General features: G+C 34.8%; 10 protein-coding genes across 16 annotated transcripts; 7 read left to right on the top strand and 3 right to left on the bottom strand.

The window, feature by feature from the left end:
- Nucleotides 1–4,421: 4,421 nt before the first annotated feature.
- Nucleotides 4,422–5,857, top strand: LOC111318405 (AP2/ERF and B3 domain-containing transcription factor RAV1-like). The gene has a single exon (XM_022921258.2). The coding sequence runs from the start codon at nt 4,568–4,570 to the stop codon at nt 5,645–5,647; it is 1,080 nt and encodes a 359-aa protein (XP_022776993.2). The 5' UTR covers nt 4,422–4,567; the 3' UTR covers nt 5,648–5,857.
- Nucleotides 5,858–10,949: 5,092 nt separating this feature from the next.
- On the top strand, nt 10,950–12,064 carry LOC111318404 (allene oxide cyclase, chloroplastic-like). The gene is made up of 2 exons (XM_022921257.2): nt 10,950–11,334; nt 11,413–12,064. Exons 1-2 carry the CDS (start codon nt 11,097–11,099, stop codon nt 11,934–11,936), a joined length of 762 nt encoding a protein of 253 aa, XP_022776992.2. The 5' UTR covers nt 10,950–11,096; the 3' UTR covers nt 11,937–12,064.
- Nucleotides 12,065–15,911: 3,847 nt separating this feature from the next.
- Nucleotides 15,912–18,389, top strand: LOC111318403 (transcription factor HHO3-like). Its single transcript, XM_022921255.2, has 5 exons — nt 15,912–16,422; nt 16,518–16,825; nt 16,920–17,211; nt 17,307–17,383; nt 17,837–18,389. The coding sequence occupies exons 1-5, from the start codon at nt 16,293–16,295 to the stop codon at nt 18,185–18,187; spliced, it is 1,158 nt and encodes a 385-aa protein (XP_022776990.2). The 5' UTR covers nt 15,912–16,292; the 3' UTR covers nt 18,188–18,389.
- Nucleotides 18,390–21,386: 2,997 nt separating this feature from the next.
- On the bottom strand, nt 21,387–25,930 carry LOC111318401 (Metallo-hydrolase/oxidoreductase superfamily protein). 2 transcript variants are annotated; one of them, XM_022921253.2, is made up of 8 exons: nt 25,577–25,919; nt 25,382–25,475; nt 25,166–25,291; nt 24,877–25,035; nt 22,760–22,878; nt 22,393–22,584; nt 22,210–22,300; nt 21,387–21,580 (listed from the first exon to the last, which is right to left on the bottom strand). In XM_022921253.2, exons 1-8 carry the CDS (start codon nt 25,846–25,848, stop codon nt 21,500–21,502), a joined length of 1,134 nt encoding a protein of 377 aa, XP_022776988.2. In that variant the 5' UTR covers nt 25,849–25,919; the 3' UTR covers nt 21,387–21,499. The 2 variants fall into 2 exon arrangements, with proteins under 2 accessions (XP_022776988.2, XP_089613115.1); XM_089756989.1 differs by lacking the exon at nt 24,877–25,035 and having other exon boundaries at nt 25,577–25,930.
- Nucleotides 25,931–26,569: 639 nt separating this feature from the next.
- Nucleotides 26,570–28,974, bottom strand: LOC111317642 (uncharacterized). 4 transcript variants are annotated; one of them, XM_089757003.1, is made up of 6 exons: nt 28,671–28,951; nt 27,949–28,103; nt 27,460–27,737; nt 27,221–27,375; nt 26,887–27,036; nt 26,570–26,710 (listed from the first exon to the last, which is right to left on the bottom strand). In XM_089757003.1, exons 1-5 carry the CDS (start codon nt 28,713–28,715, stop codon nt 26,896–26,898), a joined length of 774 nt encoding a protein of 257 aa, XP_089613129.1. In that variant the 5' UTR covers nt 28,716–28,951; the 3' UTR covers nt 26,570–26,710; nt 26,887–26,895. The 4 variants fall into 4 exon arrangements, 3 of the variants coding, with proteins under 3 accessions (XP_089613129.1, XP_089613126.1, XP_089613121.1); XM_089757000.1 differs by lacking the exon at nt 27,221–27,375 and having other exon boundaries at nt 26,574–26,710; nt 26,970–27,036; nt 27,460–27,712; nt 27,936–28,103; nt 28,671–28,974; XR_016335007.1 differs by lacking the exon at nt 27,221–27,375 and having other exon boundaries at nt 26,654–26,710; nt 27,460–27,712; nt 27,936–28,103; nt 28,671–28,971.
- A 252-nt stretch (nt 28,975–29,226) lies between these two features.
- PFT1 (phytochrome and flowering time regulatory protein (PFT1)) lies at nt 29,227–37,789 on the top strand. Of its 2 annotated transcripts, none has more exons than XM_022921250.2 (15): nt 29,227–29,428; nt 30,321–30,351; nt 30,731–30,794; nt 30,888–31,018; nt 31,813–32,022; nt 32,107–32,172; nt 32,569–32,779; nt 33,421–33,488; nt 33,566–34,408; nt 35,285–35,338; nt 35,544–35,572; nt 35,804–35,872; nt 35,947–36,031; nt 36,301–36,387; nt 36,884–37,789. In XM_022921250.2, the coding sequence occupies exons 1-15, from the start codon at nt 29,331–29,333 to the stop codon at nt 37,511–37,513; spliced, it is 2,676 nt and encodes an 891-aa protein (XP_022776985.2). In that variant the 5' UTR covers nt 29,227–29,330; the 3' UTR covers nt 37,514–37,789. The 2 variants fall into 2 exon arrangements, with proteins under 2 accessions (XP_022776985.2, XP_089613104.1); XM_089756978.1 differs by having other exon boundaries at nt 32,540–32,779.
- A 1,107-nt stretch (nt 37,790–38,896) lies between these two features.
- LOC111317641 (lysine histidine transporter-like 6) lies at nt 38,897–42,415 on the top strand. The gene is made up of 8 exons (XM_022920078.2): nt 38,897–39,548; nt 39,638–39,780; nt 39,883–40,266; nt 41,021–41,414; nt 41,620–41,725; nt 41,828–41,919; nt 42,013–42,081; nt 42,177–42,415. Exons 1-8 carry the CDS (start codon nt 39,525–39,527, stop codon nt 42,273–42,275), a joined length of 1,311 nt encoding a protein of 436 aa, XP_022775813.2. The 5' UTR covers nt 38,897–39,524; the 3' UTR covers nt 42,276–42,415.
- Nucleotides 42,416–42,887: 472 nt separating this feature from the next.
- On the top strand, nt 42,888–45,540 carry LOC111318399 (ATP-dependent Clp protease adapter protein CLPS1, chloroplastic-like). The gene is made up of 3 exons (XM_022921249.2): nt 42,888–43,048; nt 44,462–44,612; nt 45,083–45,540. Exons 1-3 carry the CDS (start codon nt 42,985–42,987, stop codon nt 45,342–45,344), a joined length of 477 nt encoding a protein of 158 aa, XP_022776984.1. The 5' UTR covers nt 42,888–42,984; the 3' UTR covers nt 45,345–45,540.
- Nucleotides 45,541–46,112: 572 nt separating this feature from the next.
- Nucleotides 46,113–52,437, bottom strand: LOC111318398 (GDT1-like protein 4). 2 transcript variants are annotated; one of them, XM_022921248.2, is made up of 13 exons: nt 52,246–52,437; nt 52,062–52,130; nt 50,361–50,420; nt 50,202–50,249; nt 48,894–48,982; nt 48,711–48,747; nt 48,558–48,605; nt 47,557–47,625; nt 47,431–47,475; nt 47,274–47,335; nt 47,060–47,132; nt 46,872–46,953; nt 46,113–46,429 (listed from the first exon to the last, which is right to left on the bottom strand). In XM_022921248.2, the coding sequence occupies exons 1-12, from the start codon at nt 52,261–52,263 to the stop codon at nt 46,885–46,887; spliced, it is 687 nt and encodes a 228-aa protein (XP_022776983.1). In that variant the 5' UTR covers nt 52,264–52,437; the 3' UTR covers nt 46,113–46,429; nt 46,872–46,884. The 2 variants fall into 2 exon arrangements, with proteins under 2 accessions (XP_022776983.1, XP_089613132.1); XM_089757006.1 differs by lacking the exon at nt 47,060–47,132 and having other exon boundaries at nt 46,202–46,429.
- Nucleotides 52,438–54,118: 1,681 nt separating this feature from the next.
- LOC111317640 (protein ASPARTIC PROTEASE IN GUARD CELL 1) lies at nt 54,119–56,648 on the top strand. The gene has a single exon (XM_022920076.2). It carries the CDS (start codon nt 54,782–54,784, stop codon nt 56,252–56,254), a length of 1,473 nt encoding a protein of 490 aa, XP_022775811.2. The 5' UTR covers nt 54,119–54,781; the 3' UTR covers nt 56,255–56,648.
- The last annotated feature ends 1,766 nt before the right edge of the window (nt 56,649–58,414 follow it).

The raw sequence follows: 58,414 nt of genomic DNA, 5'->3' as shown, positions 1-58,414 counted from the left end.
AGCATGTTTAAACCGAAATTTTCCTAAAGCGTGCATCCAAATTCAAGATTCCTCTGTTTGTATGATTTCGTCACGAGTGGAAAATTGCTTTCTTTTTAGGTTGCCATGGCATGGGCGTTGGTGGATCTGACGTGGGGCACCTGTCTTGAGTCATGTGTTATGTCATCCACAACCGAAAATGCCCTAGACAGTGGGAAAGTAGGTTTTTATGTTACATAAATAGAAAAATTATAATCCTTTTTGAGATAGCCACAAAGGTTTTATTTTAATGCCAAGTTAAAGAATTAGATAAAAACACACATGGTTTTGCTTTAGAAGCATAGGATAGGCACTAAGAATTTGGGATTTTGCTGACATGTGAAATATGGTTAAGACAAATTCTTCCTTATCCCTCTCTCAACATAGAAAAACCTCATCAAATTTTGTTTGGTTGTTTCGTGATAAGGTAATAAGTGTATGTGACAACATTTTTGAAATTAAAAAAACAATCGAGATCGTTATGTAAATTAATTAAGATTTCTTTGTGGAAAAAAGTGAAAAACTTTTCCACTCTAATAAGGGGTTTACCTAAACTTGAAAAGGACTTCATAATTCATATATTATATATATATATATATATTATATATATATATGCAATCAATTGATAGGCATGGGCAGGGTGAGGGTGAGAGGCAGGCAAGCAAAGAGATAAAGCACGAGAGATGATGGATGGACCATCCATTCAAAACCCATTATGAAATGAAAGGATTTGTGGAGATGAAGATGATGATTAAAGCAAGGAAAGGAAAGGAAAGTGCAGCCGACAGTTGTTGATCATCAACTTTATTTATCCCACATATGTGATAAATTACATCACATCCACGTTCAGATTAGGAGTTAATGAGATTGTTTTAAACCAGTTGACACATTGTTTAGTGAAATCAAACATGTGATAGCCCGCAAGATAATAATGTAGATTAATCCTTAAACAAAAATAATAAGTTGTCGTGGGAGAGACTTTAGTAATTAAATTAATTAATTTAGTAGCATATTAAAAACAAAAGAATAAATAAATTGAGTTCATATTTAATACATTGATGATATATAAATATTATAAATTATAATAAATTATATGATGATATCTCATTAATATAAACTCAAATTAAAAAATAATCAGATCTATTTCATTATCATATTCGATGAAACAAGTCATTGGCGTAGAGTTAGAGATAGTATTAGTAAGATTGTTAGATAGGGGGGGGGGGGGGGAGACGTGACCCCTACCGTTTGGTTGGATACCGGCAGCCGACCTAAATCTGGAAAGTTGACAACGTAAGAGAATCACAAACCATCTCAACATACAAAATCAATTTGGATTTCTTTCTTTCCCGGGAATGGAAAAGAAGGAAAAGAGAATCCTTTTTTATACGAATTCAGAGACAGACAGAATCCTCACCTAATATTAAAAAAAAAAAAAAGCTATGCTTTTTAATTGTCTTTTTCACTCTCATTTGTTTTTAAATGAAATTAATTTAATTACAGGTTAAAATCGAACTTAATTTTCCTGTTATATTCTTCAGAAGATTGATGTTCATGTTAAAATGAATGCATCATGCATGGGCATCTCGTGAAATTGAAATCATCAATTTGGTGTGTTTTGCATGGGAATTTAATGCCTTTTTTTTTTTTGCCTTTTATGTGTACAAAAGCATATCTGCTTCTGTACTAAAACAAATCTTATCCTTTTTTTTTTTTAATGGAGATGGAGCAAGTCTGTTCCCCTCATTACTGACTTATGTGTGAATATGCTGTTAGTAATTTCAATCTTTATCCACTTCAATTGCGCTATAACCAAAAAGCAAAAAAAAAAAAAAAAAAAAAAAAAAAAAAAAGGAAAACTAAGTTTTATCTTGTAGTGAACTTTTTTGTACCATGGATCAACAGAATTCTCCTTTGGCATCATAATGCCCTGGATCTATTCTAAAATGAAATTATTCCCTATCATTTGGATTATGAATTATTCAACTTTGCCTCACTTCATTCACCTAAACCTTCTGATTTTATTTTCTGTTTAAATTTCTCGATTTTTCCTTATTCTCACACAATAATTTTGCTATGTACATTAGATTCAATTGCTTTTAAATTTTTTTAAAAAAATTATTGATGCCAAATTTCAACTTGAGAGTCAAAAACTTAAAATCATAAAAAAAAAAAGAAAAAGGTTAAAGATAAAAATAAAAAATATTTTTTGTATTGCACTTTAACACTCGTGTTATAAATTAACTATGAGACAGAAGAGAATGGATAAAATAGAAGAAAAATCAGATAAATAAATAATACTCAGATTATCATATTTATAAGCATAAAACAAAAGCTTTATAAAATAAAATAATAATAAAAATAACATATCAAATTAACGTAACATATAACAATGACTTAAAAATAAAATATATCTCTCACTATTTGTTGATAACATCTAATTAAAAAAAATTAATTTATGTTTTGAACTCAAAAATACCATTAACAAGAATGTTTTAACACTTAAAAATATGTGACTCATCTTCTCAAAGCAGAGAAATGGAAGATGATGAAGATGATGATTGAGGGAACACAGAAGCTGTGCTTCCCACTTGTCAGCATGATTGATAGATAATGTTCATTAGTTATCCATTGCTTCTTTTTTTACATTTTACACGTTCCCACTTGTAAGGGTAACGAGTGGCCTTAATAGAAACACAGCTTTTCCGTATCATTATACGAACAACACCGTACATCTACCTTTTTTTTTTTTTTTGAAAAATCTCTCTCTGCCTCTCTTCTTTTTTTTTTCTTTCCTTTAAAAAGATAAAATAATTTTAAAATCTTACAAAATTCAACAAACCAGATTTTCCATGTAAAAGACAAATCCATTTCCAAGTTAATCTCCAAATTGGAATCTCAAAATAGGACCCTACCCTACCCAAACCAAACCAAACCAAATCAAAAACCACAGACCCACCGTTTCTAGCGGTCGGTTTTTAATCAACTTGCAGTGGGTCCCCCTCCTCCTCCTTAGGTTAGAGGACTACTCCGTACAACAACTAGTGGTGGCAGTATCTTTCATCTTCAATCTTCATTGCCAGGATAAATTTAATGTCATGAATCAAATAACGTCAACTCAATTTAAAAAATTATTTAAAATCTAAATTAAAGTTACAATGATAAAATGAAATTAAAGATATTTATGTTTTTCTAAATTTTAAAATAAAATTTTATTTATTCAAATGCATTTAAGAAACTTACTTAATCATCATATCCTTAACTTTCTTTATTTTTTTCAAACACATTTATTATTTTATTTTCACCTACATAATAGATGTGCCAAATCTAATAATATTTACTCAATATGATAAGAAATACTATATAGAAATTAATGAGATACAAAAGCTACTTAGATTTAAAGAGTTAGGATATGATATGGATGGCATGGTGGTTTTGGTTTTGCATTATTGTAGTGCATGAACAAGGAAAGGGTAAAAGAGAGAAGGGGAAACCCACTTGGGTGCAGAAAATGTCAATGTTGGTTGGAAATAATAATAATAATAATAATAAGGGAAATGGAAAGGAGGAAGGGAGGGGGGGGTCGAGGAGATACTAAGGTGAAGAACCTAGCCAATAAAGACAAACCAAAGCCTTGGAGAAGAGAAGGAATCAAATGAAGGCAGCCAGGTCATACTCTTATGGGAATTTTCTTTCTTGTTGGATGAGCCTTTGTCTTCAATGTCTAATGTCTATCCATTCCATCCATCCCCTTAAGCTTTCAGATCCAGACCCCACTGCCCATCCTAGTGGAACTCAAAAACTCAATGTTTATCTGGATTCTAATTGGTTGTAATAAAAGCCAACAGATTTTGATGAAGCATGCAGCAGCAGCAGCGGCGCTATCAGATAAGATTATTATCATTAACATATAATAAAAAAATTCATTTATATTCGTGTAAAAATTACATATTTTTATTTTTAAATTATAATAATTAAATATAAATTTATAAATTTAATTTTAATCTAAAAATTAAAATAATTAAATGTACTATAAATGCTTTAACAGAGAAAGAGAAAAAAAAAATCAGGGCGTGCCATGCTGGTGGTTAGCAGCAAGCAGCAAAGCTCAGGGGGGATGAACTTAAGTAATACACGGTCCACAGTCATGTGAACCCATCACTTGCTCATTTGGGTCCCACCTTACATACACAGCCCACAACATTCGCATACTGTTGACTTTTCCTCTCTCTTTTTTTTTTTTTTTTCTGTTTTTGTTTTTTTCTCAAAATTCGTTTTTCTGCCTTCTGTCCCAAGTCTCTCTCTCCATGAATCTTCCTGGTTTCTTTGCAAATGCATTTAATTAATTAATAATTGATTTAGAACAATTACCAATCCCCTATATATACAATACATCACCACATAATCCTTCAAACAAAACCCAGCACACGCCTCTCTTTTCTTGCACCTTTATTAGGTAAAAAAAAAAAAAAAAAGCAGCACAAACAACAAACAAAATCCTCTCTGCTCTCTCTTTTTACGGTTTGTACAACCCAAAAGAAAAGAAAAAATGGATGGAAGCTGCATAGATGAAAGCACAACTAGTGATTCCATAGCCATATCCGTTTCTACATCAAATATTTCACCTTTGCCTCCGGTTACCAAATCTCCCGACTCTCTCTGCCGAGTTGGAAGTGGAACCAGCGTGATTGTGGATTCTGAAGCTGGGGTCGAAGCTGAATCAAGAAAACTACCTTCTTCCAAGTACAAAGGCGTTGTTCCTCAACCCAACGGCCGATGGGGTGCTCAGATATACGAGAAACACCAACGTGTCTGGCTTGGAACTTTCAATGAAGAAGATGAGGCTGCCAAAGCGTATGACATAGCTGCACAAAGGTTTCGGGGTCGAGATGCCGTGACTAACTTCAAACACCTCCAAGAAACTGAGGAAGACGACATCGAAACGGCCTTCCTGAATTCACATTCCAAGGCTGAAATCGTCGACATGTTGCGTAAGCATACTTACAACGATGAACTTGAGCAGAGTCGGAGAAGCTATGGCTTCGATGGGAATGGGAAACGTGTGGTCAGAACCGACGCTGGTTTTGGTTCCTTAGGTCTTGAGCTGAAAGCGCGTGAACAGCTTTTCGAAAAAGCTGTGACTCCAAGCGATGTGGGTAAGTTGAACCGACTTGTAATACCAAAGCAGCATGCGGAGAAGTACTTCCCATTGCAAAGTGGAATTGCATCTTCGAAGGGTGTTCTTTTGAACTTGGAAGATGTGACTGGCAAAGTATGGAGGTTTAGGTATTCCTATTGGAATAGTAGCCAAAGTTATGTCTTAACAAAGGGATGGAGCCGCTTTGTTAAGGAGAAGAACCTTAAAGCCGGTGACATTGTTAGCTTTCATAGATCAACGGGACCGGAGAAGCAGCTTTACATTGACTGGAAAGCAAGAACAGGATTGGCTTCAGGTTTGGAAAAGCCGGTTGGGCCGGTTCAAATGGTCAGGCTATTTGGGGTCAACATATTTAAAACTCCTGGCAGTGAAAATGCTGGTCTAGGTGGATGCCATGGGAAAAGGACCAGAGAAATGGAGCTGCTGGAATTTGAGTGTAGCAAGAAACAAAGGGTAATTGATGCTTTGTAACGTTACCTAATTACCCTTTTGTTGTGGTTTTGTGAATCTTAAGAGGTACGTGGGAGGGAGGGGTTGTAGTTGCAAGTTGTAAAAGTTGAATTGTATATTACAAGACAAAAAGCTGAAGAAAGCTGAAATTATGTGTAACGTAATACATTTCTTCCAAGAAAAACAAGTGGAAAAAAATTGAAATGGATAACTGTCAATTTGCTCTGTTCATGCCTTTGTGTACTGTTCTATATTAATTTTATGACCTGGCTCTTTTGTGGTGTTGTTGCTTTCCCCAAAATATCTCAATGTTCATTTGTTGACAAACTATGCTTCATTTCGGTCCAGAATAGGGGAGTATGGAGATAGAAAGAAAGTAATTAGGTATATATGCAAAGAAAGAACCTTAATTTGTCCCCAAAAATTAGTTGTTGGCTTGGCCAGCTAACTGGTTACTGTGTCATATGATTTGTCCAATAATAAAGATGTAGTTTGCTTTTTCATTCCATGATCTTAACTCATTTGGTTTTGGAGGAATGAAGATCCGGATAAATATCTTTTCTCTTATATTAATAAATAAGGTATAAGGTGGAAATTTATCATTATGTTTATATGATTGGTTCAGATCTACTATTAATCTTTTAATTGGTATAATTTTATTATTATGCTTATAATTTTGAAAAAAAATTTACTATCATACTTCAAATTTTGGAACAATTAAAAAGTATTCATTGAAAAATTCTGTTTAAAATATTTTACGGTTCAAAAAATAATTTTGAAGATATGGCAGCAAAACAATAATAAGCTAAAATCTAAAATTTTCTTTTTTATTTTATTTATTTTTTATCATTATGGTATTTTCTATCAACTATAATGTCACATAATCCAAAATTTTCTTTTTTTATTTTATTTTTCTTATTTCATGATGACAGTTTCTACTATTTATAATACAACATCCTATTTTTTCAGCTGATATTGGTATTTTCTCCTTGTCATATTTTTTCAGATTTGTTTGAATTATAAAACAAATTTAGAAAGAAATTTACACTAAATATTTTTTAATTGCTCTAAAATTTAAAATATAATAATAAATTTGCTCCTAAATTAAAAGCATAGTCATAAATTACACCAATTGAAGTATTAGTAATAAATTTAGACCACTCACATAATTAGTGATAAATTTTGTACCTTATCCCTATAGTAACAATAAAATTAACAGTCTTAATATGTTATAGTCCAAGTAGATGATGATAAAGGTTGGTAGCATACTGCATACTGCAAATGAACAAATTAATTAGGTCTTGGAGCATGAAGTTTGTAGAAGGATGCAGAGATTTGAAATCTCTTTTTGTTTTCCCAATTAATTATGTATGTGGTAATGGAGAGGAGAGATTTTAACTATTAATTTAGATTTCATTACATAGTTTAAGAAAGTGGTTTCTTGCCATCAAGCAAACAACTTGAAAAGGAAAGCTCCATATTCGTAATCAGGAGGCTTAAAAGCATCCAATCTGGTGGAGGTCATGTAATCTTTTTCATAGCAAAAAGAGTATGAAAATCCAGGAAATGTGGTAATTTAATGGCACATGGTTCTGATCTGATGACAGAATCCAGGTCATAAATCATGACTAATCACTTTCAAAATGCAAGGGAACCTAGATCAATTACAATCAAGATTGTGGTGATTATTAAAGAGGTTTTGCACAAATAGTAGTCCAAGTTCATCCAACCATTCAGATTTAACAAAATTTGAGAAGATCCGAATATCAGGTTTCATTGTATGATGATGATGGAATCTTTTGCCTGAAAATGCTCTCCTAAAAAACACTTATTTGTTTTCATTACCTTGTCTAGTTTCTAATACAAGCAAACTCTTAATTGAACATGCAATGGGGATTTATGCCTGTTGTATAATTAAAATGCTTTTGACATTGTTTTTCTACTGCAAAATGTCAAAACTGATCAAAACCCATGGGGTTCATGTCAACATAATTGCTTGCAGTCAAATTAAGGTGGCATTTTCTAATGAAGTTCGTACTTCATAATACAATACTTAATCGCTAATCACTCACAAATCCACATGAGATCATTGACATTTTTTCCCCGCAATTACTTGACGAGTTCAAGTTGGAAACATATACGAATTTTAAGAGCAAATTAACCAAGATTTGATTCCAAGTGGTTTTTATAAAAGACTTTAAGCAGATGGAAAAGATCTATTCATGATTTCGTCCACATGAGTAAGAATTTTCCGTGAATGTTCCTCCTAAGTTCCAAAGAAATTGCCTCACATGATTCTTGGCCTCTCTCTTTCTTTGAAATTCATCAACCTCAATTTTAGATATAGTATTTGACTCTATTTATATATATATATATATATATGGAGAATTTTCCATTATCTTGGTATCCTCCTTTTCTTGATATTAGTCGAAAACACATGGAAAACATAGTTGAGTTTTGATGCCTGCTACATTTTGGATCCATCCTTAAAAGACATGCTTTCGAAACCTATGTATACGAATTGCGCGGTATTTGACTGCAGGCAAAGATTACATGTGAAGGTACAATATTGTGTGCTTCAAGTGGTAGAATTTTTTGGTGTGGTGGGCAATGCCCACTCCGAATAGAAGTGTTGACAATTATTGATAGGCCCAAAGTTCCAAATTTGTGGGGGCCTTAGGAATGGGCATCCTTAACCAATATTATTGTTGTCATATTCCAAAAAAAAAAAAAAAAAAAAAGGAGATAATATAATGATGATTTAACATCTCACCAAAAGCTTTTAAAATTTCTAGCTTTTTCTCTTGAAGCTATGAGAAGAACAAATTTTATGGTTTGAAACATATAATGTAAGTATATATTATGGTATAGTATGAATGTTATGGATAAGCCCATAGGCCCAATTGAGAGGATACGTTACATGTCCTGATCTTTGGATCTCATATATGTAGATTACTCCATAAATATGGGGATCAAAGAGGTTTAAAGGTAAGCCACAATCTCCCCTAATCTCTTTCTTCTTTATTGTTCTTCATTCTTTAATAAATTTGAACTTAGTCAATAATGGGTTTTAGCCAGAGTAGCCTCTGGCCGTGGCCTCCTCCCTATTTGCTTAATTTTCCAATCCCGGGGACGGTTTGGAGGCTGGCTGTTGGGCTTATATAGTAAGCCCATCACAGCTGCAAATTGTAAAGAAATATAATGAGATGGCTAGTATTTCTTTTCCTTATGATTTTGTCATGTTGCATGTTTATTCACTGGAATATCAATCTAATTACTAGCTGGAACTATAAAACGAAACAATAGAGTACTCTTAAGTCTCAACAAATTACCATTAATTTGCAAAAAGAAAATGGCACTACTTTGACAAAAAGGATGATGGTATATATAATATAAGGGAGCTAATGCTATGGTACGGAATAATATTCCATGTTTATGCATTATATATATAGCTAGGCACCATAGTTATACTAACATGAAACAGGTCACTCTAGCCATATCAATGACAATTTATTTGCAGACTTAATTAGAATCCAGTGCTTTGGCTCCACTTTTCTTTCAGTTCCTCAGCTCTACTCCGAATAACCTTCCCTTCTTCACCCTCCATCACCATCCTCACCACTCTCTTTATCTCTTCTCTTCCAAAAATTGTCTGCCCTGTATGCCTCCACTCTTAGCCTAACAGCAACTCCAATATCTCCACTAGCAATGCCGCGTTCATTCTTTGCTCAGCATAAAAAGGCCATTTGATCATTGGCACGCGGTGAGCTATGCTTTCCAGCAATGAGTTCCGTCCGCAGTGAGACACGAATCCGCCTGTAGAAGGATGGCCCAGGATGGCAACTTGTGAGCCCATGATGGCACACCACTAATCCCACACCTTGAGTCATGTTCAAGAACTCTTCAGGCAAATAGGCTTTGGGGTCATTCACTTCAATCGCTGCGTTAAACAATGTACCTGCACCGGTAGCATCCGTTGGCTTCCTTACCACATATATGAATCTTTGTTGGCTCAGCTCTAGACCCCAAGCCAACTCAGTCTGCTGCTCCAATGACAGTCCCAAAACTTTCAAATGTCACAAAGATAACCGATCGACAGTCCAAGACAAAATTATAGTTTTCCGCTTTCAGTGTGATTATGCATGTTTTGTTCCCTTGACCATATGAAATTGTTTGCTTCAAATAAATATTATTTAATTATAATGGCATACATATATGGTCCTGTATTTCTTTCCTTTAGTTGAGTTACAATATCTGACAATTTCAAAGCTGAATGGCATATCATTCGGATACATTTCTTGAGCTCTTCACTTCCACATCTTTGCATTAAACCAACCACATCTAGTACGTATTAGAAGATCTGGCAGTCGGTCTAGGTCAAAAACGACTAGCTGTTTTGTCTTTTCCTAATATATTTGGCCCATACAGCTGTTTATGGGAGAAAAAAAAATGCAATGGCCTGCATTTTTCCTTACTAGTTGGTTGTCTATACTTGAATATAAAACCCCACGTCTTCATCAACAAATATCTATAAACAACTACGCATGATTTTATCTATATAAATTATTTATCCATGAAACTAATGAGGAATATGGTAAGGTAAATGATTGATTGATAAAGATTGAAAAGTAAGGACCTTATTTATGTTTATTTTCTCTACAGATGTCAATTGATGAAAGTAGGTTAAAGGGTAAAAAAAAAATCTTTGAATTATAATAATTAAAAATATTATTTAAGCTTTTAATATTTTATTAAATCAATTAATCTTTGAATTATAATCAATTAAACTTTTAAAGGTATTTTAGAGTGAGAGAAGAAAAAGACAAAGAAAAAAATGCTTATTTTATTTAATTTTTATATATATTAATTGAGTTACATGACAAATTTTAATATATTTTATTGATATCCAATAAAATTTTATCTTAATTGATAAAAAAAATTAATAGTGTTAATTTTTTTCATTTAAATAAGAGTTTAGTTAAATGAAAATAAATATTACAAAAATTGATCAATTATAATAAAAAAATAAAGATATAGATTTTTTTAATTATAATTTAACAGTTTTTTATACGTCATGAAAATATTATTGAAATTAATGAAAAATAAGGTTTTTTTTCATTAAATTAAAAAAAATCAAGTAAAACATTATTAATGGTAGATAAATATGAATCTAGATAGAATATTAACTCCAATTTTAAAAGATTTAATGGAAGCTTTTTTTAGATTTGTTTGGATTAAGTAAAGATATTCCAAGACAATCAAATTTACTTGATATGCAAGTTAATTGATCTATAAAAAAGGAAGGACTCGAGACACTACAATTGGATTGTTATTACTCTAAGTAGAACCCCTCACTTTTTATTTTAATAACAGTTGCTGTTATGTGGCCAAAAATTAGAATAATTCCGCATAGAAACTAGCACCAACCTCATAGGATTTCATCAGCTTCTCTGTCTTCAACTCTGTTACAATGGCATCTTCCAGCTCTCTGCAAGCAATCTCTTCTGTCAAGTTGGCTGAATATTGCAGCTCAGCTTCCCAATCTCACAGAAATTTAGGTTCCAATCTCTCATGTTCAAAGCCTTTTCCCTTCCATCATGACCTCAACATCTCATCAACCCGTAAATCAAGAACCTCCAAGCCCTTCATCCCCACAGCCTTCTTCTTCAACAAGTCAAAGCAGTGCACAACAGATACTCCAAAGCCCAGTAAGTACTTCAAATTCTCCTTTTATTTTCGTTGTTGTCCTCAAAATTTTATAATTAATTTCAACGTTTGGGTTTCAGTAAAAGTTCAAGAACTCTACGTTTATGAAATCAACGAGAGAGACAGAAACAGCCCTGCAGTTTTAAAACTAAGCCAAAAACCGGTCAACTCTCTGGGTGATCTGGTTCCTTTCACCAACAAGCTCTACTCTGGAGACCTACAAAAAAGGTTAGGCATTACAGCTGGACTGTGCGTGCTAATCCAAAACGTTCCGGAGAAAAAAGGTGATCGCTATGAAGCCGTTTACAGCTTCTACTTTGGTGACTATGGCCATTTGTCCGTCCAGGGACCATATTTAACGTATGAGGATACCTACTTGGCCGTGACGGGAGGTTCTGGGATCTTTGAGGGAGCGTACGGACAGGTCAAGTTACAGCAGATAATTTTTCCGATCAAGTTGTTTTATACTTTCTACTTGAAAGGGATACCTGATTTGCCAGCTGAGCTTCTAGGGAAGCCGGTGGCTCCATCGCCTGCCGTCCAGCCTTCTGCGGCTGCTCAAGCTACCGAGCCTCATGGGAGTATTCCAAACTTTACCAACTGAGAGATCGCAACTCCTAGCAGCTTGAATTATTAACTATTTGTTTATATATATACATATATATATATATATATTAAAACATAGTTTTTCCTTATTTTTCAATGCAAGATATTATTAATTTCCTATCTTCAGATCATTGTTCAAGTAATTGGTCAGACGCATATGATATGCATCTATGGAATTCCAAAAGCAGCTCGATCGTCTAACCATGAATATGGATGTCCAATTTGTATTATAATATTCAAATAACTAAGCAGGCACATTTGTCTTGTTGAAAGTTAGAGCAGCCCGCATAGGTATTTCCAATCTTAAAAAGACTTGCTAGAGTCCATGCTGAATCTGAACATTTACAGGAGTAATAAATTTTATACCTTCAGTTCGATGCACCGATGCCCATAAGCAAAGATTTATGTACTTAAGCTAAATTGAAAATTGCTTTATTGAATGTTTTATTATTTGTGCAAAAGGAAACTCAGAAGAGTATATATGTTTTGGTTAACCAGGAAAAATTAGTCGTAAAGCTGCAGATCGAGTCTCTGAATGATACTCTAATACATATTCTTCACTAATCGAGCTTCAAACCCCTCGTTGCTAACCCTCTTCTTAATTGGTCAAGGTGTACAAATTTATTTGCTTCCCCTGCATGCGTGTGAATGAAAATTTGAAACTCAGCTATTGATTATTAATATTACTACATTTTTTGGATGAATTTTTTTATAAACCAACTCCTAAATAATAAAGCAACTTAAACAAATTCCATGATGAAGGGAGTCGACATGATCAAGGGTTTTTTTTTTTTTTCCTAGCAAATGAAAGTACCTACTAGTGGCAGTATTTGTTTAACATCCAATATGAGTGACGTGACTGCATTCTTACCAAGTGCTCAAGTTACTCCATCTTGTCTTCTCTTATCTACTCACTTTGCTTGTTGGATTCCGAATATTGTTTGAATGACGTACAGGAAAGCCAAGAAATAAAGTAGAAAACAAAAGAGTACTTGTAGTAACGGATGGGTTTGCATTGTAATATTAGCACATGGTGACATGAATGATGAGAAAGATAAAGCAAAGACCGCTAACTTTTTTTTTAATAAAAATTTTTTAAAATAAATAAATAATTCAGTTTATCAAATCAAAATAAAATATTTTTTATTTAACAACATAAAAATAACGATTATAAATTATATATTTAAAATAATTTAAATAAAAAGTCAGACTTTAACTTCGACTCAAAAATATTTATATCAAAGAAAACAATCCATATTGAGTGAACTAATTTTTTATCAGTGGTTGCTGAGTCTTCATCGTATGATAAAGGAAACTCGGAAAACCTAAGACGGAGAGTAATTGTAATGCATGTATAGGGGTTTCCATGGCCGCCCTTCTCATGTTTCCCCACCTGACTCTGCCAATGTCACTGCCATTGCCACTCAAAAGTCGGTAACTCATCTACTTTTAATTCACTTTTGTCTTTTTCCCTTCCTTCAACTTCCTACCTATCCTATTCAAGATTAATCTATGACCTTAGGGTAATTAATATAATCGGTAATTATTGGTGCAGCCCCTCACGGAATACATAAATATGTATGACTTGTTTTAATTTGATTGTTTCAACGAATTGTCATTCATGAGAAATCAAAGGGATGGGCTATGCTTCCAAGCAATAATAAACTGACCTAAAAGTTTAGTCTTGGCCCAGTAGAATATTATACTTTTAAAATCAAAATGTACAATAAAACTGGATGAATTTTAAAATAATTTTTATATCCAAAAAAAGAAAAATTGCATCAGAAAAGTTGAAATTAGAATGAAGGAACATGGATTAAAATATGGCTTTGAGATTTTGACAATATTAATCATAATTCCCTCCCTTACAGACGGTAGGATTGGGAAGTTGGGACTCAAAATCAATCAAATCAAATAAATTAATTTTGACAGCTTATAAAAGAAAAAAGTTTTTTAATTTGTCATTTTATTTGGATTGAAACAGGACGAGGAGCATTCGTACCTACAGGTTTGATAATTTAAAATAAAATAAAATAAAATGATATAATATAGTTATAACATTAAAAATATAAAAATAATATAATTTAAATTTTAATAATTATTATAAAATATCACATATAATTTTTATATAAAATATAATAAAACTATATAAATTTTAATATTTTGCATAATATAAAATTTACCTGAATCAAGGAATTTTGATTCTCGTTCCATGATCCAGATCAACAGCTTATTTTATGTTTTGTGCTTGCTCTTTCAGCTTTTCGTTGTTTTATTTTTGAAGACTTCGGCTCCATTGAGCTTAGCCCAGCCACGGTATACAATTTTAAAAGCTACTATGAAACAAGGGATTTTCCTTAATTAATTTATTTTTTGCAGTGTTGGCAGAATTGGATTAATCAATTAAATAAAAAAATTAGTGATCAATTCATTCTTAAACTTAACAAAACCTAAGTCACAGCAAATCAAATCAAGAATCAATCTAAATTTAATTAAATATTTTGTAAATGATAAAATTTTAATTTTTATAACTTTGAAATTTTATTACTATACTAACCATTAAATTAAAATTTTATTTAATAAATATTTATCATATTTAATATAATTTAATAATAAATAATATATTTAAAATATAATTAATGTTTTAATTAAACAGACCAATTAAAGCTAAAACCAAACTTCCAAGCAATTCAACTTGCAGTCTGGTCATTAAATCATTGCTTTTTTTTGGTTTTAAATCTCAATCTTCTCCATATGATTTTACTTGAAAATAATTATCTTACCCCACAAGTCAACAATGGTGGGAAAACTTATCCGAATATTCAGCAGTTGAAAATGATGACAGCTCTATCTACAATTTCCAATCATAATCCGCTAGTTGGCATGACATTGACAGTGGGGTCTACTACAGGTCCCATCTGACTGGCTGTCATTGGGCTGTCTTGCCACGCGCATTAAGCCGCGAGTGCGTTAAGCAACAGAAGCCGGGAATCGTAAAATGAGGAGAAAGTGGGTTACGAGAGAAAAGATGACCCTTGAGAGAGTGAAGGGCCAGATTACAAATGACAAGGTTTTAATGGATACGCGGCGGGGGAAAGTGTGATTGCACGCTCACAAGATTCCCCGTCCGTTGGACAACACTTCTCGTGATTCCTCGCCAGCACCTGGTTTATTCGCTTCACAAGTTTAATATTTTAATCTTAAAAAAAAATAAAATCCTAGGCTTAATAAAGACAAAAAAAAAGGAAAAAGATAAAGTAGATCATATCCTGCGACCATCCCTACGGTGATAATATTCCCAAGCATGCTTTGATTGGATAGATGGTCATCCGATGCACTATCATAAAAATTTTTAATATAATATTTAAATTATTAATTTATTATTTAATATTATTTAATTTAATATAATTAGTTTAAATAATAATATGTAAATAAATAAAATTTTAAATATTATATTAATTAATAAGTTTATAATTTATACATAGTATTAAAGTTTTTTTTAATTAAATATTTTATTATATATTTAAAAATAATTAATAAATAATGATGCAGATTTTAAGTTCTTTTAAAAGGATATTCGCGTCAAATAATATTGTATGTTGTATTGTCAATTCTTTCTTGTTCGGAAAATAAAATTTCCAATTTCCAAGTAGACAACACATCACAAATATGACGTTCCCTTGAGTATACTACGTGGCAGGCATGCAATTAGTAGAAACCTCAAAACAAACGTAGGAACGGTCTTACCCTATCTCTCAAAAAACAAAAAAAAAAAAGAAAATCCAGAGTAAAAAAAGTCATTGATCCTATCTGAAAACAAAAATGGGGAAAGGAACAAAAATGGGGGAAGGTAGAGAAGCGACGTCATTGCCAGCCCAACCAGACACGACCAAAAGCGAATCACTCTTTGGAATATTCAACTCTCTCTCTGTCTCTCTCTCTCTCTTGCCTTTATATATCACTAACTCTCTCTCTAACAAAACACGTCTAAGATTCGTTTTGTTACGCGACGCCCCGACTTTGATTTTTTTTTCTCTCTTAATTTTCTTTGAATCCTTTCTCTTCGAAATCCATAAATATAAACTGTTTTTTCTTAAAAAATAATTCCTTTTATTTTGTTTTTGTCTTGGTACCCGAGTTTATTCTCCTCGTGATTCTTTTTGGATCCTTTTATTCTTTTTTCTTTTTCGCACCTTCCCTTCGCCAGTCTGCTTCTCTCATCTTGTTCGGATCTATCTATGCTGTTTGGTCTGAAAACCAACCTTTTCCCTTTATAATTGTCCTCCGCTGTGTCTTTAATCTCGGTCTGGAAAAAAGAGGAAGAAGAAAAAGGTTTAAGTGAGGAAAAAAGGTAATGATAAAGATGGATTACGCTCAAAGAAGGCGCCGATGCCATGAATATGTGGAAGCTTTAGAAGAAGAACGACGTAAAATTCAAGTCTTTCAACGGGAGCTTCCTTTGTGTTTGGAGCTTGTAACCCAAGGTTTGCCTCTGCCTTGTCATCCTTTCATTTTGTTTCATTTCCTGCTTTTGTTATTTGGGTTGCTAAAATTTTCATCTTTTCGTTTATGTTAACAGCGATTGAGGCATGCAAGAAAGAGATATCGGCGGGTTCAACGACGACGGATTACCTGCAAGGGCAATCTGAGTGTTCGGAGCAGACATCGAATGATGATGGACCTGTTTTGGAAGAATTTATTCCAATCAAAAGAAGCTTTAATTGCTCTGAGGAAGATGATGAACAAGAATCGCATAAATCCAAAGGCCATGATAACAACAACAAAGAAAAGAATATTTCTGCTGCTGCTGATAAAAAGAAATCTGATTGGCTTAGATCTGTTCAGTTGTGGAATAATAATCAATCCCCGGATCCACCCTTGAAAGAGGTACCTTTTTTTTTTTTTTTCTTTCATTTATAATCTCCAAACAAGAAAAGAAAAAACTTAACAATTTCTGCGATTTTTTTTTTTTAAATTGCAGGATGCGGGTAAAATTGGAAGTGTGGTGGAAGTGAAGAGAAATGGGGGAGCATTTCAGCCATTCCGCAGAGAAAAAACTGTAGAGAAGAGTGTTCAATCTGCAGTAGGAAAAGCGAATGCCTCAGCTACAAGTACTTCTACAACGGAAAGTGAGAGCAGAGGAGGCAATAATGGAAACACTAACAAAAAGGAAGAAAAGGAAGGGCAGCCTCAGAGAAAGCAAAGGCGGTGCTGGTCACCAGAGTTGCATAGGCGTTTCTTGCATGCTCTCCAGCAACTCGGTGGGTCACATGGTGAGTTGCCCGTCAAACTGTTTTTCATTGTAATGGAATTTGTTTCAAGTATGTAGTTTACTGAGGCAAGGATTGTAATTGGAATTTGTTTCCAGTCGCTACGCCAAAGCAAATTAGGGAGCTGATGAAGGTTGATGGACTTACAAATGATGAAGTTAAAAGCCATTTACAGGTTTGTAGCTATGATTACTTTATCTTTTTAAATATTAATTACTGTTTGCAGTAAATTAAAAAGGATGTAATTGTTGGTTTACCATCTTATGTTTGGTGACCTTTCTTATCTTGCTGTTAGATTTTGATAGTTTGGTATATATTAGAGAGAGATAGCTTTCTGTTTTGGCAAATTAATCTGCTTTTGAGAAAATACTGCGATTAGATGAGCGTGTTCTAATATATTTGGCAATGTTGGAGTTTTTTTATAGATTTAGATTAGATTTGGCCTGAGTCTGTGAATGTGTGGGATCAAGTTTTAAGATGGTAATCTTGTTATCACAATATCTTAGCACATAAAACTTTAAAGAATTGTGGTCCAAAAATGAAACCATAGAATCTCTGATCTATCTGCATAATTATACATGAAGTTCTAGCATAACCTAAATCTTTCATGTGTTTTAATCTCTCTCAGAAATATAGATTGCACACAAGGAGACCAAGCCCAACTGTCCAAAACAATGCCAACCCACAAGCACCTCAATTTGTGGTGGTTGGAGGCATATGGGTACCTCCACCAGAATATGCCTCGCTGACTGCAACAACGACATCAGGGGAAACAGCCAGTGTGACGCCAACCAGTGGAATCTACACCCCGGTGGCTGCCCCATTGCCTGCACTTCCTCAACCATCAGGAACAATGGTGCAAAGACCACAACTATCACAATCTGAAGAAAGGGGCAGCCATAGTGAAGGCAGAGTTCATTCAAATTCACCATCAACATCTTCCTCTACTCATACCACTACAGATTCTCCTGAGTTTTAGTTAGTTCTCATGGCATGAGAACGGTGTACAATTTTTGTAAGAAAACCTCAGTAGAAAGTTCTATATGATATAAAAACATCACTCTGTTTTGTTTTTTTTTTTCCTCTTTTTGTCCCATTAACATCCTGCTCTTGTTGTTGAGTGTAAACATGGATAGTGACAGACAGTCAGTCTTTAATAAAAGCATCCTTGTAGTTCTCCATTCTGTTTCCAGGAACTGAAATAATTAAACGAATAAACTGGAATCTTGGTTTTGGAATCATCAGCTAAGAGGACTGTTCCATTATTTTCGAATCTAACAAAAGCCATGTTTGTGCCACAAGGTCTAATACCCCACTAGTCATTTCCGTTCTGATACAATGAATTCATAAATGGTTTCTGTCCTGGATGTTCAATCCCAACTTTTTCCAATAGTAATCCAAGATCCAGATCGTTCCGGTGCAGAATTATTTACCCCCAAGTGATACTTATCCAATGTTCCAGACAACCCCGGACAGTAAGGGCAGTTTGGTAACTATAAATAGGAAGGTCAATTTGTGGTCGAAATAAATTATGTTGTGGGCACCACCTTAACATTATAAAGAAGATATATGAGAATCTTATTTTAATTCTTAATAGATAGAAACAGTACAAGTTTTTTTTTTTTTTCTCTAGCAATGATAAAAGTCAACAATGATGAAATGAAAATACAATACAAGAATCTTGACCAAGTGAGAAATCTTCTTATTGAAGAAAATAGGCGATCAGAATGGGAGAGCTATTCAAATCTTTCCTGTTAGGTAACAGATGCCCATATCTTAGAAACTGTGGTTGCGTAGAATATGTGAGACCATATATGATTTTTCCTTGTTCCTTCCCACCAGAAAGTAGAATATGATGAAAGTTACAATGAGGCTGAAGTTAAAGTTTCAACAAATCCGAGTTATTAATATATATAGTAATGTAGACAAGAGATGAGATTAAAATGGTTGACAAAAGCAATGATGACTGAACTTATATATCTCTAATAATTAATATCAATGAGCTTCATTTGGAAGTCAGAGTTATTAGTAGGTCAAGTCATTTAAGGTACAGCGGAAGCTTTCAACAAAAGTGTTTTGCGTTGCCTCCATCCTCTTCTTATGTAACTATGAATGTGAAATGGTAAGTCAACGATGGTGGGGGCACTTTTGGAGTTTGGCTATTTATTCTATGGACTATATATCCTTAGTGGATCACTTGGTGTTCAAAAGTTAGAACTCTCTTGAAATCTTTGCGAGAAATAAAAACATAATAATCGTTAATAAGAGGGTGGCTCAATTGTTATTGATTGTCTCAATTGATAATATTTGTTCTTTTTACCATAAATGATTTAAATTGAAATTCAATCGATAATTTTTCACTAAGATCATTTCAAATGTATATAATCATATTCACATCCCTTTGAAAAAGAAAAAAAAAAATTTATGGATAAATCCTTTTTACTTTGAATTTTGATTGGATAAAAAAATTGCTTATATACATATGTAATGTGAAAGTGGTGCTATATATTTATATAAATATCTAACTTGACAATTCATTTTAACTCATAGTTTATTGTAATTTTATATTGCAAAAAAACTTTGTCAAATTAATTTGAAATATATAATCATATAAATTTTCATTTCAAATCTGATGTATGATTCTATGATCGTTACATATATATTTATCATAATATTACAAAAGAATACATAATCCCATATTCACCAAAGCACTTAGAAAGCTTCAACCAAAAGAAATTAAGATTGAAACCCAATTTAGTTATGGAAGTAGCTATTACCACATCCACCGGCGAAGTGTGGCATTCATGCATTTTTGAAACTGTAGTTCAACTAGAAACATCATGGTATAATGGTAAGATTACTATCATAATTATGACGAGGCCCACACACAGGCCACAACAACAAAGCTTCGATGTTAGCATGGCGTTGCCCTAGCAACCTTATTATAAACGTGTCGCTTTGATAAGAATCCAACTCCAACGAGGCTCATTACATCAATCCACTTTCGGACAAGGGCCATTTGGCATGTTGCTGTGGCCATCTCCTTATTTTCTATATGACTTTTCTCACAGCCAATCCAATTCCTTTAAAAAATCGAAGTGAAATTGAATTGCAATCTGTTTATGGAGCCATTCTAGGGGTCCACTTCCGAATATTCTGGTTCTTGAAGGATATTTTGGTGTTGTTCATCATGATCTCATCGTCCAAAGTATATTCTCTGTTTGTTTAACTTATCTTCTAGGTGAGGAGAACATAAAAAGAAGCTATTAAGAATCTTACCTTGTCCAAGAGTCCATCTCTAATTCACATTTTAATTATCAATTAATTAACCTTAATTAATCAATATCAGTAGGTATTCGATGCATGTGGGTCTTTCAAACCAAACAACAGGTACCAACAAATGATTACCGGAGAAAGACTATTTTGTTTTGCTTTGCTTTTTTTTTTTTTTAAAGAAATCAAACATTACCAACATATTTATCATCATTTATATCAATGAAATTTATGTAATTGGAGCATATCTCATGAATATATATGGCAAAGACAACGAAGATACAATTTTTATTGTTGAAACATAAAAAAAATTTATGCTCTTACTAAAAATTCATACATGGGTGCTTTTTATTTCGAGTATGGTGTTAAAAACAAAATAAAAATAAACAAAAAAATCGAGGGACATGATAATTTATTGATATACATGCCAGAATGGATGAATTGGCTGTATGGTACTGCATGAGGGTGGAAACCAATTTAATTAAAGGAATATAGAATGACGGGCAAATGAAGATAGACAGGTATCCATGGAATGTGGAGTTTATGGGATATGGGATTCTTTTATTTTTGTTTTTTCGTCGCGGATTTAGGAAAGGCGTACCTTCAGTGAATCTAAGGACAAATGACTCTTCATATCTTGTAAAACTACTTCTAATAACAAAATATAAAAATAATAAGCAAGAAGACTAACACAAGTCTTTTTTTTTTTTTTTTCATTTTTATTATCATTAATATTCAAATCTCAAATTTAAGACATGCTTTCATGCTATATTACGTGAAATTGTCATGCACGAATACAATTTTTTTTTTCTCCTTTTTATGCAATTACAGCGGAGATCATGTTTTAAGTGAGAAAAAAAAAACAGTTACGACCATATTTCCCCTAAAAAAAAAAGGAAGAAAAATGATTAATAACAATGTAATATAATAACAGAAAAAAAACAACCTCATATATGAACTTTGAACTATCTGATATGCACTATCATACTGTACAAAATGTGAAGCTTTATGAGAGATTTCAATGGGGAGGAATTTGTAATGGTACACCAGGGGTGGGCTCTAATGTCCGTGCATCTGGTATTTCCTTCGACAAAAGCTCCTGTATTTGAAAAGGAAAACACAATCTCTCAGGCTGTTCAATATGCAATAAATAAGCAACCGCTAATATTTATTGACTGACAAAAAGTGACAGATCAGTTAGACAAAATCACATAGATGAAACAACAAACACCACAAATCAGACTTATCCCAAAGTTTAGACCACTTTGCACACTATTCCGCAGTACTCCAGCATTTCTAGAGATTCAAATATGTTTATGGTGTTTATGAGTGCAGCAAGGTTTAAGGCATGCAGCAGTGAAGATGCACATAAGATCAGTTAACACTCACGGAGATAAGGCATCAGTGTTCTTTTTTTTTTTTTTTGGGTTGGTAACATAGGATGAATTAAACAAAACTCGTTGTTTTTATCGTCAACCATGAAGACTTTTCCACCTGACAGAAAATTGATAGTTTCATTCAAAACTAATCAATAGTTAAATTCTATAAAAAAGAATTAAACAATCAATGGTTAACCAAGCCTTGGAAACAAAATAACTTCCTCCTGACAAAACACTTGCGGAGTATATCAGCTAAAAGAACACTTCTGACTCGTACAACGCTGATATATCTGGAGTTAAGAGTGGCCTTGGCTCGTTTGTTTTTCAAAAAAGGGTACAGGAATCTAACCTTGAATGATTCAACCGTTCCTTCAGCCTGAATTATGCTAGCAAGAAGCCCTTGGCTATCTAGATCTCCATTTTTCATTGGCACAATGAACCTACAAAAGAAGAAAGGAAAAGGCATATGCATAGGCATAATGAAAGGTTGCTGATTAGACTTAGCTTCCACTGAATAGTTTAGGTAATGTACTTGGCATGCAGCAGTTTAGCTAGTTGCACTGCATCTTCTTGTCCAGAAACCAAAGTAAAATTTGGAAGAAGCTGCTTGATGACTGGGGTAATAACTATATCAGCACGCTCCTTCTCTAGAAAATTTTTGTTGTATGCACAGTGAGGTTCATAATAAAGAGTCAATTGGCCCTGTTGAGAAATGACGAGATACCTGAAACAAATAATGCCAAGACATTGTGGCAAAATCCTTATATGAAAATTCAATCATCAGAAAATAACATGGTACACCAGAAGGGACATAAATAAGGTACCAATGATTAGAAATGGAGGATGCAAACATTATTACTTAAAGTCACATTGGCAAGTTGATGCTTGGAATGCTTTACCCATTCTCAGGTCGTTGCCATGGAGGACCTAGAACTGGTCCAGCTGTAGCTTTAATTCTGACTTTGGAACCATTTCCTGCTTCAACTTCAGAGTCCTGACCAGGTTCTAGATATGTGACCTGAAAGATTTTAATGCTAAGGATTATACATGGTAGATTAGGTGAATGGATGTAAAATCATATGCATGGATACTACAAATGATAGCAGATGAGGTTCAAAATTAGATAAGTACCAGATAAAGTTTAAGGAGAAATAGTGCTCTTCTACAGAATAGCTTAATAAAGTGACATGTTTTCTCCTGATTTGTCTACATTTAACTCTAGCATCCGTAAGATGATCTATGCCATGAAGAAAATCACCAAAATAGTGGAGAGGAAAACTGTGAACATATACCTACAAGGACCACTGAAAACTAAATTACAGGGAATTGGCCTAAAAGTTTTCCCCAGTTCACTTTACAACTGCAGACGTGTCTTCACACACACACACACACACACACACACACACACACACACACATGGAGACACATAAGAAAAGTTTATATTCAGCTCCAGATAGAAAAGCTTACAGTAGTCTGCAAATTATCAGCCACTACCAGGACCTATGAGGACAAGCTATCTTCGGTTGCCGCTATTTCTTGAGATTTAGTTGTAGTCCAAGTGTAAATTATCAGGTCAAAATTTTGTTCTCCACCTTGTAGAGTTCAGGAATGTTGGAGGATATACATTTTCCCTCGAATGGGAAGGAAATGCTTACACCACTAGGGCTTTGAGACAAATTTACATGCATCTCTCATGGTTTATACTTATTTAGACTAAAACAACTCTTTACAACTTGTCAATGCCTTTAACTGATGCTAGTATAACAGAGGGTTCTGAGTCTCCAGAATAGATTGATTCTAATTTATTATTATTTGTCTCAGAAAAGCAGTTACATGTTGGTACATGCTACAACAGAATTAGAGTATTTGTTTGGAGTTCAATAGGAAAAATTTGTTCCTTAAAAGTTTAGGGAGCCAAGAAATAGCAGAAAAGCCTTGAGCTGATGAAATGCAATGTTACTGAACCTTTTTTCAGGTTAACTTAAATGCCCTTTGCTTAACTCAACACAACCTTAGCCCTCATGCCTCCACAATCCATTCAATCCCCTTAAACTGTATCCTCTTTTTGGCTACAAAATATTCAAACATCCAACCCCTTACCATTTGTAGCCACTTGAACCAAGGCCAAGGGCACCATTTCAGATTTTTAAAACGTAACTTGTAGTTAAAATTCTGCTATGAAAGATGCCGCACTTCCAGCCCACACAAATACACATGAATGCCAACATGCAACCACCACACAAAAGCTAGACTACAGCAGTCCTATATCTACCTTTCAATTCAAACTTTAGAATCTTGTACCTTAGACTTCTGAAAACTAGTGTCTATTCAAACTGAAATATACGTATTCCTTCTACTAGTTTTTTTTTTTAAATAAGTATTAGAAAAAGATAATTCTACTTCTAACAATTCTCTAGATGGGAATGACGATCCAACAGTAAGTATATGGAAGCTTACTGTATATCTTTCAAATTCTTCTGCATTTTTTGGTTTAGTTCATATATATATATATTTTAATCTCATTTCTTCTATATATAATAAAATAAGTAATCTGCACATATGCAACAAACTTCAGTAAATGACAAATTGACAATGAAGAACTATGAAACAACAGTGACTCAAAGTTGCTTGAATAGCCTGGGAGGGCCTCAATTAGAATTTAGCAGTTTGATAAATTTGCTGGAGGGGAATATAAGGTGAAGTTCTATCAAGTAATTAGATCACTGTTTCTCTGTAAGATTGTAACTGAGTCACATGGCTACATTAAAATGGGTATCCAACAACAGATTAATGTGGAACACCAGTTGCAGCTCACAACCACCCTCTTCCCCTCCAAAGAGTTTCAGTCAAGACTCAAGTTTATTAGTTGTCAGTTTTACTTCTTGTAAAATTCAATTTTCATTTGCCAATATTCCTATGCAAATGGCAATTAAATGAATACAATCAAAAGATCCACACACAGTATCTGATAAACAAAAAGTGAGGTAAGTACCATAAAATTAAAATTTTAACTCACATTTCTGCAAAGAGGATCTAACAAAGACTTGGCATTGGGAGTTGCAATGACTCTAAGATTTGGGGACATTTCTGAGAGCGGTTTTAAGGTTTTCAAATGGCAGTGATCATCAAGGCTTTGAGTAATTAGTAAGCAATCAACTTGAGGAAGATCAGTAAGCTGCAATAAATTTGCACTCCCAATTGAAATAAACACATTAATTAATCACCAAAGCTGATTGAACAATAAATAAATGAAGAAGGAAAAAACCACGCTCTGAAGATCAGTAACATGGAAACGAAAACATTACCTTGAAATCCCTCAAAAATTTCTTGGCAGCATCATAGAGCCATGGAATACCAAAATCCAAGTTACCCACCAGAATTGGATCAACCAAAATTCTCACCCCACTTACATCCCACAGCCAACTATTCCCCTAAAAACCAAAAATTTAAAATAATCTGAACAAACAAAAAAAGCCCAAATTGACTGAATTTAAAAAAATAATAATAAAAAAAAAACCCACCTCTAAGTAAGTGAGCTTGAATACATCAGTACCATAAGAGCTGGACTCAACAGCACTTTCTTCAGAAACTACAGCAGCAACCACCCTATCCCCCCTGTAAAACCAACCCCAGAACAAAAATACACCAAAAAAAAAAACATTTAGACAAACAGAAAGAATCGTATGTTTCCAGTTACGTTTATTTATAAATTATACCCGCATGTTGAGAGCTTTAATGCATCTGACCGGAAGCTAAATGGGGTTTGAGGAAGTGAGAAGAGACGGGTGGGTAAGAGAGTGGATAAGGGTTTGGGGGCTCTGTCTCTCCATGTTTTGCAAGAGATAGGAACAGAGTTGCAATGAACTGCCATGATGGTTTGCTTCTTCAGTTTAATGCTTTGGAATGTTCGCGCGTACTGGACGTGGGGGTTGTGTCCTGGAACTCCTTTAACCAACCCAAAACAAAACTGCCTATCAAAGGCAACCATTTGCTCTATTGGTTTAACAACTCGTGGAACTCCTTTAACCAACCCAAAACGAGACTGCCTATCAAAGGCGACCATTTGCTCTACTGGTTTTGACTCGGCCACTTGGCACATGCTCAACCTTACTGTTTAAAAAAAAAAAAAATCTCTTAACAGATAAGTAAATAACCTTTATTTTATCGATGTTTGTTGGTTCGAACGATAAAAAATTTAATTTTTTTTATGTAAAATTTTGAAAGATTTTACTATTTTTATAAGATTTAATTTGATTTAATTTTGAATTAATCAAAAAAGGAATTATTGATTATTGAAAGATCTTTTAAAAAAAAATTATTTTTAATTAATTAATTTATAGTAATTTGTTAGATCAAAATTTTATTAAAATGAATAATTGACTAACAAAATTTGAAAGAGGATTAAAGAAGAGTTAGGCCTTACCCGGGTCTCTTTTTTGCTATCATAAATAATGCCACTCACCACTCTGAATACTATTACATTACTAATAGAGGCACTGCTTAAATCAATAATACTATCTAATAAGTTGAAAATAAAAAAGGGTAAAATTGAAATCAATTTTGATAGCAGTTACTGATGCGATACGCTGTTAGGAACTTCAAATTATGGTAGATTTTAAATGAAAATTATGACAGAAATTTTACTTTCTGGTATTTCTGTCACTATAACAACAGCAGGATAATCTACCAAATCTTACAAAGGCCTTCAAAAGTTATGTACATTTATATGTTGAAACTTAATTCTCTCTCCCATCTTTTGGGATGATAAGGTATGGCGTTGACAATCTTGTTACCTTGTGGCAGTGGCAACTTCTTAACTCATGTAGAGCTCTGCGAGTTGATACAAATTCCTGCACAGTTCACAACAACACTATTAGTGTCAGCTCTTTTACTGAGGATATATGTCTTAATGTAATGATAAACAACGACAAAGAAGAGTTCCGCTCAACGAAGAAAAGTAGTGTATTTGCATTCACTTCACTCTACTAAAATATATTGCTTTGACAGAAACAGAGTGTGTGCATACCCAGAAGCGCTAAGAAAGATATTTGTACTCTATAGTATTTGAATATAGAATAGCAGTGGCTTCACCAAGTAACTCTGTAATACCATAGTGCAGCATTGCCAAAAGACCAACAGTAGCTCCTTTTTCTTCAGCCTTCCTTATGGTTACAGCCTGTAAAATTTTTATAATAAAATAATTATCAGAGACAATGAAATTACGGAAGAAGCAGATAAAAATAAACACTTTCAAAAACACTTGCATATTAAAAGATTTGTGCATAAATTTCAGGCCAAGACACCAGGAACCTGGGATAGATATCCTACCATGTTGAAATGTAAAAGCCTTAACACTAAACCTGGGCCTCAGTCAAGCAAATTAGGCTCATAACAGTGCACATGGATGGAGTCGTCTCTGGTGGCCTTTCTACAGATAAAGAGGTTAAACCCTCATTAGCGAGATGCTGAAAAACACCAGCTGCTTCTTTGAAAAGAGCGGCAGATTGCACCAAATCTGGCAAAATGCAAATTTAATAGCAATATTACAAACACAAGAATAATGTAGTTAAAACTTTGATGTGAGAATGTTAGTGCCTACCCGCTGAAAGAATTTCCATAGCCCTCTCCCGAAGCAATGCAGCATATAGGTAAAGCATCATACCAAGCTCATAACGTAAATTATCAATTTGAAAAAGTTTTGGACCCCTTAGGTGAAAGAAAGATGATGAGCAAAGAGCAGTACTCCAACGGATCTTAAGTTCTGAAATCCAATGAACAACTAGGTGGTTGCTGCAGACCAAATCAACATGAAAGATCAAGTTCTCCAACAATGGCAGGTATTGCTCCAGTTTCTCGAGGTCCAGATGCATATCACACCAAAAAAAAACACAATCAGAATAACCTGCCCAAACCTAATCATGTGGTTTCTTTCATAGAAAAAATAACCAGAGAGGCAACCAAAAGCAAGTTTCTGCCTGCAACAATATATGCGTTGCAGCGATGGAGATATTGAAGCGCAGAAGGAAACGTTTTATACAAAGTTAAAATGTGAATTAGCCAATTTTAAGAGGTTACCCTTAGAAAATGTGAAGTCAAGCCTCCAGACATTTCTCTTGCAATAGCCTCAGTAATGGAGCTGCTGTGATTAATGGACTCCTCAATCACTCTACGCCTGGAGCTCAGCTCTTTCAGATGTTCAAGCGTGGCAGGATCACGAGCAGAAAACACATCCTCAAAAACAATCTGCTAATATTGCAAAAACATGAATAGCAGCCATAAAAGTAACCAAAGTTGGAAAATCATCACCTACCATGAAACATACATTCATAAAAATTACAATTCTTTAACCCCAGAGATCTCCTTGGAAGAAAAAGAAATAAATAAATTGGTAGACTTAACAAGTGATAGCGACATGTAAATGCATGAAAACAACAAGATTAACAAAGCCTTTTACTCAGCTAAATGAGCATCCTTTATAAAATCTCATCATTTTGTCCTCAACTGACACGCATTCTAGTATCATTCTTTTTATGATCAACCTAACAAAATTCTGCAAACCAAGACTATGCCATAGAAATGGCTTCAGGTGAGGCAATCAAATAAGAAAATACTCATTTCATGTAAGACATAATGCACCTTGATCCAACTTAGTTTCTTTGTAGACTTAATAATTCCTTTCCTTCCCCAATCAAAAGGGTTAAATTCTAGATCACTACCATCAATCATCTCCAATCATCTCCAATCAAAATCCCTTTTTTAATAAAGTTAGAGCAGACTCAAAAGAGATCATAAAAAAGAGAGAAACACTACCTTCTTGGATTGGAGCTTAGCGGGGTCAAGATAATGCAGCATCATCTTTCCCAAACACGCAAAACGAAACCCAAAGCCAGCCAAAAATCTAAACTTATTTTCTCTTCTCTGGACCTTCACAAAACCCACAAAATGAGATAAAAAAAAAAACAAGGGAAACCAAATTCCGACATAAAAGAAGACAAAAAATGATAGAGAAAAGAGAAGTGTAGTTAAAAAGGCAACATGGGTGTGTTTCCTTTTGTTGTTGTTAGTTATGTTTAGTGAATCAAGAGTTGCAAATGTGACAAAGCCCATAAACCAATCATTTTTCGGTCAGGGTCGTTACTTTGTTAGCCGTTTCGATTCCTTGTCTGCCAAGTTTACAACGTCCGAGTGGGTCCCGCTGCACTAACCCAAGTACTTGTGACTTTCTCCGAGTTGCTTCTCGGGTCGGGTTTGGTAATTAAGTCAATAAAAAAATTAGTCTTTTGTTTAATGAAAAAAAGGGAAGGTAAAGCTCAGGTACGGTCCTAACTCCTAAGCATTTAAGCCAAAACAAGCTTCTTTTTTTTTTGTTTTTGGGAAACCCTGGTTTCCTCTCTCTTTGCAATTTCCTTGCCTATGTTGCATTGCCATTAGCCCATGAGGATTGTGTAATCTTAGTACACAAAGCAGCAGATGGCGGACAAGCAGCTGATCGTGGCCGTTGAAGGCACCGCGGCCATGGGTCCTTACTGGCAAGTCGTCGTCTCTGATTACCTCGACAAGATCATCAGGTTTCTGTTCTTCCTTCCTTCTTTCTTTACCTTTTCTTTGACTCGGATTGGTTTTATAGTTTAATAATTCGATTAATACTCGCTAAGAAAGCTACAAACTTTGTTATAAAGTATAGATTTTTTTTTTTTTGAATTTCCACTCCTGTATGTGAAAATTGATGCCAATATTTGTGAAATACTCTTGTCAAAATTTCAATATAACTTTTGCTTATTAATTTATGCGCTTGGGGTTTTCTTTTTTTTTTTTTTTCCTGAACGCATTCCATTGAATCGTTAATACAAGAATGAAATTTTATTGTCGACTATAGTGTTAGAGCAATTTATAGGGGGCCATTCTATGGTTTTAGTGATCTTGCAGTTTCCTTAGTACTTAGAATCTAGGGAGTAGTTTTTCTTTTTTCTTTTCCCCCTTACAAGGGCTGTGGGTATTGGTTATTTTTAGCATCCTGGATGTGTTTTCCCATTGGATAATAGAGTTTGTTGTATAACCTTTCTTTCTGCCTTGACTTGCGCTGTTCTTTTGTAACTCTGTTGTGAACTGACTGGAATTTCATCTTTTTATTAATATACGTGATGAATTTTGATCATTGTGTTTTGCTAGTTTGTTTCTTCTACCTAAGCTATATCTGACATTCTTTATAAAGTCCTGAAGCGCTTGCTCTACCTTGAGAAGCTTGTCAGATCCTTAAAAGATTGCTAAAATGAGAATGTTTGCTTCAGCTTCTATTAAGGTTCTGAGGTTTCATTGGGGAGAATGACCATACTGATTGTCTTTTTACCCTGCGTCGGTTTTATGGCTGTTGACCTTTGTTAGTTATATGCATGTTTTGTACTTAAATATATTTTGGGTATGTATATTTTTCTTGTTTGATAGATTCTGGTAATTCCACAGGTGTTTCTGTAGTGGCGAGTTAACTGGGCAGGTAAAAAGGCTTTTTCTTCTCCTTCTTTCTTCCATTCTGATTAGCTACTTTTCTAAATGCATGGTAATCATCTTGTTATACAGCATTAACTGTTACTATGCTATAGAGGCCTTTTTAGTTATACTACTACTTGGCACATGATATCAGATAATAAATTGAATATTTATCGTAGATGATTTAGCAAAAGGCAGCATCATTTTTTGACCATGGCATTAACTAATAATTCCAAATTTGCATGATGGAATTAGCATTCATTTGTGTGAACTTAGAGAGCCATTTAAGTTTCAAATTTTCTGTCCGGTCAGTTTAAGATATCTAGTTTGTTCAATATTGTGCTTTCTATGTACATGTATTAATTCAGTCATCTTGTTTAATACAGAAGAATTCTACATCCAATGTTGAGCTTTCATTGGTCACATTCAATACTCATGGATCATACTGTGGTATGTTTTTTGTTCTTTTTTCTTTTTTCCAACTTGAAGTGGGCTATAAGTATCAAAACTACATTTTTGTGGAAAATGTGGTGCTATATGCAGCTTGCCTTGTACAACGTAGTGGGTGGACAAAAGATGTTGATATTTTCTTACAATGGCTGTCGGCCATACCTTTTTCTGGTGGTGGTTTCAATGATGCTGCAATTGCTGAAGGGCTTTCTGAAGCGTTGATGGTATGCAGTGTCAATTTTTTTTATGTGATTTTAAATGCATTTGTGCTTTGATTTATGCTTTCCAATTGATAATTATTTGTGCAAGTCTTCATTTTTTATTCCTTAATGATTTGTCTCCTTAAATTAGATGTTTCTTCCAACAAGTTAAGGAAATTCTACTTAGTTGGTTTTCTCAAGATTTAAATTTCACCTAAAAATCTGTTTTCTCGAAGATATAATTTGATTATAAGGATGCCGTAACTTTGCATATTGCCACAGATGCCATCAAATTTTTAGGAGAGCAAATGAGGGAAACCTAGATGTGAGCATTATTGTAATATAGACCTTTATTTAACCTTTCATCACTGGCTCCATCATAACAGAAAGGGGGGAAAGAAAATTCATAATTATTCTCTTGGCACACAACCATGGTACTCCAGTGTAACGTATTGCTGAAGGCTATGAGCCTATAATGTGAAATTTTAGGTTTTTAAGGGTTATGCCTCGCTTTATGATGAGTAAAATGCCTCGCCTTATGCTTTTGCTTTTTAAAACATAGGCTAGAGGTGATGGCAACTAGAAATAGAAAATTTTGGGTAACTTGCACCAGAGGTCCTTAACCTCTTTAAGTTGGTTAAATTATCTAACTTTTATATTGTTCCATTTTATTCCTCATCTTTATTGAAATGCTATCAATGTGGTCCTTCCAATTATTTAGTCAATTAAAATTGACAGATTTTGCCCATGTAGGCCTGATATCTTTATAAATGCCCATGACATTTTATTCTTTTTTAATTGTTTGATGTATTTCTTAGATGTTTCCTATTTCTCCAAATGGAAACCAAACTCAGCAAAATGTGGATGGGCAAAGACATTGCATTCTTGTTGCTGCCAGTAATCCTTATCCCTTGCCTACACCAGTCTATCGACCACAAATTCAAAACTTGGAGCAAAGTGAAAATGTTGAAGCACAGACAGAGAGTCGTCTGTCTGATGCTGAAACAGTAGCTAAATCATTTGCACAGGTAGTTCAACAGTATTTTGCTTCTCGTCTCCTAGTTCTGGCTTTCCTTTTTAGGATGTTAACTGACCCTTAGTTTTCTTTGCAGTGTTCTGTTTCTTTATCTGTGATATGTCCGAAGCTGCTTTCAAAGCTAAAAGCAATCTACAGTGCTGTAAGGATCATGATGATAACATTTCTTAATCCGTTTTCCTTGTGACTCTTTGGTTCGCAAACATTAGATATATTGGCCATGTCTTCCTTCAGCTACAAGTCTCTTTGCATGAACTTTTAATAAAATATTTTAAGGGATGTATGCTCTGTAACCTGTTGGTTGGACCATGGTGATAGTTCCATAGGACGTTTTGAAATTTGTCCCTGATATATATGAAGCACTGTCTAAAGTACGGATGAGCTTTTGAAAGATATTCATATAAATAAATATCTGGAAAACTATTTATTTAGTAGATTTTTGCTAGACTTTATCCTAGATTATGTTCTCTTTACTTAGTCACTAATATTCTCTGCTAACTGGATGCTAGGTGTCCTAACTGCATTTTCACAAATACAGGGAAAGCGAAACCCCCGAGCACCAGATCCACCCATCGACAATGTTAGAAACCCTCAATATCTTGTTCTGATTTCAGAGAACTTTATGGAGGGCCGTGCTGCTTTAAGTCGTTCTGGCGTTCCAAGTTTGGCAGCCAATCAGAGTCCTGTGAAAATGGACATGGCTTCTGTCACTTCGGTTACAGGGCCAGCTCCAACTCCTGTTCCATCAGGTAGTGTATGCTGAATCTGTTGGTCCCTTCTGATTGAATGCTGTTTTTAACTGGATACTGACCATCACATGTGACTGACTAATTTGCGTGCTTAGTTATATTTGTCATTCTGCTCTCTTAAGCATAATAGCAAATAGAAAAGCAGGGAAGTAACTATATTATGCTGGATACTAAGCCTCTCCTCCTGTAACCTTGTGTTTTCTTATCCTAGTTCTGACAGGTCTGATTTCATTCTGCTAGATCCTCAAGATTGCCTTTTCAGTTTTCTTTATTAAAGAAGCCTTCTTAAAAGATTACCAAGTAACAGAAGCTCTTGGCCTTTTACCAATGGATTTGTTTCCTCTTCAGCATCAAAGAAGTAAAAAAAACAATTATCCAAAAAGCCTAGATATATCCCCTTCTATTGCTGCACTTAGTAATGAAAAAAGAAGACCTGTTCTGTATCTGTAACCTTGTTGCTCACTTCATTTCTTTTAATAATGCTAATCTGTAGACAGTGCAGTAGATATAGATTTATGCACACCACTTGGAAATATAAAAATTGATCTCTAGAGAATTCAACAGCTGTGACTAGTTGTAGGCTTTTTATTCATTGCTGTGACCAGTTCTTGCTTAATACTTGTTTTCTGTTTTATTTTTAGTGAATGGATCTATTATGAGCCGGCAACCAGTTTCTGTCGGAAATGTTCCTACTGCTACTGTAAAAGTTGTAAGGATCGTGCACTTTAGTTAATCAAAGGTTGTTTCTGTTGTTATTTGGATATGTAATTATATGGTATCATTCAGGAGCCCACAACCATAACATCCATGGCAACTGGGCCTGCTTTTCAACATATTCCATCTGTTCCACGTGCACCTTCTCAAGCAGTCCCAACCTTGCAAACTTCTTCACCATCAACTACCACACAAGAGGTGATGACAAGTGGTGACAACATGCAAGAACTAAAACCTTCTGTAAGTGGTATGACACAGCCTTTACGTCCTGTGCCTCCAGCTGCTGCAAATGTGAATATACTAAACAATCTTTCTCAAGCACGGGTGATGAACTCTGCTGCTCTCACTGGAGGAACTTCTATAGGACTTCAGTCAATGGGTCAAAGTCCAGTGGCCATGCATATGTCTAATATGATATCTAGTGGAATGGCATCTTCTGTGCCTCCAGCTCAAACTGTATTTTCATCTGGGCAATCGGGTATGACTTCATTAACTGGCTCAGGAGCTCTGACAGGGACTGCACAGGTCCCACCAAACTCAGGTCTTAGTTCATTTCCTTCTGCAACTTCTAATGTAGCTGGAAATTCAAACATTGGAATTTCACAACCAATGGGTAATGTTCAAGGGGCGGTGAGTATGGGCCAATCAGTACCTGGCATGAGCCAAGGAAACCATTCAGGTGCACAAATGGTGCAAAGTGGAGTTGGCATGAGCCAGAACATGAGTGGTCTTGGTCAATCAGCTGTCTCTTCTGGAACTGGCATAATGATTCCTACTCCAGGAATGTCTCAACAAGTACAATCTGGAATGCAGACACTTGGAGTGAGCCACAGTTCAGCTGCTAGTATGCCACTATCACAACAGACATCAAGCGCTTTGCAGTCAGCACAATCCAAATATGTTAAAGTCTGGGAGGTAATCTAGGGCTTTATTTTAGACTAGTGATGATAAATATGCTGTTTTAATGGAAAAATCTCCTGCAATGAGCAGATGTTGAAAACTTTCCATGTGCATTCCTTCTAAACTCTAGCTGTAGTTTATTTTATCTTTTGTTTTTACGCATATATCATGCTAGAAGGAACTATAGTACTTTTCATCTTTGTATTATTGTGTGACTTTATATCTTCCAATAAACCATATTTTTACTGAGAGTTATTGTTTTGCCTGAAGGAGACATATATGCTGCATACAATCTCTTAGGAATAGTCTTGCTTGGAAGTTTGCTGTTATATCAAATTTTTTTAATAATCTTCTGATCACTCCTTGAATTAAACAGGGATATTATCCTCCATGACAAGTAGAAATTTCTTAAGGCTCTATGTTTGTTGTAAGTCATGTGATGAACTCTGGGTGGCTAAAAGTTGAAACAGCCTTATTCTTAGTACAACACTTCTGAAGCCTGTTAAGGAACAGGGACTGGAATGTTGTTGATGCTTCTGTGAAAACATTCCAAGTTTGCCATTTACTTGAGAGGGCCCATAAACCTGTGTTGTCTCCTGCCGAAGACACTACCTCCACCTAAATTAGTTATAAAATTAGGGGTTTTGTTAGTTCCACCAAAGTACTGTTTTGAGAGGGTGATCAAGATTTTTAAAAAATAAGATTGCTATGCTTTTGACTTTACTTTTCTCCTTGTATAATCTTGACTTTTTTGACTGTCCCTTGAATTACATTGAAATAACATTGATGATTTTATGTTTTATATTAAATCTCTTGGTACCATTTGCCTCTTCATTGTTTTATATTTGCTTGTGCGATTGCTAACATCCCTTGAATGGTCAATATATACAGGGAAATTTATCTGGCCAGAGACAAGGGCAGCCGGTGTTTATCACCAGATTGGAAGTATGTTCACAAAAATCTGATGATAATATTACTCCAAATATAGTGCACTTCCATTTTTCTCTTTATATTTTGTTTTTATTCGTGATTTTTTTTTTTTAATGAATGACTTGCATACTTTGCTTCAACCACACATTTGATATTGGAGCTATTTCATCTGCATTCTCTAATTTGATTCATAAACCTTTTGCTTAAAATTTTTTTGCAGGGTTATCGGAGTGCCTCGGCTTCTGAGACGTAAGTCTATGGTTAATGCAAGTAACTTGTGAATTTTTTTTCTTCTCTTTCTCTGATAACCCCTAGAGGAAATAATAAATGATAAAAAATGCCTTCATTCTGTTTCTTTTACACATGGCCCTACATTTTCTTGCATGGTTTTTGGTTCTTTAATGAGAATATTTTTTTATGTAAATATTTAATGCCAATCTAGGTTATAGAACCTGAGGATTTTGGTTTTTGTTGTTTCAGACTTGCAGCACACTGGCCACAAACCATGCAAATAGTTCGTCTTATATCTCAGGATCACATGAATAACAAGTAAGTTCTAGTTCGTGAAAACACTTGCCTTTATCTTTCAATTTTCTCATAAATTTTGTTTTGTTTAACATCAGGCAATATGTTGGGAAGGCAGATTTTTTAGTTTTCAGGGCAATGAATCAGCATGGATTTCTTGGACAGCTGCAAGAGAAGAAGCTTGTAAGTGGTTGCAGGATAAGTTTCCCTTTGAAGCAATGCAAAATTTCAATTTGAATGTCTTCAAGACTCTTGTAGATCCTCAAATAAGCAAAATTACTGTTGAAGCTTGAGACTTCGTAATTGCATATGCATCTCTTTGAGTGTTTATAGGAACCATTTTGAGTTTTGAATTTCTCAAAATTTTGTCCTATGAATCATTTGTAAGTGTGAAATTATGGAATTATTACTCCTGGATTATTCTGATATAATTTCACTTCTCATTACTGCAGTGTGCTGTAATTCAATTGCCATCACAGACGTTGCTGCTTTCAGTTTCTGACAAAGCTTACCGCTTGATAGGAATGCTTTTCCCGGGGGTGAGAATGTTCTGACTTTGAGTCCAAACTTTAGTTGGTTGAGTTTGGATTATTGGTGTAATCATTATATTCTGATGCCAGTTCTTAGCTTCCACCTTTAACTATAAAATTGTCCCAACTACACAGTTCCAACATTCTACCAGGCCTCCACCCTTCTCTACACAAACCAAAAAAATAAACGAATGGAAAAAGCAGCAAACTAGATGAGTGACCTGTGGCTTTTATCTGAATATTCTGTAGGCTCCATTTTCTTCTTGCTTTTGCTATTTGCTTTTTACCTCTGCTCCTTTGCTAAAATGCAATATGAAATTTGATTGACATAAGAATAACTCAAATGCAGTAACAATCCTAATGTAACTATTTTATATGGAAGTAATATCATTCTTTTTAATTTTCCAAAAATATTACTTGCTTTTTGCAACCAAATGGAGCTTTATCCGTTGTCAGCTACTTTGAGCTTTGCATTTTATTTGAACTAAGCTCTTCGTGGAATCAGGATATGGTTGTCTTTAAACCACAAATATCTAGCCAGCATCAACAACAGCAGCAACACCAGCAGATGCAGCCACAGCTACAGCAGCAACAGATGCCACAGCTACAGCAGCAACAGATGCCACAGCTACAGCAGCAGCAACAGTTGCCACAGCTACAACAGCAGCAACAGTTGCCACAGCTGCAACAGCAGCAGCTTCCACAGCAGCAACAGCAGCAGCTTCCACAGCTGCAACAACAGCAGCTTCCGCACTTGCAGCAGCAACAGCTCTCTCAGCTGCAACAACAGCAGCAGCTTGCCCCGCTACAGCAGCAGCAGCAGCAGCTACCACAGCTGCAACAACAGCAGCAGCAGCTACCACAGATGCAACAACAGCAGCAGCTACCTCAGCTGCAACAACAGCAGCTCTCCCAGCTGCAACAGCAACAGCAGTTGCCCCAGCTGCAGCAACAACAGCAACTTTCACAGCTGCAGCCACAGCCGCAGCTTCCCCAGATGCAGCAACAACCAATCGTTGGATCAGGAATGGGTCCAGCTTATGTTCAAGGTCCAGGCCGGTCACAATTAGTTTCTCAGGGGCAAGTAACATCACAGGCGCCACCTAACATGCCTGGAGGAGGCTTTATGAGTTAATCTGCCATACTTTGGAATTTTCTGCCCTACTTAGAACTTCGTAGTTGCATAAGTTATAAACCCCCAGTCTTTATCAGTATCTTTAGTGGCTAGACACGAGCATAAGTTACGTAGTAACATCTAGGACGAAGTATGTTATGTACTGATGATGCCATTTAACTCATGGTATCTCATGTTGCATTGACAGTTTGCCGTCATTCATGTTTCTTAAATTATGAGGTGGGAAGAAACAAAGGTTTTGATGATGAAAATGACAAATTTAAAGTAGATTTTTAAGTTACTTTCTCATCATCTGGTTGTGTGAAAACTTATATTAACTGGTAACATAAGTGAGGTTAGGTTACATTATTTCATTTTGGAGAGACGGATAGGCACGCCTTCTATGTAATTAATAAGGAATCCAATTTAGAATGTCATACGGTAATTAGACCATAAGTTATTTTGATGATGGGACTTTGAGATTAATTTTGTTAGTAGGTTTCATGGATTATAGTAGTGCTTAGCATCGATCCAATTCCATGCTAAAGTCTCAAATGAGTGATTGATGTTTGCAGCCAAGTAAAGCATTAACCTTTTCTCACACCCTGAACATAAAGTGGTTTAAAAACAAAGCATTCAAAAGAATTTGAAATCACAACAGTACAGCTCTGATGGCTTATCCCATACCCTTTGAAGAAGATAACATAATTTAAATGGCCTCTTTGTTGCCATTATTTAAAGTTTAAAACCCCTCCTCCCAAGAGAGAGAGAGAAAAAAAAAAAGGTCCTGTCCCAGTCAAGTAGAAACTGAATAAGAAAGCAGAAATCTTGCTTAAGTTTTGACCATAAAGCGGTTGCGAAGTTGGGGCCTAGGGGGCCACCCAGATGAAGAAAAAATGATTTGGTTATTATTAATATTTACTAGTAATACTGAAGGAAGGGCCAATTAAGAGCTTAATTAGATTCCATTTGATTAGCTTTGAAATTGTTTCTCCAATTATTACATGTGAATCTTGAAATTTTGCTTAGATGCACCACCTTTTTTTCCTATAAATTTTGAACCGTTAAGAGGAGCCATTTGTATCAGATTCATTCGGATCAGGAATCCATGATCACTGTGATGTAAATATGACGACAATGTTAATGGAAGAATAGTGAAAATCTTTATGTTATCATTGTAATTTTGTGGTTTGCAGTCGGCTTTCGGCCTCTAAAGCTAATGGGGACACCTCAAAAATAAAGACGATGAGCCACACCAACTTGGCATAAACAAGCAGCATCCTTACTTTAATCATTATTTAAGAAACTATGGCTATAATTTCTAGTCCCCATAAAACAAGGAAAAGATGTATAATGGTTTTAGAGTAGATCCAAAAGCACCAACCACCAAAACTTCCCATCATTGGCTTTGAAAAAGCAGAAATGCCAACAATGTCCTTGTGCTCAAGTACAGGAAGTTTCTAGTTGAGCTTCGAGTTGCCTGGCACAGTAAGTCCTCTGATTCCTTAACTTTGATCATGGAGAAGTAGACCGTATCACAATCTCTGTTGTCATAATTAGTCCAAAGCTGTCTAAATCCTTTTAAACTCTCTACATTTTTTTTATAATTATTGACTATTAATTTCTAGTTGAGATTTTTCCAACTAATTTTTTTTTGCATGGTTTGCGACTTTGTTATCTTTTACCCCAAATTCATTAGTAACTACAGGGGGTTTTCGGACACATAGGAATTGCTCTGGGTCCTGGGAAACGGAAAAAGAAATTTGTTTCAAAAATGGAAAAGGGTTAAACAAAGTAAACAATAGCCTTATTTTCCTATTAGGTCATGTAGGATAAAGATTATTAGGCAAGGGAAGAAGAAACTTCAAAAAAAGAAAGGGCTAGCCAAAGTAAATGGGATGTCATTTTCTTACCTTTATTCCATCAAGCAACACAATCATCAACTACTAGCTAGTCCACTACTTAAACACATGATGATGATGACTGAACCCCTACATTCAGGGGATATCTCTATTTTAATTTCTTTGCAAAAATGGTTTCAACTTCTCCTCCAAAGGTGAGAGCATGAATATCATTATAGTTTAGTTATTATCACCTGGACAGTACTAATTACTTTTTTCACTAAGCTTCTTGCCATTTTAACAGGAAGTTCAATCCAACGGAAAATGGGAAGAAGGAGGAGATCCTACTCGCCGAGCCAAATGGTGGTACTCAACTTTTCACACTGTCACGGCCATGATAGGTGCAGGCGTCCTCAGTTTGCCCTATGCCATGGCCTACCTAGGATGGTATGTGGGAACTCAACTCAGTTCTACAAAAACCTTAAATCTCAACTGCTTTTAGTTATGTCCAACAACTTCGGAAAAATTAACTTTCTCTTTTACTCCTAGGGGTCCAGGGACAATGGTTTTGGTGTTATCTTGGTGCATGACCTTGAATACAATGTGGCAGATCATACAACTCCATGAGTGCGTCCCTGGAACTCGATTTGATCGATACATTGACCTTGGCCGATATGCTTTTGGACCAAAACTCGGAGGATGGATAGTGCTGCCTCAGCAGCTGATTGTTCAAGTTGGATGTGACATTGTTTACATGGTTACCGGAGGGAAGTGCCTTAAAAAGTTCATGGAGATTGCCTGTGCCAGCTGCAAACAGCTTAGGCAGTCTTACTGGATCTTGATTTTTGGTGGCATCCATTTCTTCCTGTCTCAGCTTCCCAATTTCAATTCAGTTGCTGGTGTTTCATTAGCTGCAGCAATCATGTCTCTAAGGTCGTCTCTAGTGAACCTAATCTTTTACCCTTTGTAAGCTTCTGCATATAGATAAGATGATATAGGTAAATTTAAAAAATATATGTTCTACATCTAGATAGGTTTCCACCACATATTTATTACAGACTAGATTTCCTCGTCCAGAGAGTTAGAAACTAATACAAGTTTTTCCTAAGTTGATATTCTTTTAAGCGACAATTTTGTAATTACTAATTATTTGTTTTCTCAACTGGAGAAAAAATTCTGTCATCGCAAGCCGCATGCAGAGAACAACCTGGTAAATCTTGATGAAAGGCACAATCACCTGCCAAACCAGCCCGCTGCCCCGCTGCTTTAATTATGTTTGAGCTATGTTCGTGAACTTTGAGTGAGTAGCATATGAATATATGATAACCACTTCTTGGCAGACATTAGGATACCTTCTAGTTACTGATGGTAAAGTAAGGGAGGGTCACATGAGAGGCTCGCCTTTTATGAGTTCTACAGCATTTTGGAGAAACTAAATACAATAACATACAGCAACTGAAGAAAAAATTTGTGGTTGAAGTTCAAGGAAAAGGGAGTGAAAAAGAAGCCTCTGAGAATATTACATGGAGTAGTACTAGTCTACTAAAATTCCTGTCTTTCAAAGTTATATCCATGTCGTAATTTGGATAATGAATTTACAGAAACATACAACCATGCATGTTAATCCAGCAAAACAAGATGGGATTTATCATTGATTTGTTATTAATGCCTCTTCTTATAATTGCAGTTATTCAACCATAGCCTGGGCGGGATGCTTGAGTCATGGTCAGATTGACAATGTGAGCTATGAGTATAAGAACACAAGTCAGACAGATTACATGTTTCGAGTATTCAATGCACTTGGTCAAATTTCATTTGCATTTGCCGGTCATGCAGTTGCCCTAGAAATTCAGGCCACAATTCCATCCACTCCAGAAAGGCCTTCAAAAATACCTATGTGGAAAGGTGCAGTTGGAGCCTACTTCATAAATGCTATATGCTATTTCCCTGTGGCCATGATAGGATACTGGTCATTCGGCCAAGATGTTGATGATAATGTACTCATGGCACTCAAGAAACCTGCATGGCTCATTGCCTCCGCAAACTTGATGGTGGTTGTTCATGTCATTGGAAGCTACCAGGTATTCCTTTTTCTGGATAATAGCTACCAGGTATTCATACACAATTACATAGGATCCTGTTTTGTAGCGTAAAGCTACATAATAACAAACTACTGCTAGATGAGAAATAAAGGCCAAGCACGATAAATTTTCATAGTAACTCCCAGAAAAGAAACAAAGAATGCTAGCAGCTAAAATACTAAACACAAGTAGGAAATCTTTGCAGGTTTATGCTATGCCTGTGTTTGACTTGCTGGAGAGGATTATGGTTAAAAGGCTGAACTTCCCACCAGGAATTGCACTGAGACTCATAACTCGATCTGCTTATGTAGGTGAGGTTTCCTCTATTCTTATCCTTGGAAAATGGAATCCTAATAAAACTGTTAAGTATATAAATGAAGTTACCTGGCTGCTTGCTTGTTGGATCTTTGCAGCATTTACCCTGTTCGTAGGAGTCACATTCCCTTTCTTTGGAGATCTTCTGGGATTCTTTGGTGGATTTGGTTTTGCTCCCACTTCATATTTTGTAAGCCTCCCACTCATTGCCATTCAATTTTCTCGTACTCTCCTTGCTAACTGCAGCTATATATAACTTAATCTATCATGAAAATTGTTGCAGCTTCCCAGTCTAATTTGGTTGGTCATCAAGAAACCAAAAAGATTCAGCCTGAAATGGTTCACCAATTGGGTAATCAAGACACAATCCCTGCTTCAAAGCATCTGGTAATCAGATGAAGTTTTAATTAATTTGCTGATAATTTTCCGTTTTTATGCATGTTTCAGGGCAGCATATTCATAGGACTGTTCATTATGTTGGCATCAACAATTGGTGGCTTAAGGAATATCATCACGGATGTTTCAACATACAGTTTTTATACATGAATGAATCGTGAAATTTTATGTTGTTTTAATTAGATGGATTTCCTAGTAATCATATATCTTGTAAGATCTGCATTATTATCTTGAGCAAGTTGCAGTAGCATAAAACGGAACAATTAATCCAAATGTCAAGTTTTCTGTAAGTTCAATTTCCTCTCATTTCTTTTGAATGTACAAGTAGATAAGGAACTGGTTTGAAGATAATAACAGACCATTTCCTGATGCGAACACATAAAGGCAAATACCATTTTTACAATGTAATAAAATCAAAGAGCATATGTAAATAGTCTCGTAATCAATTGACGTGTTATATGTTAATAAAAATGTTTTAAAAAAATGGTAATAAGAAACTGTTGCCATATAAGGTTAATCCTTTATAAATTTGCATTTACTTTTATTAATTATAATCATAAACTTAATTTTATCATCTAACTGGAAAGGAAGTAACGAAGAATAAAGTTGCAAACGACGTCGTGACAGCAATCTAGAAAATAGTCGACATGATGAAAAAACTACATTTTTGTGTGCCTACATGAGCCGTAAATAAACCACTACTTCAAATTATATTTTTCATTTCCCCTTCACCCAAAAAAAAATAAAAAAAAAAATAAAAAATATCAATTTCCTAAATTTTTTTTAATAAAAAACAGTGGTTGAAAAACATTTTCATTAGAGAGAGAGAGTGTGTGTCTTTTTGTAGAGAGAGAGAGTCATGGAGACTGCGATACGAGGGAGATTAACCCTCTCACCAAACACTATCTTTAATCCTAAACCAGGTTCTTCTTTCTCTTCCCCTTTCAATTTCTCTTTTGGTTTTTAATTTTGGGTTATGGTAAAGTTTGTAACGTTTCTTGATTGATTAATGACTACTCTGATAAAATGATCATAAACTCATCTGGGAAGTCGTTGTAATTTCGCTTAGTTGACCGTTATGGTATATATTCTGCTTAATTTCTCGAATAATAACCAACCCAAGTTGTAGATACACGAATACTTGGTTAACAATTCGGATTTGAAAGGATGGAGTTGGGCTTCAAGCTGTAGCTTTCTGTGGATTCATTTGCTGAGATGGGTATTTTGAAGACTGTTTTTTTATTATATTGGTAATTTGGTTTAAGAAGAATGCATATGAATGCAGAGATAATTCAGCTTTCTTAATTCGAAGCTTCTTAGCTGGGATTACTTTGAAAATCTTTGAGCCTTGACCTTGTAATTTTTAGAGGTCATATTGATTGATGATTGCCAAGTTAAGTGCAGGGTTTCGAGTTGTGCTGCTGTGCTTACTACTTTCAGGGGGTGGGAGAGGGGGGGGGGGATTTAAGCCTTTGCTGGTGAGGCAAAAGCAAAAATTGCTGGTTTAGGAAAGAACAAAGTGGACATGGATGGAAACTATTATAAAAGAACTCACCTTTATTTTTGAGATTACTGAGGATATGGTCTTAAAAAGGGTAACAGTAGCACGATATGGTCGGTATGGCGGCTTAGCTTGTTGTTGTTTGTTGGTGGGAAAAAGTTCTAGACTCTCTAAGAAATAGGAATATTTTTGTTTAATGAGGCTTTAGCTCATTGATTCCTAGCCGGAGTTCTGTTCTATGTATTTGTTCTATAGTTTTGACTTTTGAGGTTAATAAATTTGGTTGTAGATGATTGAGTCCCTTTAGAAGTACGTACTACTTCATCCAATATAAAGAAATGGAGAAAGCCTGCAACCTAATGAGTACTCTTTCTCCAAATAGTCTAAAATGGTCTCTTGAATCTTAGTCACTGTTTAACACATGAAAATATATATTTTCCTTATTGATAATCAGAAAAATGAACGAACATTTTTTATGCTAGTCTTGTGTTGTTCATTAATCTTGCTTATTTGCCAAAAGACAGTAATTTTTTCAATTTCCAAATTGTTTTATTGACTGAATAAGTTGAACCTACTTGCCTCTGATATCTTGAGCTACTCAAACAAATAGTAATTATTATTAGTTTTTTAAAGAAAAAAAATCTATGGAGAAAGAAATATCAGATATTAGACAGAGCAAAAGCTATAGTCATGATGTTTTTTCTATTCTGTTTCAATTTCCTAAAAATGCCTTCCATTCCCTGTTGATCAAACTTAGATTGGTATCACTAGAGTGCTTATATGGATGGCTGCATATTTTTTATTAATGGTGTTAAATTGATACTATGGAGAACAGGGGATAAACAATCTCTTTGCAAAGGACCATGCGCCAATCGTGGCATTCTCATGGCTATATCAACCGCAGGACCAGGTAAAGGAGCAGGAATTTTGGAGAAGCCAGTTATAGAGAGAACCACTCCTGGTCGTGAATCTGAGTTTGATCTGAGGTGCATGCCCAAATTCAAAATTGTTGTCGGTGGTGTGAAATATTAAGTATTAATATTGTTTTCGATCATTCTTCTCATAAATTTTTGTTGGCATATGTCCCATTCTTGGACCATTTTTTAAAGCATCTATTTGCATACCCTTTTTTGGTTGATCGTTCAAAAATGACTTGCTGGTCATACAAAAGTAATGGGAGCATCCTGACTGGAACATTTCAAGATCTAGAAACTAATTGCAAACCGAGGAGATTTCCATTTCACACCCGTGTCTATTTTGTGTTCACATTTATCACGTGTGGTATTAAAATGGAGTCCAACTATTCACATTGCTTTTCTTTTTATCAGGTTTATTTTTCTTGAATGATGAATTGCATTGCTTCTAAAATGCATTGGCACAATTAGCATTTGCTTCTAATATTTCTTTCCTGAATAGATCTTCTTTTTAAACATTCTTGTGATTATGAATTGCTCAGGAAATCAAGAAAAATAGCCCCACCTTATCGAGTCATACTGCACAACGACAACTACAATAGACGGGAATATGTAGTCCAAGTACTGATGAAAGTTATCCCTGGAATGACCCTTGACAATGCTGTTAATATCATGCAAGAAGCACACTATAATGGTTTGTCAGTGGTGATTATTTGTGCTCAGGCTGATGCTGAAGAACACTGCATGCATTTAAGGGAGAATGGACTTCTGAGTTCAATTGAACCAGCAAGTGGAGGTTGCTAAAGACAGAGACAACCTAATAGACCATTTGGTTTATCACTGTTAAATATACCCTTTTTAGAGTGCTTGATGCTGTATATCTCAGTAGTGCTCTTATTGTATGTATGATCCCTGGACAATACATCCCCTATGGTCAAATTAAAGACGAGAGGATGATACTGATTTTGAATAAAGGTGGCTCTATTTACTATTTTCTCTACCTGAGGCGTTGTTTTCTTTCTAATCAATTTGGAATGAGTTGACAACTTAGAGAATCAAGAAAAAGAACAAAAATGTGGATTGGTCGAAATGAACCTAAAGAAAGACCAGGAACAGGACACGTCTCAGATGATTCCAATCCAAGAAGGGTACCAGGGGGAACAATAGCTTTATTTAGACTTTTGTCTTTAAAACTTTAACGGCCACCAATTGCCTAAGGTCAGTTGCCTCTGGTCATTCTTCCAGTCTAAATCAATGAGTTCCAATGTCCCAGGTGCACGACTTTTATCTGGCATATTGGGAATGAAAGAAAGGAGCGCCATGGTCGAGAGGCTGAACCCACATAATCAGCAAGATTATTTTACATTACATGTCCATTTATGGAGTAAAAGGTCACTCGTTTGTTTATTTTGTTCAAAGCACCTAAAGATGGAACTGGACAATTTATATCTTCAATAGATGTGAACTAATCAACTATAAACTTTTCTATATTTGATAATACTGCCATGAAACCACAAATGAGAGGAAAGACTAACCTACTTAACAAGAAAAATACTGGGACAAGGCAATGAATGGCATGAAGGTCCACATGGTTGGTGATAAATAACTAAATTACTTTTCGTTTCATTGTTACCTTTTCATCGTTAGTTTGCACGTCCAAATATTGTAAAAATAAAAAATAATGAAAAAGAAAACACTTACGAAAGTCAAAATAAAACATAGGACATTGGCATTGCCAAGGTGATACCAACATCACAAAGCTTTCGTTCTTTGAATATATTTTAACTCCTCATAAAAGTTCACTTCCAATGAGATCACGCATAATCATACTCCATGTCCATGACTTGGAAAATGGGAGTTCTGAAGGTCAACGTATAAGTTTGCGATACCTGATTGCACACAAAAGGGACAAAGCAAAATAACCATTACAAACTATATACTGGGAAGCATCCAACATCATATGCATGTGTGAGAGCATGCACTACTACTTTAGGGTAGGCAAAAACACTCCTATTCCAAGAATACTATTCATTTCGAACTGGCTCCCACACCCTGCTCTCGACGATACAATATCAGTGCGTTTAAGAGTGAAAAAGATGACAGTTAAAGTGTGTGCTGTCATGGATGTCTATCTATTTGTGCATGTAAGAGAGAGCACCATGCCTGGAATGAGAAGATAGCAGGTAAACTATTTGGATTTCAGGATATTCAATTGGTTTATGTGAAACATCAAAGCATTAATAGGAAGCATTCCCCTAAATGCCAAAAGAACACCCCCACATCCCCCAACTCTAATGAACAGTTCTCTTGACATCAAAATCTGTCACTAACCATTAGTAAGTCATCAAGACTCTACTGTGAGGAAGGATTGAATTCCAAAAACAATGAAAAGAACTCCACCCAATAGCGCAACCTGCATCAAAATAATAAAAACTTGGTTTTACAAGTTGCTTAAGAAAGTAATATGCAAATCATAACTGTGGCATGAGGGTAAAAAGAAAAGTATGGATCAGGATTACAAGTTTCTCAGATATCTGAGATGCCAAGCTCTTTCCTCCAAGGACAGCAGCAGTGGTGCACAATGCTTGTCCTCTGGAGAGAAAAAAAAGGAAACATTGCTAATCAGCATATACAAAAGAAACCAATTGTGTGAATATATACTGAGTGGTTTCAGAATAGGAAGGAAATAGCATTGCCTCAGTAAATACACGGACATCAAAAGGCAAAACTTACACAATGCCACCCAGAACCACACCAAATGGGTTCTCATCTGCAGCCAAACCAATGGTAGCAAGCTGAAAAGACAGAAAAATACTCAGTCCCAAATAATGAAGATGCAATAGTGACTTGTTACAGAAGAGACAGATGCATTCCATGTGATAAAGTTTACCTGGCTCTTATCGCCCCATTCACCAAAAAATGTGATGGAAAATGCCTGCAAAATAGGCACAGTCAAATGGTTTGAGTATATGCAGGTTTATCAAGATTCAAATTAATAGATTATAGAAGTTATAACCTTCAGAAGAATGGGAGAGAAGAATTGTGCAAGAAATGGCCGCCTCTTCTTTTTCAATTCATCATCAGTCTGGAAACATAGGAAACAGTCAAATGTCTTCAGAATCTAAAACAAGTTATTGAAAACTATAACTTGAAAATATCAAATATAAAGCCAGTCATGAATTCAGAAGCACATGGTAAATAAACCATCACCACTACCATGAACACATATTGACTTTTATCATGGAACAGACTTCATTTCCCAAAATTCATGAGAAAGGATAAAATTGCTAAAGAAATTTTCTTTCCAGACAATTTACAAGAATTCAATAAAGAAGCAGCATATGATTCCATAGAACCATCAATATTTTTCACAATTAATTTGGCAGGTTCAAATCTTTGGCATCCAGGAAATAGAAACAGCTTGTTCATTAAAGAAACAAAGGAAAGAAATTAATGTTGAATGTAAAGGTGGTGATTGAGAGGATAGGGTTGGCTATTTATGGTCATGAAATGTTTGGTTTCGATCATTTCGGGTTTCAAAATAGATTGGTTCAGGTGATTGACTTCTGAAAATTAATTCAAATCAAGTTGAGCTCAGGCCATTTCTATAATAAAAATTTATATTATATTTAAATTTATAATTAAATTGAAGTTTAAAAGAAGAAAATAATATATATTTTGCTTAGTTCAAGTTTTGGTTTTTTTCAAGTTTGAGTTAGGGTCAGGTTCAAGTCGGATCACTTAGCTTCAGAGTTCAGATTGATTCAGTTTTGGGTTGTTGACTTCTAGAGTCAGTTCAGGTAGGGATAGGTAGGGGCAGGTCTTGCAGGCTTGGTCATATTTCCCAGCTCTAGTTGTATGCCTTATACACCCACAAGGAATTTAGTAACAAAAATTTATGTCCAACTAGTAAATCAAATGTCTTTTGATATTCCAAATAAGTTCAGAATCAACAGAAAACATGTTCACAGAAATAACAATATCCTATTTTGTGAAATATGCTTGTTGTTTCTGTACCTTACTGCTCTCCTCGGCCGTTCCTGTGTTAGCATTCCAGTCAGCATCCTAGTTTCACCAATAAAGTAACATTTAAACAATAACAAGGTTTTTTTTTTCCATCAAAAAGAAAATGTCCACTTAAACATCAGGAAATTGATTACAAAAACCTACTAGTTTTGCTTCAACCTCAGCCAATTCTTCAGCCTCCCTGTTGTGGAAACATAATTAGGTCACAACATGATCAATTTACAGTAAAACAAAAGCTTACCCTACCTAAGCCTGACAAATAGAAGTCACACCCATGCAAACGATATAAGAATAATGAAAAAGATTAAAGAGATAAGAAAGCATTACCCATTCTCCATAAATCCATCCCATAAAGACCACAGACCAAATCCAAAGAACAACACTGTCGTTATGTGATGCGTCCATTTCCTAGAGATCTGCATAATAAAAATATACAAGAAGAGAATGAGAGCATTTTTCATACAAGTTTAAAATTGTTACATGTACATGAGTGTGTGGTACATAATTAAATTCGATTAAATTAATCATCCAAGCAGACTGAGCTTTGAATGTTCAGAATGAAGGTTATCAGACTTTTGCACAATATAGAGTTCAACAAAATCACATTCACTAATAAAAGCATATATTACATTGGCTATTACAGGTTTCACTTAGTATCCACCTATCCATACTAAGTCTACATCAGAATAGATTGATCCACATTTGGAAAGGATGCTCTAAAATTTAAGTTCTATGAGAGATTGAAGATTCACTTTAAGTAATTCTGGTAATGGAACGGGTCAGGCAGTCATTCCCACCAAACCAAGTAGTTCTAACTTTTCACATAGTTGATAGATAGGAAAATTAATGCGGAATCAGAATTCCCATATGGTAATACTCAATCAAGAAGCTGAAAATCCCATCAAACTTATCCAAAAACTCAATAATCAAAATCTTAAAATATAAAAAATATCCATATCACATTAACCCAAAGCCTCCTAGCAACTTAAATAACATAATTATTTATAACTAAACCTAAAACCAAGTAGAGACGCAAAATATCAGATATAAGCTTAAAGTCTAATATTTGGAACCATCCTCATGCATTGCATTTAGCCATGACAATCTTCTAGATTATAGGAAAATGTTCTCATAGCAATTCTAGTTAAGAACAAAGGATGCCATCTATATACCACTAAAAGCCATCTCTCCTAAACTAAGTATTTTAACTGCCAAAAGTATGAACCTCATCAGAAAATGCCACAGGATGTTGATAAAATTATCGATGCTAGGAGGACAATTCTATCACAGATAGCAGCAGCACCAATATGAAGGCATTTTATACAGTTATAAGTGGGTAAAGCTAAAGCCACAATTAAGTATCTCCACTGCATTTTGTAACCTGCAACTTTACAGAATATGGATCAATCAAGTTGACTTCAGTTCAGCTCTCATCCTAAACAAGTAGCTTTCCTCCTTTCATCCTATTTGGCAATTTTTCCAGGCAAAAATGACCAAGAATAACTTAGTTCACCAAATATTGCTTGGAATTCCCCAAAACAAGCCTTTAGTGTGATTGTTCAGGTCCTTAAAAAGAAATTAAAATTGATCCACCTGCAGAAGAAGCTTTTTTCAAACAGCAATCAGACCACTTACAAGATTTGGAGCAGCCCAGCCAACAACAGCAGAAAGAATGGTCATCACCTACAGATGAAATATTTCAAATAACTGTGATGCTCAAGAAAACAAAAAAGTTAACAAAGTGAACCTGAATGAAAAAGAGGTGTGGAAAAAGGAGAAAAGAAAAACGCTTACAATTAAAGATGCCAGGCATCCAGACAAGACAAGTCTCCGTGGATGACGCATCGCCAAGATCTTGAAACAAGTAAAATGCAAGATTTCAAAAAATTCAGTGTTCAAGACATTGCAGGAAAAAATGCAGTCAAAGTGGTGATTTTCAGCGAAGCACAGTATTGAGGGATTTAATTTTATAATATAAGCATAAATATTTAAGTAAAATATGAAAACCAGTATATCCTAAAAAAGAAGTATAAAAACACAATTAAAGTAATCTGCAAAACAAAAGAGGTGCTTTCCGACATTTAGGTATATATCAGACTTATCTCCAAAATAAAGCTGTACCAATGACAGAATTAATACTCTTTTACATCATGCACTTGAACTAAATAGCTGTCCACTTAAAAAACCATAAAAAGACATTAGCCTTTTACAGCTTAAACCATGTGCACAGTTGTCAGCTCCAAAACAACCTATGCTCAATTTCTTCATTCATATAGAAGGCTTGCTTAAGTTAAAACAGTAACTTCGAGTTACCATGATAAATACACGAATTTTGACCATAGAAAAGCAAATGACCAAACATTAAAGATATTAATCTCCTAAATGCGCATAATGATATATTGTCCTTTAAGAAATTCATCCACAAGTTGATTCCAGTAAAACCACTTGATTACTAGGATCCATAAATTCAACACTTGCACGGGAAAGACATTTTTACCAGAAAATATTCAGCTAATGATAATATTGTTGCTTAGAAGTTGTTTCCTTGAGTCTAACCAAAGACTTAATGTTCAGACTGGTCTATGCAGGGCAATACAGAGTGTGGGTAGGCTGAAGAATTACAACTTACATAGATGAAATGGAAATGTAGAACCAATATTATTTATTTTAAAGCTCTGCTTTTCTATTTTTGCTAAGTAAGATGAAGTCTAGGAGGGAGGGGGCATTCGAACCTTGGACATTAATCCTCTTAAGGAGAGATAACTACAAATACCAAGATTGGGTTGTTAAAATTCAGCATTTTAAAGCCACTAGCCAAAGGAAATGCAAAAGAGCACGGCCTTATTTTTTGTGAAGGATGGATGGAGAAGATGCAGGTATCATATTTGATCAACTGGCCAGGTAGTTTCTGGGGTACCTCATTTGAAGCCACAGAAACTAACCAGCCAGGTAACTTTTGGGAAATACTACGACCAAGATTTTTTAGAATATTAAACAAAGGAGAAATTATTCCTGTGCATGTGGACCATCTGAAATCCTCCTAATCAAGCAGATGAACTCAAGTTTTTCTTTTTCATCCTATACTCTTTTTTTTTTTTCTCTTTTAAGTAATTTAAACCCATAAAACTTTTTTTCTTTTAGCAGTCTTCTAAAAATTTACTATCCAATCAAATGTATGATAAGCAGAAGTTTAATCTCTTGCTTTCTTATACACACACAGAAAATATATATACATATATATGTATAAAATGATCAATTCAAAACATGGAAAACTACAACAATTTAAAACAAAAAAAAAGAGGTTTTTAAACAAGCTCAATGGTTGTCAAAGTAGGGAATTATTCATTATTGACACCATCTACAATTCAATTTCAGTTTCAACTTTCAAGTCCTTTCTAAATAATATCAAATAGTGAAATTCCAGTGTAATAAATATAATTAGCCAAACAAAAAAAAAGAAAAAAAATCAATAACAAAATAAAAGCTTGGACTAACCGCGGCAGCGAAGAACGTCTTGTCGCCAATCTCAGATAGCACGGTCATGGCTAGAGACTTCGAAAAGCCCTTTCAAAAACAAAACAAGACCAAAAAAAAATGATGATTAGTTGAAGCAATTCAGAACTCAGAATATCAATGAAAGTCTTAATCGAGTCTTTGTTTGAGTTATCAAAAGTTTTACTTGCACAACTGAGCTCATGATTGCAGTTTGCAGAAAGATCTGAGAGAGAAACCCCAAATTTTCGCAGAATATACACTTTTTTGTGTTTGAAGATTGACTCTCTCTCCTCTCTCCGAATGAGTTCGAGCTCTGAGTTGTTCGAGTTTGTGACCCGGACTACGCCCCAGAGGAGAGAGACGACTATACAATCACAAATACAAAGCTCTAATAATAAATAAAATTAAAGAGAAAAAAGTGCCGTATAAAGTTAAAAGAGTGTTCGTTTTTTGGCGCGTGTTGTTCACTTCCTGGAACGAGGGAATCAGGGAAATGGGAAAAGATTCGATTGGATGGCTTGATTTAGTGGCAGACTTCTGTGGCGTTAGGATCACGCGACTTTTTTTTCGCGTAATAAACAATTCCGATTTGCTTACCTGTTTTTTTAATCAAATGCACGGCAATAACCGTCAAACGAAGGTTTTCTTCAGCAGAAAAATACGAAAGAATGTCAAACGAATTTATTTAAGCTAAAAAAACTAGTGAAAGTTTTTTTTTTTTTTTTTTTTTTTTTTTTGGACTGACGTTGGGATATAATGGAGCTAATTTTTAAAGGTTATAAGTTCAAAAAAATTGACATATTATAATGTTTTTATTCAAATAAATATTAAGGTAGGGCATGTTCAAAATTTTGTAAAAAAATTATTTTTATTTATACAAAAAATCAAAACATTCACAATTGATGTAAAAGTTTTTTTTTTTTTTTTAAATATAACTTTAACGAGTGCAGTTAAAATAATCAACATTTTTTGTTTAATGAGTAGTATATAATTGAATTCATATATGTTTTAGCAATATTTTAATTTAACAAATGCAAAATAACACTTCAAAATTTGTAAATAATACCATTTTCATTAATTATGAGTTATTTAATTTTTTTAAGCCAATTGATAGTAATGTAAAACAAAACCAATTAATCATGTATTATTTTTATAAAAGTGAAATTATTTTTTTATATATGCACCATCGATCAAACGATTATTTGTTCTTAATTCGTTGACTGCATAACATCACTAATGACACGAACATTTTTCTAACAATGGATAGTGAAATTTATAAATTAAAATAAAATTATATGGCGTATTAGTTATCATTCCATTTTTATTATGCTGTCATTGAATAAAAAAGTCATATTTGTGAAAGCTTTTGAAGTGAAAGACCTGTTATTGATACTGACCAAACAATACCTATTATGGATAGAGATACTAATTTATTGCTTCACGTTTTCAACTAAAACATCATTTATGTTAAGGATAAATAAAATTCAATTTTAACAAGTAATTATTCATTTTTGTTTTATAATCTATTTATCACCAAAAAAAATTCCACAATATATTTCATGTCCATAACAATTGTTTCATAAATAGACTTTTCACTTTTTTGGAGAAAAATGTAGAAGCCCATAAACAGAAAAGACATCCTGGGCATAGCTACTTAGTTAATTGGGCTAGCAATATGAAGCCCAAGTTAGATAAGAATCGTTGGGATCGGTGGACCTGGACGGTATGACCCTGGACTCTTAAGTTTAGAGTTCTCTGAAAACGCCGAACTCGATGCAATAAGTTTGCTATGATCTGCTTTCAACTTTTTGGTTTTTGTGGGTCAGCTTCTTTTGCTTTTATAATTGACTGAATATTAATAGTTCATTTGCGAAAGGGGAGATTAGTTATAATGAGATTAAAAATAATAATAACAAAAATTATTATAAATGTGATTGAAAAAATTATTATGGTTATAATAAAAAAATTTATATTGAATAAATTTTATTAAAATTAATATTTAAATTTAATTGATAATACAATGAATTTAAATATACTATACTAAAAATACGGTGAAATTTAAATCCCTACTAAATTGATTGCTAAAGCTAGTATTTTATAATCCTCCATCATGGGATCGTGTATTTATCAACTGATTGATAAAGGTTTAGTTTGGTTTTTATATTCGGATTTTAGCCTTTTGCCCATGCTCAAACAAAATTGCCCATTCACGGTTTTCATGTGATCCCCGTCCCCACCACTACTAGGAGGGAGGGTGGTCCTCTCCTCAAGCAAAAATTTCGTCGCCAAAGAGAGTTTTAGCTATCAAAGTCACGGACCCGATCCTGATATATATATTCTGACAAAAGAGGTGCGGTCCAACAGGCCAAAATGGATTCCACAAATGGTCAAAAGACCAGACAAGCAAAAGCAATTATATTATATATGGCGATTGGAGAAGTCACGCCATTGACAGGGGAACAGCCCTTTACAAGTTTATGAAAAGCCCCCAAATCCTGCTTATTAACCGGATGATTTGGATACAAATCAACACTGACAACCACGCAAAGACAATGACCCTCCAGTTCCAAGACTAAATCACCTTGTAAAAAGAATCAAGCTTTGCATTGGTAAACATAAAGAGTATTTCTTCACCATTTCTTTTAGCTCCACTCAAAGCTTCTTCACCCTAACACCAAAGCCCCAATAGCTATCCTCAAATTTCCTTTCTTGCTCAAGAAATGAGGCTTCTGTTTTGCGTTCTGTTCGTTGGTTTCTTCGTTATGGCTCCATTTGTTGCCTGCTCTCGAAGCTTGCCCCAAAGCCCCAAAGCGACGACGGTTCTCGACGTTGCTGAAGCTATTGAGAAAACCAAAAACGTCCTCTCATATGAGCCAACAAAGAAACCAGCATTTGGCCCACTTGACCAAAACCTCTCCGCTTCATCTTCGTCTTCGCTTTCCCTTCAGATTCATTCGAGAGCCTCTATTCATAAAAGCTCCCACCTTGATTACAAATCATTAACCTTATCCCGACTAGAGCGTGACTCAGCTCGAGTTGGCTCACTCACGACTCTGTTGGATCTGGCTGTCAACAGCATTTCAAAGTCGGATCTCAAACCGCTTGATAATGGATTGGAGTTTAGGGCAGAGGATCTAGAAAGTCCTATTGTGTCGGGTTCGAGTCAGGGAAGTGGTGAGTACTTTACCAGAGTTGGAATCGGGAAACCACCGAGTCAAGTGTACATGGTACTCGACACGGGCAGTGACGTCAACTGGGTACAATGCGCACCCTGCGCTGATTGTTACCAACAATCCGACCCAATTTTCGAGCCCGCTTCATCCTCTTCCTACTCGCCACTAACTTGCGAAACACAACAATGCAAGTACCTTGACGATTCCGAATGCCGAAATGACAGCACCTGCGTCTACGAGGTTTCATACGGTGACGGCTCTTACACTGTCGGTGACTTTGTCACTGAAACTATCACTCTTGGCTCGGATTCTGTCGATAAAATTGCAATTGGTTGTGGCCATAATAACGAAGGCTTGTTTGTTGGGGCGGGTGGCTTGCTTGGTCTCGGCGGCGGCCCGCTTTCCTTTTCTTCGCAGCTTAATGCAAGTAGTTTCTCTTATTGTCTCGTGGATCGTGACTCTGACTCAACGTCGACTCTCGACTTCGACTCGGCTCTCCCACCTAATGCCATTACAGCTCCGCTACTTCGTAACCACCAGCTAGACACGTTTTATTATCTTGGTTTAACCGGAATGAGTGTGGGTGGCGAGATACTTCCGATTCCACAGTCAGCTTTCCAAATGGACGAGTCAGGTAATGGTGGGATTATCATCGACTCGGGGACCGCCGTGACTCGTTTGCAGAGCGACACCTATGATGTTCTCCGTGACGCGTTCGTTAAAGGGACAAAGAACTTGCTGTCAACTAATAGCGTGGCATTGTTTGACACGTGTTACGATTTGTCGAAGAAGAGCAGCGTAGATGTGCCAACGGTGTCGTTTCACTTCCCTGATGGTAAAGTTTTGCCATTACCGGCGAAGAATTATCTGATACCGGTTGACTCAGCGGGTACCTTCTGTTTCGCGTTTGCGCCAACGTCATCGTCGCTATCAATAATTGGGAACGTGCAGCAGCAGGGAACACGTGTCGGTTTCGATCTCGGTAACTCCCTCGTAGGATTCGTGCCCAACAAATGTTAAGAAATTACTTGGAAATCCATTTTTACTTTTCGTGAAAAAAAAACAAGTTTCATTTTTTCAAAAAAAAAAAAAAAAAAAAGCTTAGCGAGTCGTGATGGGGTGGTGGGACCGCGCAAGTGGCGACGTTATCAATGTCGGCATTAATGGCATACATAGTAAATTAAATGAATGCACGAGGAGAATAGTGGGCAGAAGCTAGAGTATTGAAAAGGTTGTTGATATTACCGTTACAAATGTTGTCGTTTTTAATTAAAAGAAAGATTCGCTACGATGTAATGAAAACATAATTTACTTGGTGTCAGTGCTGACATGGTTGGATCAGATGCTTTGTGTCTTTTATTTTTTTCCCCTTCGATATAAATACTATGATTGATTTCACCATTATATGTGCCAATGGTTCGGCTAAAAGCTTTCTCTCAAGTCTTAAAATTTCATGCTTGACAGCATTATTCATTTATTATATGCCAAAGCGCTTGATTCATTTTAGGCTTTTATTTTATAAAACCTTTTTTTTTTTTCTTCTTTTGAACTACGAAAAATCTTCAAGCTAAGTCCGACTCCGCTCATTGTTTTTTATAAAACCTTCATGTATTTATTTCCTTTTTCGATTTTGTATGATTTGTCGGAAGACATAAATTAGGTGGATTCGTTCACGTGCACTTTCATGTCATTTGGAGGAAATAAATTTTGACTTCTACAGTATATTAGTATTGGTAGGTTAATTTTTAAAATATAAATTTAATAATTAAGGAAAAATCTACTTTCATCAGTTTAAATTTAACACTTTATATTTTGGGATCAAAATAGAAAAAATTAAAAATATTAATTCAATCCAAATTAATCATAAATTTAATTTTGATTCAAAATTTAAAAAAATATATATAAAACATTAAAACTTATAATAATGTAATTACATCCCTACTCATTATAATTTCACATGATTAACTTAATCTCATGGTTTAATGTCCATTAGGATGTGAAGGAAGGCGTTTAGAGACATAGGAACAAGTTAACAGTAGCAACAAATAAATTTTATGTCAACTTGGTCATAGGATATATATAGTTATATCAATAATTTATCCTTGCAGGAATATGCTTGAAATTGCTTGATTTACAAGAGCATGGCGAATTCAGTGTGTCCGTTTTCTTTATTCCTTATTTTTCATTTAGACATTCATTGTTGACTAAATTCAAACGCATACTACCATGAAAAAAAAAAAAAAACCCTATATAATTTATTTATTTTTTACTAAAGTCTTTATCCTCCTTTAGCAGTAATCATTGAAGTGGGCTTAACGCCTTACCCAACGAGCCCAAAGTTGAATTCATCAGAACCCAAGTTATTTCGGATGTTCAGTCCAAATTCATAAAAGGGACATCAACATTAGGATGTTGAAATGGATTGTTTGTCGCCTAGTATCCATCGCAACTGGAAGACTGTAAAGTGCCACGTGTCAGACATCAATCTCTGGCATATGGAGAAATGGAATCCTAAACTCTTTCAATAGTACCTTTGACAGCTAACGAAAATGAACAAGTGGACAACCATTAGGATAAGTGGATAAATAAAAAATCAGCAGCTCGTGGCAGTTCAAAGGAAGGAACATCCCCAGCAACAGTGCGTGCAAAACACTTGCCGCCATGGATGGTGTTGCTGGCCCTGCCTGTTGGGATCTAAACGACGGTCCAATTTGAATTACTATTACTTATAATTAATACTACGATGATTTGATAATATTGAGAAAAAAATTCACACTTTCCGTTTGTTAAATAATGAAAAGTTAAGGGTAATTAACTTATTATTTAAGAAAAATATTTTTATTTTAATATATTATTTTATTAAATTAAAAAATAATATATTTATTATTGTTTTAATATTAAATTCGTAACAAAGTAGTAAAGTATAATGTTAGTAGTGCCAACAATTATGTAATATGTTGGTAAGAGTTACAAATTTTAAGTTTCAATAACTATGATTAAATTTTTTATAATTTTAAATATAAAAAATTTGTTAATGCAATTAATTTGAAATCATTGAAAAATTCATTAATTCATATATTTTTATAAATTTTTATATAATTAATATTTTTATAAATCGACCATTAAATTTAACTACCTATTTACATTCGTTATGCACATAAATTTTTAAATTATTTTAAT

The sequence above is a fragment of the Durio zibethinus genome, chromosome 2 (assembly GCF_047325235.1).
Source record: "Durio zibethinus cultivar Kanyao isolate XHJ-2024 chromosome 2, ASM4732523v1, whole genome shotgun sequence".
Classification (NCBI taxonomy): domain Eukaryota; kingdom Viridiplantae; phylum Streptophyta; class Magnoliopsida; order Malvales; family Malvaceae; genus Durio; species Durio zibethinus.
This window is presented reverse-complemented; position numbering and strand designations above follow the sequence as displayed.

Bases quoted from the DNA above. Each gene is read 5' to 3' on its own strand.
- LOC111318405 (XM_022921258.2), top strand. From the start codon at position 4,568: ATGGATGGAAGCTGCATAGATGAAAGCACAACTAGTGATTCCATAGCC.
- LOC111318404 (XM_022921257.2), top strand. From the start codon at position 11,097: ATGGCATCTTCCAGCTCTCTGCAAGCAATCTCTTCTGTCAAGTTGGCT. The intron at 11,335-11,412 runs GTAAGTACTTCA...TTTGGGTTTCAG, and splicing joins AACAGATACTCCAAAGCCCA to TAAAAGTTCAAGAACTCTAC.
- LOC111318403 (XM_022921255.2), top strand. From the start codon at position 16,293: ATGATAAAGATGGATTACGCTCAAAGAAGGCGCCGATGCCATGAATAT. The intron at 17,212-17,306 runs GTGAGTTGCCCG...ATTTGTTTCCAG, and splicing joins GCAACTCGGTGGGTCACATG to TCGCTACGCCAAAGCAAATT. The intron at 17,384-17,836 runs GTTTGTAGCTAT...AATCTCTCTCAG, and splicing joins AAGTTAAAAGCCATTTACAG to AAATATAGATTGCACACAAG.
- LOC111318401 (XM_022921253.2), bottom strand. From the start codon at position 25,848: ATGGTTGCCTTTGATAGGCAGTTTTGTTTTGGGTTGGTTAAAGGAGTT. The intron at 22,879-24,876 runs GTGAGTTAAAAT...AAAATCTTTCAG, and splicing joins TAGATCCTCTTTGCAGAAAT to GTCACATATCTAGAACCTGG. The intron at 21,581-22,209 runs GTTAGATTCCTG...TTTCAAATACAG, and splicing joins GAACGGTTGAATCATTCAAG to GAGCTTTTGTCGAAGGAAAT.
- LOC111317642 (XM_089757003.1), bottom strand. From the start codon at position 28,715: ATGATGCTGCATTATCTTGACCCCGCTAAGCTCCAATCCAAGAAG. The intron at 27,738-27,948 runs ACATTTTCTAAG...TGTTTTTTTTTG, and splicing joins ATGTCTGGAGGCTTGACTTC to GTGTGATATGCATCTGGACC. The intron at 27,376-27,459 runs GTAGGCACTAAC...GCATTTTGCCAG, and splicing joins TATGGAAATTCTTTCAGCGG to ATTTGGTGCAATCTGCCGCT.
- PFT1 (XM_022921250.2), top strand. From the start codon at position 29,331: ATGGCGGACAAGCAGCTGATCGTGGCCGTTGAAGGCACCGCGGCCATG. The intron at 31,019-31,812 runs GTATGCAGTGTC...TGTATTTCTTAG, and splicing joins GGCTTTCTGAAGCGTTGATG to ATGTTTCCTATTTCTCCAAA. The intron at 35,573-35,803 runs GTAAGTCTATGG...TTGTTGTTTCAG, and splicing joins AGTGCCTCGGCTTCTGAGAC to ACTTGCAGCACACTGGCCAC.
- LOC111317641 (XM_022920078.2), top strand. From the start codon at position 39,525: ATGGTTTCAACTTCTCCTCCAAAG. The intron at 39,549-39,637 runs GTGAGAGCATGA...CCATTTTAACAG, and splicing joins TTTCAACTTCTCCTCCAAAG to GAAGTTCAATCCAACGGAAA. The intron at 39,781-39,882 runs GTATGTGGGAAC...TTTTACTCCTAG, and splicing joins GCCATGGCCTACCTAGGATG to GGGTCCAGGGACAATGGTTT.
- LOC111318399 (XM_022921249.2), top strand. From the start codon at position 42,985: ATGGAGACTGCGATACGAGGGAGATTAACCCTCTCACCAAACACTATC. The intron at 43,049-44,461 runs GTTCTTCTTTCT...TATGGAGAACAG, and splicing joins TATCTTTAATCCTAAACCAG to GGGATAAACAATCTCTTTGC. The intron at 44,613-45,082 runs GTGCATGCCCAA...TGAATTGCTCAG, and splicing joins GAATCTGAGTTTGATCTGAG to GAAATCAAGAAAAATAGCCC.
- LOC111318398 (XM_022921248.2), bottom strand. The intron at 47,626-48,557 runs GTACAGAAACAA...CTATGTTTCCAG, and splicing joins CGGCCGAGGAGAGCAGTAAG to ACTGATGATGAATTGAAAAA. The intron at 47,133-47,273 runs GTAAGTTTTGCC...TTTTCTCTCCAG, and splicing joins GTGGTTCTGGGTGGCATTGT to AGGACAAGCATTGTGCACCA.
- LOC111317640 (XM_022920076.2), top strand. From the start codon at position 54,782: ATGAGGCTTCTGTTTTGCGTTCTGTTCGTTGGTTTCTTCGTTATGGCT.